The sequence below is a fragment of the Rhopalosiphum padi genome, chromosome 1 (genome assembly GCF_020882245.1).
Source record: "Rhopalosiphum padi isolate XX-2018 chromosome 1, ASM2088224v1, whole genome shotgun sequence".
In the NCBI taxonomy this organism is placed as follows: domain Eukaryota; kingdom Metazoa; phylum Arthropoda; class Insecta; order Hemiptera; family Aphididae; genus Rhopalosiphum; species Rhopalosiphum padi.
Genome location: NC_083597.1, coordinates 59,871,056 through 59,927,293, shown reverse-complemented (window position 1 = coordinate 59,927,293; position 56,238 = coordinate 59,871,056). Strand labels below are relative to the sequence as shown.

The 56,238-nt window shown below is 28.9% G+C and overlaps 2 protein-coding genes across 2 annotated transcripts; one reads left to right on the top strand and one right to left on the bottom strand.

The window, feature by feature from the left end:
• Positions 1-10,139: 10,139 nt before the first annotated feature.
• On the top strand, positions 10,140-49,049 carry LOC132920403 (solute carrier organic anion transporter family member 74D-like). Its single transcript, XM_060982780.1, has 9 exons — positions 10,140-10,827; positions 38,588-40,007; positions 41,170-41,295; positions 41,361-41,427; positions 41,965-42,124; positions 42,789-43,014; positions 44,091-44,219; positions 45,073-45,238; positions 47,512-49,049. The coding sequence occupies exons 2-8, from the start codon at positions 38,705-38,707 to the stop codon at positions 45,231-45,233; spliced, it is 2,172 nt and encodes a 723-aa protein (XP_060838763.1). The 5' UTR covers positions 10,140-10,827; positions 38,588-38,704; the 3' UTR covers positions 45,234-45,238; positions 47,512-49,049.
• A 4,423-nt stretch (positions 49,050-53,472) lies between these two features.
• On the bottom strand, positions 53,473-55,000 carry LOC132917565 (uncharacterized). The gene is made up of 2 exons (XM_060978355.1): positions 54,565-55,000; positions 53,473-54,366 (listed from the first exon to the last, which is right to left on the bottom strand). The coding sequence occupies exons 1-2, from the start codon at positions 54,758-54,760 to the stop codon at positions 54,212-54,214; spliced, it is 351 nt and encodes a 116-aa protein (XP_060834338.1). The 5' UTR covers positions 54,761-55,000; the 3' UTR covers positions 53,473-54,211.
• Positions 55,001-56,238: the final 1,238 nt, after the last annotated feature.

Here is a 56,238-nt window from a genome sequence, read left to right as displayed (position 1 = left end):
TCTGAACAAGTGGACTTAACGTCGTACCTATTGAATGTTAAGGTTATTTAGGTATAGCTTTAATTTTTTCTTATCAAAATTAGGTTTAACTTAACTCTAAAATCATTATGCATAAGTAATGAGTTTGAATAATATCATAATAACTAATAGGTGAATTGAATATTTTAAAATTTATTTTTAAACGTGTTCCTTTACAGGGGTGTACCTTTATTGCCTATATGTTACGCCGTATAACACAATGCTATAATTTAAATATCAGACAAGATAGAGTTACTGTGTTGCAAATATTGTTGATACATTTTTAAAGGAATAAATTATTGTTTGAGTATTTTATCGATTCCAAATCATGGCTTTAATAATTCCATGAAGAATTTTAAACTTATAGTTCATAATTTAGTACTCGTAATTATTTTTATGTATTTTACTTTATATCGTATGAATTCAGTACATACAAAATTAATGAATGATTAAAAAGTGAGAAATATAAATTTATTCATTCATGTCATTTTATGTATTTTTTAACAAAATTTAAGTTATATAGCTATGTAATATTATATAATCAAGTTATGTTTTTCAAAAATGATTTATCTATTGCAAATTGTGAATTCATATTATAATGTCTATTGCTAGAAGAAATATTACTTTATGAAACAGGAATATATATATTAAATAAAATTAGAATAATGAATAGAATAGTATATTAAATCTAATAGTATAATGCTATAATCTTATATATTATAATTTACAGTTTTATGTAGTAGGAAACTCTAAGGTGGTGAAATCGAAATTCAATGAATTATTTATTTTTTTATTATTATGATGCAACTGTGTTGGCTACTTTCCCAATACAAGATTTGGTCAAAGAAGATTACATATTTTTTATTCGATGTAATTATTCTGTGTTCATTATTATAATATATAATACGCGATTTTAACAGTGTTAACTTTATCATAAAGTTATAAGAATAATATACATACAACTGTTATTTTCGTATTAAATTTATTATTTTTTATATTTTAAAAAAAATTCCATATATCTTCTAATCTTGAATTCATTTAAATTAATAGTATTAATTATATAGCTTTATCCAATCTAGCAATAAAAAAATCGGATTTCCTGATTTTTTTGTTAAAGGTACAGAAAAAACAATAAATCTTATTAGTTAAATATATTATAATATTTTTTAAACCGTTATTGGAATTCCATTTATGTATGAACATAAAACTCGTATGAACCATACAAATAAGAACAGGAAAATATATTGTGAAATGATGATTGATGCGGTCTTAATGCTGAATGACACTGCAATAAAATTTAACCACAGAAATCGATCTTAATAATTCGCACGCTATTAATTGCATTATACATATTATAATATTATTATATTTACCTATTATACACCTTTTTGAAATGCCAATTCGCGGTCACGCGAACGTGCATTTTTATCATCCACTGATTTTTTTAATGTATTACAGTAACGATTTTGTTTTATATAATAAAAAATAATAATTTTTTTTCTCTAATAGTTTATTTCTTATTTCTTATTATTTATTTCTATTACTATAATTTATACTCTGTTATCGGTGCAACAAGGTATATGACAAGCAATGTCTATTATATTAAAATTAATGAGCATTTAACTAATATTCACAATTATAACATTGAGTAATTAAAATAAAATGATTTTTAATCAATTGATGGTTATCGAGTGAATTTGCTGGAACTTCAAGTATTTATAGTTTGTATGTCTAAAACTAAATTGAATAAATAATAGTTTGGTAATACAATGTAATAATGTTCTAATTATTGAATTTTACACAAACGATTATATTAAAAATACATTTTATTACAATAAGTGGAAGACCAAAACCAAATCTTAAAACTGAAAATGACATGGTATTAAATTGTAAATAATATGTTTGTATAATTTACTTTGTTTTTATTATAATATTTCACGAATGTAAATAAGTTGTTTTATCATCAAATTTAATAATATTGATAATATTGCATTTTTTCCACTATAACTTTTAAATAATTATTAATAAAAAGTATTAACTGCTCATTAAAATAAATAATTACTGATAACTACTATACACGTGTTAATATTTTGATGAGGGTTAAATTCAACTTTTTTGTATGATTAATAGTTAAATAGAATAAATACCATGTTATGTTAATTTATTATTTCATTGAATAAAATGATGAATGTGTTTATCACTTAAGTTTTGGTTAATATTAAACTATTCATTTGCATAATGAGAAAAATCTTTATGACATGAATATTAATTTATTACCAATCATTTTAAGTTTAGAGAACGACAAATTATATTTCCTATTGTTTATATATTGGCATTTAGTTGCCTACACAAAACGCCTACAATAAAGCATTATATATACGTGGGCAGTCGAAAACAAATTTCTATCTGACATTTTTGTCATCCTGCGTTATTATTAAATTTATTTGACCTTAATGACATAAAACCTATTGCTGATCTTAATATTTGTATTTGTATTTATATTTATTATAATTTATCTTGCATGAGATTACTTATAACTTAAATAATTTGTTAAAACGTATGATTTTTTTTTTATTTTAAATTAATTAATATGAAACTTGAAAAATATTATATTTTATTAAAATATTGCATACCTATTTACAATCTTGATTAGGTAAATCGTAAAATAGATTAAATTGTTATTTATTCGACGAATGATTATGTCTGTAATACACGATTTTACCTACTATACAGTAGCGCCGCGCTAATCTGAATGGCTTTCAGTGTACATAGTTCACAGTGTACTTGTGTAAACCAATAAAATAATAATCATAACTATTATTACGACTACATATTACAAATGTGTGTCGTTAGATTCCACAAGACAATAACAATTGTTAGTCGTGTGTCATGCTTTATAGTGATTTCATTTATTTTCAAAAAAGGTAAATAAAAATGGCCCCACGTAAGTATAGTCATAGCCCATAGTAAATCCGAACGGCTCCTTTCCCCCATTTCCTATTGGATTATCGCGACGCTACTGTATTTTATTTATTCCATTTGATGTAGAAATTATGAAAAAAGTTTTTATAATTAAGAAAATATATACGTACATTTTCTTGTCCTCTATCCTAAAAATACTGCAATTTTTTATGCAAATTATTGCTTGTTAATAATGCACGACTTTTTCGAAATTTGCACGTTTTTAGATTTTGCAGAAAAACAAAAAATTACAGCGGGGGACTGGAGTAACGTTTTCCAGACTTTTCGTATATAAATATGTTTATATGAATTTATTTTTGTGCCAATATTTAGCAAGTTCTTAGTACGAATTTTCATGACAATACCAAAAATTTGCACGACACTCCCGTCGTGCATTTCCCCAGTTTCCCAAAGTAAAATTATGCGATTTTAAAACTTTTTCCTGTGCCGATATTTAGCACAAATTTGCACTTTCCTTCCCCGAAGAGTCCGAAGAAATGTACAAAAAAGAAAAACGGATTTATTGGACGTAGGAATGTTGTGCGAATTTCAGATTTAGTCGTGTAAATTCATGCTAAGCACATGCTGAATATTAGCACAAAAATAAATTCTGGTATAAACATATTTATGTTTGACAATGCTAAAGAATCGTAGGTTCAGCTCCTCGCTGTATTTTTTTTTTTTGAAAAATGGAAAAATGTCTTGTGCAAATTACGAAAATAGTCATGCAAATTTATGTTAATTGCTTGATATGTTATTCACATAAAGAAATTGTAATATTTTAAAAGTTAAGGAGGTAATTCAGGGAAACATATTTCAAATAAACATCATATTTTAATTTTTAATAGCATAATAAAAGAATATAATACGTAGGTACATGACGTTCTAGATTTTTGATGTTTTGTTATATTTACATTTATACACAATACAATATGATGATGATAATAAAAAAGAAATCAGATATTGTTTATTAAAATAAATATTTTTAGGAGTAGAAAATAACAATGACATGCAAATAAAAAAGCTTATTAATTTTAAGCTTTTTACATTATGACCATTAAATTAATGACAACTACATAGTAATTTTATACTTAATAGTTAATGGTATTATAATAATTACTATATTGTAATATGAGTAACTAGTTTTTGGCGAAAAATAGTTCAATCTATTATATTAAATTAATAATTATAATAATTGATAAAAATATAAATTACAAAATAAAATATTTTTAGAAATTTACGTGATGGAACTTTTTTACTCAGAATAATTTTTCATTGTATATAGTGTTTTATCAATGAATTTAAATTTAATATATTCTACACAAAAAATTATGAAGTGCACTTAACATTAACTGTACAGTTGTACAGCATATAGAGACTACCGGTTTTTTAAAAATGTTGATTACATATTAATATACATATTTTTCTACCTCCCGGTTTCTTTAAGAAATTAGTTATTAAAAAAAAAAAAATCTTGTTTTGTTAAAATTTAGATGAATAAGAAATGTATTAATATGATTACCAATTAATCAATTGAACATATTTTAAGAATCATAATTTTAAATTAATATGGGAACTTTAAAATTAAATATCCGTATTATTATAAAGTATATCTTTTAACAATTAATTAAAAATTATAGTAAATAAGACTACGTATAGTGTGTTTAAAAAATGATACAAGATAATTATACAAATCTTAGTTTTTGATAAATACAATATTTTTGATTTTTATGTTGATTAAAAATTGTGTTGTCTCATTTTGTATTATAATACCATTTATATCCACAGATGTCGATTTTGAAGTCAATAACCGCGGAAAGTCGGTCTCATAATATATCGATTACTGTTTTTGAATTTCATAAATGTACATAAACAACTACTTAACAAAAGTGTCACATATATGTATGTTTAGTGTAGGCTTACACAGTATACCACTGTCCTAAACACCATTGCGTAGATACACCACTAACAAGTGGCAAGTGGCGAGTAGAGGTGGTGGCGCCAGCGCGCAGTGTGCGATTACTAATACATACATCTGTGTTTGACTTGCGCTCTACGCAGCTGCTCTTGTATACATGTATGGTTATAATGTAAGTATAATGTTTTTATACTGTATTTTTCGAAATTAATATTTTAGTACATAACGACTAACGTTACGATATTGGTGTCTTTTAAAAATGAAAAAAAAAGAGACATGTGATGCATGTAATAAGGGCACCTGTTTCCTGTGCGCTTCTTACAGATCCGGTTGGATGCGAGCAGGGCACGATTGCAAAAATATGTTATTATATTTTATAGGTACATATTATTATTAGGTATTATAGTTTATCATCGCCAAATATTCGTGATTTCTTGTGTTGTATAGTTCGGATCTGATATATTTTTTTATAATACATGTGCTGACGTGGAGAGTTTAACGAACCAATGAGTCTTCCAAAATCACGCATTATCGGCACTACACGTGCGTATATATACATTATATATACATTTATCCATTAAAGTGCATTGAATTTAATATAATATAATAATGTGAAAGTAGAATAAAGTGGTGGTGTGGCCCCGAGTCAACAGTGAAATCGTATATATATATATTTATTTTCTTCATAGAACATGTTTATTGATAGTAATATATTAATATAATATTATAATAAGCACGTGTATTCTGTTGTAGATATTATTAGGAATTACTGAACATTACATTATTACATTTACATTTTTACGAAATGTATCTATTTATTCTTAATTTAAATACGAAGTATTTATATTTATAATGCACAATTTGTTCAAAATAGTGTACCTATACCATTATTATGCAAGCACGGTTATAATAATGATTAATGAGCATTATGATATTATCATTTTTTATTGTGTTTTAGTAGTTGGAACTATGAAAATAATGTACATAAAACAGTTTTAATATTGTGTAATTAAAATATCAACAAATTACACTTAAAATTCTCAAAATTCAAAATAACTTGAAAAAAATAATATCTTCTAAATAAAAAAAAATGTTTGCTGGTACTTCAGAATTTTTAAAATATTGATAATCAATAATTTTATCAGGAAAAATGATGTAAGTAAAATATTGCCAATGAGAAAAATTGTTTAAAGTTAATTTTCATATAATTATAGTAATGATTATTAATATAAAAATAATTACAGTTTTCAATAATGTGTACAAAATGTAAATATTATACATTCTACATATTTATTTAATTATTTTTCTTTATTTTCAAATTGACAAATTTATTTAGTTTTTACTATTTATAAAAATGTATAAAGATATGAAATGGGAAAAACTGATAAAAATTAATTAATAATCTTAAAATATTAAAATTTGTAAATAAAAACTGAATATAACTATTCAATTTAAGTCTTAGTAAATGATTCAAATTGCGTACTAAAAAATCTATGTTTTTTTTAATAAAAAAAAATAAATACATCGTTTTTGGATAGCTATCAAAGTATCAATAAATATGTTTTATGAACGCGTCTTACATCTGGTTAAGTATAAGTGTCTAAAAATATTTGTTATTAACAATTATTCATAAGATATAAAATTGTAAATTATTTACAATTGTACAGTGTAGTAGTGTACACTGTATACTATTATATAAAATATATCAGTATGTACAGTGTATACTAAGTGGTGAGTACTAACAATTTAATTCATCGCGGTAGCAAGATGAAATTATAATTTACATTGATAATATTATTATATTATTAATTTTTCACGTATAGGTTACTTGAGTTAAATTAAATGTCAATAAATATCTGCAATTATAAAATTGATTATTCTATTTACGGTAAGCTGAATCTCGACCTATGTGCTCTAATTATTAAATATTATTTGGCCCCCACACGTTATGTAGTAATACTCATTATCTCCTCAAAGAAATAAATAATAAAATGCAATTTAAAATGGATCATATATTATAATATACTCGTCACGGATTATAAGTTTTAGACCATTTAAAAATAATATGTTACACCGAAGGTAACACACATAACCACATTTTCATATGTTTTAAATTAGTATAAAATAAGCCAGCCACAAAATTTAATTTAAGATACAGCATAAGTGCATCGATTCTACTGTAACAAATTAGTATAAACTCTATAAACTATAAAGTATAGTAAAATACAATAGTGAATAATATTAAGTAGGTATACATAAAAAAAAATGAATACATTAAATTTGTATTTCAAAAAAGTTAATATATAATTGACATACGGACCACGGCGTACGTGGCATACACGATAACGAGGATTGGATGTGTATTTTTATTTTAAGTTTGAACACGATATAATAATAAATAAATAATTTTTAAACGATTAAGAGCAGAGTTTGGTTTACTGGAAAAACAGTCGGGATTTTTTTTATAAACTGGTATGTTGCTTAATTGAAATACATTAACTGTTTTATTTACATAGATTTTTATTAAAGCAAGATATGAGCATAGTTTTTTTTTTCAATGAACATTTTTGTTTCATCAAAAATCTATAAAAGTATCATGTGATAGTTTGCTTACCTTTATAGTTTAGACATTTTTTAGTCTACTTTGGTTCATTTAAGAGGTGATAATTAGACTTTTTCATTAGATTTATTAAATACAAGTAAAATGTGCATGTTATATTTAACAGAATATGGTGAAGAAATCTAATCAAGTGGTGATGAAGCTATCATGGTTATATTATTTTGTTGAAATAAATAAATTATAAACATCATAAATTAAGAAATAAAACACACTGTTATGCAGTTAATTATATGATATAGTTAATTGAGCTTTCTGATTAGAATCGTTTTAATTGCTACATGATGTAAAATAATAATAATAATAAGTATGCATTTTATTACAAAATAAATGTAAATACTATTAAAGATAGCTGATTATAAAAATAGCTATGACCAAGTTATTATTATTAAATTGGATAAAATACTCCTCAAAGTCTATACTTTGAAAAAAAAGTAGTTTTTTAGAAATATTACACTACCTTGGCATAATGCTGCATATATCTGTATTTTGGCGACTTATCAAAAACCGTTCCGTTATGCGTCTTGGTATGTGAATATATTTGTAAATATATTTAACCTGTATCACTGATTGCAGAGTTTAGGTAAGTTCTACAAATTAATACCGTGGTCGGTATATCGGTATAACTCATCGTATTCTATTTATTATAGTATTATAATACATTGGGAAAAATGCATCTCTTAGTAGGTACACACATTATAATTTCTATTTGTGTGTATTGACATTTTTTGTGCAATATGACTATTCTAAAGATTTTAAAGACAATTTTGCTTAATTAATTTTTGTGCTTAACTTAATATCATTTAGGATTGAGCACTATTATTATCATAACAATTATCATGTTTGCATTTACATACATAATTTCACACATTACATTTTAAGGTAATTTAAACAAAAAATATTAGTGACGTAACTCTATAAGTGAAATAAAGTCTATTTGATATTAAATTACAGAATTATAGACAAATATAGCAAAGTTAATTCATAATAATATTTATACACTCCGATGCTTTAATCTGATAAATTATAATAATTTCTTTTTTATTTACGCATTGTATAAGCCATATCATATAAGAAGCTTGCCAATAATCCAATAAGAATGGATTAATTGTAAATTATTATTTTATGGTGAATACCTAATCATTCCTAAGGTGTTAAAAAACATTTATAAAAAGCTATATTGTAGAAATCTCAGAAAAAAATTAGTTATAGCTAAAGAATTGGTATAATTTAAATTGTTGTATATTACAAAATTCGGTGGAAAAGTTTTATGCATCACTGATCGCTCATCATTTTTATACCGAAAATAGACACGGATGTATTTACATTGCTACAACTGCGATGACTCGGAGTACATATTTAATGCCGGGTCGTATGGATGGATAGACGAGAACGAAGCTACAAGCTGCTGGGTTCGATCTCGGCCCACGCCAGAGCTTAATCCTGTTTAAGGACAGAACGTCGTCTGGTAATAATATAAATACACACAAGTATAACGTATAGGTATATAAATGTCGAGGGAAACAGTTTGATGAGCTTGTGCCTTATAATCATAGCCGACATAATATAAATATCATATATATCTGTAAAATACGTATAAGTTATGTGTGACGGAGGGACTTATTAATACGTACATACTATTACATAGATACTTAATACTCGGAGAACAGACGAACACAACTACTCACATCGGACAACCGTTTTAGAGGTTTGGTATAGTCGTTGTACAATGATATGTAAAATAATATTACAATAGGTATTATGGGTACATCGTGCGGTACACGAGTGGACGAACGTATACACATATATATATATAACGACACATATAATTATGTCGACTGTCATGGTGGACGAAATATAATAATTGCGATTCGGTGGATATAGAAAGTCACCATCGACCACGACACGTATACACATTATACACACACCGGTCAATTATTATATTATGTAGGTATGCAGTTCCTACGCGCCGTGCAGCGAGACTGCAGCGTATATGATATTATTATTATAACGATCGGTTGTTCTTCGGAGTGGAAAGTGTGTGTACGAAGAAAAGTGCAGTGGGCAGCAGAAGGTAAGGCATGAAAACAAAAACAATTGTAATCTTGAAAACTTTGAAACGTGACGTCACGCTGCGGTAACGACGGTATAGAGAAAGAGACTGACGGAGAGAGAGAGAGAGAGAGAGGGAAAGAGAGAGAGAGAGAGACGCACACACAGCGAGAGAGAGTGAGTGAGAAAGAGAGAGAGAACGAGTGAAAGAGAAGAGAGAAAACACCAAAGTCGCGAGACGACGTATGCCTAGGACATAAGCCCACACGAGCTACCAGTGAGAGTGGAAAATTACAATAATATTATATACCATTACGGCGGCGGCGGCGGGGCGGGTGGCGGTGTAGAGAGGGGTATGAGGAGGCGACGGAGCGCCGGTCACAGTAAACTATAGCGGACAGGATGTGAAAAAAGCGGCGGCGGTGGAGGCAACTTGGGCGGCGACGGCGGCCGAGGATATTTTGTATCTCGTCACGTGGCAACGCCGCGGTCGTCGCCGAGCGGCGCACCAACACCATCTGGATCGAAGCCGGCCAAGCACGAAGGTCGTCTGTGGGTCGCGCGGCGGCGGCGGTGGCGGCGGCTCGGCTTCGCCGGCAAACCGACACTGTACCGAGCGAGCGCGGCGCCGCCGATCGCAGTAGCAGTGCTCCGGTCGTCCAGACCTCCCGATACACGCGCGCGCATGCTCTTCCAATCCACCGCCGCCGTCGTCCGGTGCGAATGATAATAATAATAATAATAATACAAAAAAATCACAACAACAACAACATTTACACACATAATACACGTCGCGCCGAGAGCACATTTCACGCTTTCATTCATTCTTCCGGCCAGCTCACCGGTAGTAATAATATAATATAACAGGATATATACCCGAAAGTTGGGCATAGTCATTATTGCATTGTATCCGCTTAAAATATCTAACACGGCCATAAGAAAAAGCTCTCGAGCCGCGATTTCGCCGGTCCGACGGTTTGTCGCCAGTGCAGGAGTTTGTGCTAAACGCGGTGCGACATCAAACCATAAAAACACTTATCGTATCGGATAAGCAAATAATCATATCTCGATAAGCGCAGGCCGCAGACGCGCGCGCGGTCGGCTCGGGGGAGAACGTCGCGAGCGGGATCGGTCGTGAGCCGCAACCAGGAGCGGAACAGTAGCAGCAGCACCAGCACCACAGCAGCACCAGCATCAGCCAAAGTTCTAACCGTGTGCTGCCGACGACGTGAACGGTCAGCGGGCCCCATTATGACCACAGGTTAGTCAAAATCAGCCGTCCTTATGTTATTCGCGGGCGTCCTTTATTTGGCACGTTTTGTTGTAACGGACGTCCTTATATAGCTTATACGTAGATCGCTCCATCAGTCCGAAATCCGGTATTTTACATTATTGCGGGTCGCGAGCGATGTACGCGCAGACCGCGTCTGGGCAATGTTGTTGCATACACAAACATAATATTATAATACGAAACAGAGCCGTATTGACGACCACCCCCAGAGATGCTGCAAGTCGAAGTCGGCAATAATGTTATAAATTATTAACAAATATTGTACTTTTAAGCGTAAAAAAACTGGAATAAAATAAAAAAAAAATATGTAGCCGGCGTATTATTCCACGTGGGAGACGCTATATATATATTTACATATAAATGTATATACGTATACGCATCGGCTCTGTGTACGTTTTTTCAAGGTTTTCGAAGTGCGCGCGCGCCGGCCACCGTATCGCCGGCGTTAACAGTCGCACGCCGGCGTCACATTATTTTGTATACCCGGTGTGCGGTAACCCTTGGCAACGCGGTCGTAAACGTTGCGTCGCGTTCTGCCATCCTACGACGGCACATCAACACTAAAAACAAAAAAAAAAAAAAATAATATTATAAAGTACACAGACATCACGAACGCCATGTCGACGTATTATGATGATAGTAATACGGTTTTATAGCGCCAAAAAACGGTATTAAACCTCGATACCATATTTGCATAATGATCGTGCTTTGAGCGAGGGGAAGGAGGGGAAATAAAACGAAAATACGGCGTGTTATCGCCACCACGACGCACGCGCGTTTTTCCCGCGTGCCCTCGTCAAAAGCCTGCGGGAGTAATAACCCCGCGCGGTGGCGAGACCACCGTTGGTGCGCGCGTGTAGGACTACCCTGGTCGGTAACGGTTTTATTGTTACTATTTGTATAGGTACATGGTCAACGCGAAGGGTTAAACCTGTACATGCGTCACTCTGGACAGACCTCGCATAATGTACGTGCGGTAAAACGTTGTTTTTTGTTTTTGTATGCAAATTTAGATAGGAAATACTTATTATGGACACGGTAAACACCTTTTGCGTGGCACCTTTTACTATATTTTTAACGGAAACCTAGTGATATTATTTATGCATTACTGCATTGGGGGCGGGGAAAAAGTTAAAACGATTTTTTATGATTTGCCTGTTTTGACCTCAATGAAATTGTGAGAACTGCTCGAAATATTTGACTCTAGTGACACTTGGATTATATTTTAGTTGTAATAAAATACACAATTTGAAGTAAATACCTAGGTGTGTTAAACCTGATGGAAAATATTTAATGTTACCGCACTATCTATACGTTACAAAAAGTATAGGCCTTATAGTAATAATATACGTAAGCAAATGCGATATGCGTAACATTTATGATCAAGTTTTTTCATTATTTATATAACATTGTTTTTCATATCTATTAATTAGTGGAATTATTTGTTGACTCTCGTTTAAAAATATTTTTTGAAACATAATTAAACATTATTATATGTTACATAAACCAATATCTGGTAGAACGTTTTTGTAATGTTATTTAATTTGTAAAAAATAAAATCATATCAAACTTTAACAATAATTATTGTTAGTTACATCATCCACCAAATGTTTTATATTAATTATCTAAAAATATTACGTTACGTTTTGTGCACATGTGTTATTTGACACTCACACCATTATTATAATTTATATTTTATAGTGTAAATAAGTAATCGTAAAAATAATTGTATATTAATAATTATATTATATGAATTATAATATATTATAAAGTATAAGTACCTTATAATATTTTATTTAAATCAATGATTAATATTTAAAAATATTTGATCCTCATCACTTAAGTCAACTGTACTTATTGACTAAATGAATAAACTGTATAAATTAAATTATGCAATTTTCTACATTTTTTTCTAAATTTCGTTAAAAATGTTAAAAAAATGTGTGTTATGTTTTTAAATTTTTATTTATTTTTCTATAAAATCGTCAAAATTTATTTATCACATAACCAATATAATATAAAATTATTTTGTTTACATTTATATGATATATTATAGTTTTAAACCGAAATTAACTATTCATTTATGAACCGTTAACTCGGAATCATCTGTTTTATTATACACATTAATATACGTATTGAGTGTAGAATTAAGCTATACTAAAAATAATAAAAAAAATCAAACTATTGTGATTATAAGACTGCATGTCGATGAAAAAATAATCGTTAGTACATATTTTTAATCTAGTAAATATAGACCATAATTAATTCATTATTATTATTTTTTTAATATTAATAATACATAATAATTGCGTAATAACAATTTAAAACAATTGTATTTTGAATTATTTTCACTATGAAACTATATTTATATACTTAATTGTTTTTTTAAGTTCAAACTGATTTATAGAGACAGTAACACGAACAAATTTAAATAATTGTTTATATTATTAAAAAAAAAAAGTTGAATGAAAGACAATAAAAAAAAAATGTGAATTTGGTTTATTTTAAAATGTTTAACATTTAATACAATGACTTTAAGGTCAGACAAAAGTGATAAAAGTTGTCTTAAGAAGAAATAAAATATTCTTTTATTGTTTTCAAGACACATATATGCTTTAAATCACATATTAAAAAACTATGCTAACAACATTCTAAGTTATATATATTTTTTTTATATTATTGTCCAGATTGTCCTTGAAAAGAGAAAAACCATCAATTCAATCTACAATATTTTTTTATCCATAATCTATAAAGTATAATATATGAATAGTTTATAAGTTTACCGTGTATAGTTTAGATAAGGAAATAAAAATTATCAAGTTTAAAAGCAAAGGTGAAGAGAACATTTCATTTATGTGGAAGATAGAAACAATATAAAATACAATTTATACAATTTTGTTAAATAATTGACTATAATTAATTATACTATAGTTAAAAATATGTAATATGTTTAAATATCTACAATTATTAAACATAGAAAATTATTTTATGCTATAATAATTATAGTTTTTGATCATCATTCTTCCAAAAACTTGATCTATATAGCTTTAACTGTATGTGTTAAATAAGAAACTAAATTATTTTTCTTAAATATATATGCTAATATCAAAATTACACAGTGTACTGGTTTAAAGTTCAAAGTATTTTATTGTTTACGTTTAATAATTCTTCAGGTCAGTGAAGAATAAATCTGATAGAATTTATGGATTATACAGGTACTTTTTTTTAGATAAGATAACTTTCTTGAATAAATAATTATTGGTTGTCATTAAGAAGATTGGTTGAAAAGCCAAGGGTATAAAATATAAGACAATAAACTATGCAAACAAAAGTGTTAAAATACACAATATTTTGTAGAGAGAAAAATAATAATTACAAATTCAATTTATCATTGAACTATAAAAAAACACTTATTAAATTTAAATACTCGTATATTATACATACTTATAAAATATATAGACCATTTATTATTTAACAAGTGAAAATAAATTAAAGTTGAAGTGTGCACCTATATTAAACATTATAGATTCTAAAACAAGTAGTTCTAGAGTCCATAAACGACAAAAATATTGTTTTTTATAACGATGGTATGTGTAACTTAACTTATCATTAATAATAATTAGGTTGTGTTTTTGATGTAAAAGGTAATTGAGTAGTTGTTTTGTGATGATGCGTTAAACATTTAGTTACAAATAATAAAATTAAGATAATAGGCACATATTACATAACGTGTTAATGTATTTTGAATTGAGTACGTTATTGTTTAATCTATTTAATCAATTACGTTTATTATATCGTTCAAATTTTGTGATTTAAAATATGAGATATTGTATGTAGTGTTTAAAGTAATTAAAATTTATTAATTTATTAAAACTTAAAAATAATTATGATTAAAATGATAAAAATAAAATTTTCTTCGAAAATATATTGTGCTGATACAATTGACAAATAATAAGTCACCTTCAAGACATTTTTTATGATACTAAATAGTTCAAATATTGAAATTGCATGATTTTTGATGATTTTTTAATTTAGTAACCTCAATAATTTTATGAAATTAAATGTTAAATATTATTCAATATTGTATATAATATATATTATCATAATATTATATTTTAAAATATTCGTTATGGATATTATATTGTTACATTTTCATTAAGATTTACGAGATCGTACTTAATTTAAACTGTACTTACTTAAAAATAAATGTGAACTGTTTTTTACTTTTTCAAGATTTTAAATACCGACACTAAAATAAGATATAGAATTGATTGTAAAGAGTATTTTAGAAGCCGGTTAGTCCAAATTTAAAACAAATCATTAAACTGCGTGTAATACAAATAATACGAATAAAAATATCAATATAAATTATAATATGATAATATGACAACTGTTATATGTATTAATTGTATTAATAACTAATAAAATAAAATACAATAATTTAATTGATTATGATTTATAAACTTAACTTTTATAATATATTATTAACCATTTATTTTTAAAATAGAACAAATAAAGTGTATAATTATATAATATAAATAATTAAAATAAATGCATATATTTTTAAATATATATCATTAATACTGCTCCCTCTAATTAGATGTTTTTAAATGATATAAGACCACACTACACAGTGGTATTCTAGAAACTTTTTAATGTTGATGTAAATATTTATATATCGTACATATACTATGTTTTAGGTTTTTACTTGTTTATCTAGATATATAAAAATGATAGTATATTCTTTAAATTAACTAAATTTCTTGATTTAAATAAATGGGTTACTCTAGAGTTGAAATTAACTTCGAATTTTTAATATGAAAATAAGCGGTCTATTAAAGTAAAAGTAATTTTAAATTTAATGATTCTTGTTTAAGCAGTAAGTCTCTTTCCCAGAATAAGCCACATTCTTATACTATATGTAAGTATAATAATACTGTTTCCGATTTTTTATCCTGGAAGTCGTTTTTAATAAAATTAGTTAGCGTTTACACTTGTTCATATCATTTTATAAACAATTCTGAAAACAATTTGTTTCACTATAAAGGATTTTACTATTAGAGGCTGAATTCGTTTCAAGAGAATCATTTCGAAGATCTGTTTACAATTGACAGAAGCGATATGAGCCCAAAATCATAGATTATTTATGTACTCCTAAAATTATTTGGTTTTAGTATAGCAACAATCTTTGTTTCTCGTAATGATTTCTGAATAATTTTGAAATATTAAACTAGATGGAGTTTGTCGATTTAAAATTTTAATAAGTGTAAATGTTTGGCATATATAACGTCAAATATGTATTTTCATATATCAGAATTACTTCTAACTTATACTAAATCAGTTTTATGTGTTAGTTACATAGTACATAAATATTTAAACTTTAAACACAATAAAAAAAACCATTCTAAAGAAAAATTTTTAAAATATTTTAAAGCAATACAAAATGTAACAAATTTAAAAAAAGTTTGTAATACAGGTATCTTCCTTTTAATGTCTATATAACCTAATTTAAGATAAAGATAAAAATAAGGTAAATTATCTAAATATATATTTATTTTATATATATGAATCAAAACTGTGTTTTAATTATGTATATTATATCGTACACGTACCTTTTAAATTATAAGTTAATCGTTAATTTTGTTCTATAATATTGTAAATCTATTTTCTCTATTACTTGGTGTGATAAATAAATAATATTGATATACATTTTATTTTCATAGTATGTATACTATGGTAGAAATTTAAAAAAGTTGAAAATACACAATTGACAGTTCAAAAGAGAATTTGAAAATAAATCTTTATTTTTCCAAGAATATAAAACATTTTTTGATGAAATAAAGCAACGCAATATGCCTGATTTTTTTTTTAAACCATTTTAAATGTTTATTCTGTGGAGCAGTTATATAATTGTTTTCTGTATATACACAAAAAATGTTTTTAATGTTATATGAATTATGAAAAAAATATTTAATTATCTTTCTAAAACTAAAAATAAACTTAATAATTTACCACTTACAATTATAGCTCTAAAAATTAAATACATATAAATATTAGATAATATTAAAATATAATATATACATAAATTACATTTGTGTGTGGTTGTAAACATTGTTCTTATTTCTATGTATATATCTTTGTAATAATTAACTAGTTTGATTTAATAATGTAACAAAATCGTATTAAATATACTGCTGTAAAATTAATAACCATTAAAAATTAGACTTTTATTTCAGAATATTTTCTATTCATAAATAGGAATTGTAAATTTTTTCATTGATTATTTAATATTTATAAATTGAGGAATGGACGCAGTTGATATACATATTCAAGTTCATGACCTTGTCATAAAATATGATTTTTCTTAAGTATATTATAATTTATAATTAACAAAAAAGTAATACGCAAATCAATTCAATCGGTTTATTATTTTAATTAAAGAATTCTCAATTTTCAATTGTATTTAAAAAGCGTTCTTAAAAAATGAAATTGTTGTAATGTAATACAATCTATCATACATTCATCAATTATTTTTTTTAGTTTTAGTGTTGAATAACATGAAAACAACTTATTTATTTGCCATAACACTAAAAAAAAGTTTGGTTTTAATATTTAATTGCGTCAAATTAAATGTAAGTATGCAACATAAAAATTGCATACAAGACATGGGTTTCGATATAATATCTCTTACATTATTCAATTTCATGAGCATAAGTCAGATTAATAAAATAGGTGCATAAATATTGTGCTGAGCATGATTGAGAATATAATTATTAAATCTCTTCAAAGAATTCTCACGTTATAGTTTACACTCTAAGACACCGTATATTTAAATTTTATTTTAATGAGTTCTCGTAAGATAAAACATGTAAGTGGACACTACAACGATTGTTATTTGTAAGTACGTATGTATACTGAAATACATTAGGTACACAATAAAAATTATTTGAATTTGAGTTCGCAAACGTTAATTCGAAGCAAAAAACTTATGGGCGCACTTTTATATTGTTCACATATTTTAGATAAGCGTTTTCCACCTCATCATCAATGGCTGTAACGTTTTTTTCTTCATATCATACACTAATTTATTCAAAAATACTTATGCAATATATAAAATATATGTGTAGTTATTAATAGTCACCCTCCGCACTCCACTTACCACATGGCCATAGGTACGCTCTTGATTTTGATTTTAGATATATTAATTGCTATTAATTATTATTGTTTGAAGTGCTTAAAGCTTAGTAGGCTCGTGTTGTACTAGATAAATTATAAATATAAATATAATATTCACGGGCACATACATGGCAAACATACATAATTATAATACTATAATAATATTATGCGAATGTAACTATTGGTAAATGAATAAAAAATTCAAATTTATACATTAGTTTTAACAATGATTACACGCGTTGGTTACACAGGATCTGCATTTTTAGACAACAGACGCGACGTACGAAAACGCCGAAATAGAAATCGGATAAAAGTGGCCGAGAACAAACCAATACAACGATCGTGACAAACAAGAACGTAATAATAGTAATATCTACATGAATAAAATATTATTGAAACGCATATTATAGTTGTATATTATAAGTTATAACATCTCGCGTATAATATGCATTAATCAAGTTATCAACAGCAGCAGCTGCTGGTTGGACTATAACCCGAGTGCGTTTGCATTTGAATACACAAATGTGCGTATAATATTGTAAGTAGGCACCTCTCTATATTACCTGCCGTCTTGCTTGCTCTCTAAAACAGCTATAATATGATATTTATTGTATTATTTCGTATGCATGAGTCAAATCAAAATTTTGAACTGAAATGTGTGTCGAGATGAAATGTCTTATGAAATGTTGTACGTGAGAACGACAGTTCACAAATACTTATAATAATAAAGTTAATGACCACCGGTGACTGACTCTAATTGAGCGCGTACGCCTATTTAAAGTCGCATCGTATAAATAATATTATTTAATCACCATTCATAAATCAGTACAATTAACACACTCGTTTATTATTATTATTATCAGATAATTAATTAGATGAAACGTTTTTGTAAACTAATATTTCGGAAAATATTCAAACACTTAACCACCATTTCTACTCAGAAATACGAAAAATAATATAGGAAATACTTTAATATTTTAACTAAACACACACACAAGAAAAAAAAAATATGTATCCAAAAATGTATATTAAAATCAGAAAGTTTTTTCCTGAATAAGTAATCGATTGTAAAGTTTTGATCTGAAGTTATGAAAATGCTCTTTGTTCATGATTTATGATCGTATCAACACACTTGTTTTATAATGTAACCAATCGTATACTGTAGTTTTTCTGATAAAAGAGGCCTTTATACTGCACCTACTCAATCAGTGTAAAACGAAATGTACGATGTGGGGAATAACTTGAACAGTAATAATATTAATATAAAACAGGAAGACCGTTAAACACAGACCGTCAAAGTCCAAATATAGATACGCATCAAAAACGAAAAAAAAACACACATTACACATGCTCATATTGTACATAGTTTTATACGACGTTTAATGACCTGCGAAATTCTCTTCCTGAGACTATGACATAGTCCTTGTGCTCGTGTCCACTATATACATAAACATTATATATATATATATTTATATGTATTTATGCAGTTAATACCGAGTGATTCGTCGCCGCCACTGTCAAACCAATTTATTATTGTTATACGAATGCGAGTTATAAGGCACGATGGGTCTATTAAAAACACATCAATTTTGGTAAAACGAAATCGCCACACTCGTCATAAACGGGGAACAGCTCACTCACAGTATATATACATGAATATTATATAGCACGACGTACTAAAATAATATATTGTTCATGTGTTATGAATTATGGCAATAGTGATGAACGACACGCGTTAAACACTTTGCCCACGCAAAAATATCTTCTAATTCGTATTTGTCTTAATTCACAGAGACTCGAGATAATTTCGTCGTTGTATTATTAAACAATAAAAGGTCCTCAGTGGTGAATGAAGTAAAGTGCGTGTGAAGTGGTAAAGGGGTAGTAATGCTACGTTCTTAGATGCATCACAGCCTCTTCGGTCAACAATTTGATAGGATATCTTGCACAGTAGAATATAGACAGTTTAGATTTTTTATGAATTTGATTTATTACGTATATTTTCATTTTCACTTAAGTGTGTAGATAATTTCTTATGTTTAATGTCCATCAGCTATTAATCATATTTTATTACCGTCACAGGAATACTCTGAAATAGGGTACCGATCGAACGGTAAATGGTCATCATTCATCGATTATTGAGAACAATATCATTGACTAGAATACTTTGACATCTTTATAGATTTATCTATGTTAGATATTTCTCTGGTATAAACATGCAATATTTTCTAAAATTATTTGTGTAGTTCTGACTTGGAAAATACTTATGCTTACTTATTACTAACCTGACTTATGAGAAATCAAACAAATTTACATTCATATTCTTCCGCATTCGTGTAGACTTTTCATGATATAAACCGCCGTAACTATTAATTAACCAGCACAATAAAGGGAAAATGAATATAAAAATAAAACGGATTTTTTTCATACGGACATCATTATACGTATACCTAGTCATATGTCATGTAATATAAGTGCCATTCTGTACCCGGGGGCTTGCAGCACCGAGTTTCACGTTATGGTAGTTGCTACCATTATTATTGTCACCTGCTGAATTATGTAGATTAGTATAAATGCGCGAATAATATTACAGTCGAGGCTTTTCTTTACCATCGTCCGAATAATCACGTGCGCAATGTTACGTAATAGTCGCTAATCGTGCCGACGACTGAGGCCGCAGTGCGCATTGTTTCCAATTTTTTCATCGACGCCGAACACTTTAACTTATTACAACTGTACGATATTATCCATTTATGTTCAGTCGTTTTGCGTATATTATCGGTGCTATAAGTACTATGTATTTAGGGTAAATTCGAATAGATTGTCACAAAGAATATAATGTCAGTTCACAAAAAAAAAAAAAAAACGAACAATATGATGGTTGGATGCGGTGTTTGCGCGTATACCACCTTATAATTTAATACAATATTATGCCTTACCTAAAAATAATATAATATTATACGCGCAGACGAAAAACCGTTATCGATTTCGTATAAATTATTATTACAATATTGTAATGATAAATATACGCGCAGCAGTATTTGTACCACGTATATATTGAGCGCGGCGTTCTGATTCCTGGCATCCTGTTGTCGCATATCAGCGCAGACGACGAGAACGTGTAATTGAAAATTTCAAAAAAGAAAAGAAAAATACATAAGTTACGTGAGAGAAATACAATTCTCTGAGACGATAACGCAGAGTGTAGACCCTTTTTTCATTACATAATTATATATCGTATGCGACTATAATATGGTGCTGTCCAGGGTGATGGAATGGGGGAGGGGGGAAAGGGGCAGGCGGTGATAGAGAGAAAAAAAGGTCAACCACACATTCTATTCCAGTGCGTTTTTACTACGCAGTGCTATGTAATTTTTTAATACCATCGTCGTAGTCGTCGCCGTCGTCGTCGTCGTCGTCGTTGACTTGTTGCCAATTATCGTCAGTCGTGCGTGCGTGCGTGGGTATCCATACTATTATACCGGAAGTGTGTATTGGAGTTAGAAATGTCTCGAAAAGAAATTGCACATGTTATTGTGAATACGTAACTTTGAGCTGGCGGCGACATTATGCATTATTAACGGATGATGTGTATTGTGATTAGTTTATCTGATCTGGATATATATATATATATGTGTGTGTGTGTGTGTGTATACCTATACTGCAGCCCAAGTTCCCCCGGTTGGGTTATGTATATATATATAGTAAATGCCAGGCCAGACAATGACGTTCGTCCGATTCGTAAAAAAAAAAAAAATTAAAAACGTATCGTGGTGAAGTCTTTTTTACACGTTGCCGTATAGTAGATATATATATATATATATTAGACACACACACACACACACATATATGCGATAATGACATATTATAAATCGCATCAGTATTCACTACTACTTTTGAACGCGATGTGTTGTGCGCGTTTTATATACATGTATTGTATACATTTGTACACTGCACACTGCAGTGTACATAATGTGCGCGTATGTATAATAGACACGCATAATATATGACTAAGTGACGGGCACGTCGGCAAACAACGGGCGTCGGAGTATATAAAAATGATTGCTCGATAAAGTTCATTGCCACAAGACGCGTGTATATTCGTCGCAACACAATATACTGCTAAGGCCTACGTCGAGTATAATATTATTATTATGGAAAAAAAAAAAACTGTACAATATGCAATATATGCACACATAGGTGCATTGGAAACGTTTATCCAGAGTCGAGGATAATAATTTTACATTTTTTCGACGTCGGTATAAACTGCTACGGTGTTTTGGAAGATTTCCACCTACACATCGGTAGGTAGGTAGGCACTTCCTTGAATTCGTAATAAGTAGGTACGTTCCCATATACGTTATTGTTTGTGAACAGAAATGGAAAAGTAAAAATCCAATCAAATAAGTTCTGAAACCGTAATTGTCTAAGTTTTTAATGGTGGACACATTATAATTGCCATTTACGTATTATAATATTCATGAGTTTGAATAGCTGCGTAAACGTTGACGTGAGCTCTTTGACGCATCATGTATGGCTATAATTATTTGTTTACCAATGCCTTGCAAGTGTAAGTATCAAATATGTAATAATATGACGAAAATTACGACTGAAAGTTAAAACGTCCATAGACAGGTCAAAAAACAAAATGAAAATAAACTCGTGCGTAACGTGTTATGTTCACAGATACTTAATATATATATATATATAAATATAATGCACGTTAGCGAATAACGTAAAATTATTGCCGAGTAAAGTTCATTAATGTCACGAAACGTCTATTGATCACATAGTTCCAAAAAAATTGATAACACTTATATTCGCTGTTGTTAACTGTGTTCTGGATAAATTCATACAGATTCAAAATCAAAGAAATTTTTAATTTTGTAAGATACTAATAGGTTTTTCTTAACAAACGGTGATTTATTTAATTAAGACTTTAATAGCAAAATTAAATGGTGCAAATATTTAGATTTCGGTTTATATTTTACATCGACTGTAGATTGACCGATTTCAAAATGAAACATTTTTAGAGAGATTTCGAACTTAACATAACAAAACACTCGGTTGTGACGTAAATCTTTAGTTAAGAATTCCAATAATTAGGATGGGAAAAGTTACACGAAAGTGGCCCTTGTAATGTGCGTTTGCACTCTGCAATATTATGTACATTGGGTCACGATTCATTAGTAGCTTTATTTTTTATCTTAAAAACCAAACGTTTAATAATAATTTGTTATGCACTCAAACGCATTATACCTTCAGACCCAATAACATTAATGTCTAAATCGTATTACATAATATTTTACAAGAGTTATTACAGTGTATTGTTCCCACACTCCCACTCAAACACACACATTGTATTTATACTATTGTCGGTCAGACTTAAAAAATCTTCATTGATGGGTACGCCGTACGCAAGCACGAATACTCGTAAATTGCTCTTGACCTTCACCGCACGAGTGTATTAGACTGTTAAGTGTTTAAAAATCATTAAGTTATTGTAAAATTTTCTGAGTATGGACTGAACAGAGCGTTTAAAAAGTGTACCAAAGAACATTTTATTAATATTAATGTGTATACATTAATTCTAGTTAAAAATTAGTAATTATGTGCTACTTTAATGCATTAATGTATACTATTATAATAAGAACGTAGTATAATTCGCCTTGAGAATAAACACAATTTTTTAATAACTGGATGTACAAAATAATTAATATTTTCGCGCTTTCATTCAGATATACGCCAATTCGATTTGAATATAATATTATAACTCAAACCAATTAAATAAATGGAGTAATTGATAATTATTACTAATTCAATACAAACGTTTTTAAACATATTCATTCAATTATTACATTTGTGAAATAGCGAATTATTTAAATAATGAAATTCGTAGATTTTTTTGAGATTAATGCAATAGTACCTATCAATGATTATTTAAAAGATAATTTTAATAAAAGTGTAAGAAATAAGAAAATGAAAAAATCTAAACTATTAACTACAGGGTTAAGTAAGAAAAATATAAATTGCCATACTTGATATCACACTATCAGGGTGATTTTCAAAATCTTATGACATAATAAAGCTTGTACCTAAAATATAAACCTATTTATTTAGAAATATATTGTCGTATACTCATTATGTGGTGGTTTGTTTATGTACGTTTATAAACACTGGTATTATTCCATTGAAATTTATTATCTAATGTTTATAGATAATTAGACTTATCATGCTAAACTTTTATGGGTATTCCATAGGCTTCATATTCGTCTTGTTAATGTATTGATGATGATATGCCTGTGAAAATATGTAATTTTTGACGAAAAATTAATCAAAAAACAGATGCACAGTTTTATAATATATATAAAATTTGTAAATAATTTTAATTTTAATAAAATAACTAAGTTAAATTTAAGTCATTGACGCAAATAAATAACTAAGTTATTTTTTAACATTTTATTTGTTTCACTGATTAAGTTAAAAGTTATCAAAATAATTAATTTATAACTAAACTTATATCCTTTTTACTTGTTCTTTACCAGATTTTTGCATATTATAGAGTTTATAAAAGCTTTGTTGAATATCTGAGAATTTTGTTTCAAAGCATTGTTATATGAGAAAAAAATACGAAACAAATAATTTAGAATATTAAATGTATATTATAGTGTACCTATTTATAGATAATTGTAATATGTGGTTTTTAATATTTTGTATATGATTTATAATGACTTTATTTTAAAACTTTTTTTTTCTTAAATATTTTTAAAATAAATAAAGTTACATAAACAAAAAAAATAATAAAAAATATTTTTTACTATCAATGTATAATACTGACATAAACAATTATAATGTGCATTAAAGTGTATTAAATAAAAACATGTACCTATGTCCTATATATCTATTATTTTCTGATAAAAAGTTATCGTGAAGTTATCGCTGTTTTAAATGTTTGATAAATTACGAATTACGTATGTTGTGCAATTTTTCAGAAAATGTTCAGAAAAATTCCTTTCTATTACATATTATTACACTGCCTATATGAAATTATTGTTATACCCGCAATTGTATAAAAAATGCATTAATGACATGTGACACAAATCGGAACTTTTCAAACCTCGTTATTACCATTAAGGACATATAGAATAATGGAACGCAGCCAACCGGATAATTAAAACATAATACTTTGTATCACGTGAAATTCCTAAACTCGCATAAAATTATAAAAAATAAAAAATATATAAGCAGAGACCATAGACAGGATGTTGATCACTTGTCTCGTTTCGCTCACACCTATTACCTTTTTCGTATATTATTAGTAAAGGTTAAGCTGTTAAAGTTATATATATATAAAAAAAAATAGGAGTTTAATTTCGTTTAGGTTATTAGAATGGTATAGTGTACTTCATAGACAATTTTTAATACGATAATATCTAGTAAATATTTTTTTTGTACTGTTAGCGTTTTACTATTTTTCCTTTAAAAATGTCAAGGAAAGAGGTCCAAACAGGCCCTAATTTAGAGTCTTGCCTAGTTAAGGTTTTTGATCTCTGATGAATACAGATATATAGCGATAAGACATGATACTTTGTGTAATTAATTACGTCGTACCTATACCTTTAAATTGTCAAATAAAAATTTTTTTTTTATTACTTCAAATATATAATATTCAATTACTAACAAATACAATAGGTGATGATGTACAGACAATGTATGTATAACACCGAATAAAGTGCACCATGTATAATTGCATGTATTGATATTACTATAAAATATTAACTTCATAGGCTAATTTTATTAAAATGTATTTGCAAACATAATAATAGATATTATGTAGCCAATTAATTATAACTCAACGAGGATGGTTGTCAAGAATAGCATCTGAAGTAGTTACTTTAAAAATCAATAAAGTCTAAAGACTCCGAGTTTTAATATTTGAGTTAATTCATATTTTTTTTTTTTTAGTTTTCTACAAAGCCATACTGGAAAATTAAAAAAAATATATGTCGCACACACGTCACAGTTAAATCAATAATTTCCTTAGTAGAAATTGTTTATATCATCTTAAAACGTTAATAAATGTTTTATTTTCTGGTCAGTACCACACATTATACACGAACAAATCGATTACAATATGGTTCGGTCAACTACTATAATATTATATCGTTACTATTTATTCTTTAATAACCAATGTCAAGGGGGCCGGGAACGTTAGTTAACATATTATGTGATAATAAATTAAACGGACGACAGTAAAAAATCTTTACGAGCATAGTTTTACAGAGCTTGCATAAGCTATAAATGTTATTATAATTTAACAAAATCACAATATTATAATGAATATTAAATAATGCTATTATAATTATTTAAATAATTGAACTCTAATGGTAACATTGGAATCATTTTTATCACCAGTTGCGGTGTTGCATATTTTATAACTTATTGTATAATACTACTGCGGTGGTAGGTACCGACGCACGGCGGAGACAATATACTAATAAATAACATTAAATTATTCGATTGTTTTATACACTAAGAAGTTGGCATTTATTTTGTTTTTTAAAAAATCGTTTCAAACAGAATTTTTTGCGATCATTATTATTATTTTTTTCTTCCCTTTCGTTTCGAGTTGTCCAGACATGACCGAAATAATCGCCGTTCCATCTTGTCGGGCGCCTGCTGGTGCAATAAAAATGCAGTTGAGCATTATTGCTGCAAAGAAACAATAATATTATTATACACAAGAAGAAAGAAAACAAAAAATCCACTTGTGCATTAAAACTTTTTTTTCTTTTTTTCTCTTAAAAAACCAATCCGAGACAACACGTCATTAGTCAATCTATTATTAATGCACATCGAAACTTGTTCCCAGAGAGAGCCTTTTGCTTATAACCGAGCCGAGACACCGTCGTAAACACACGCACACACAATATGCACGTTCGGCTTACGACTTCCATGGAGTGTGTGCACGTGATCCCGATATAGGAATTCTTTCTCCCTCTCGGGTCGAAGGTGCATACTTGACGTATATGTGTGTACTGCACGAGAGTCTATTGCCTGTGGTGTGAGGGGGACAAAATATAATCTATTTCGAGCGACGGTCATTAGAAAATAAAAAACAAAACAATTACAAATTACAAACAGACAAACAAAAAACAGTCGTACAACACCGTATTCCGTCTACTGTGGCGCCGGATACTACCTTTATAAATATAATAATATTATATTATACATATATTATCGAAACCTAAAAGCGTGTTCAAAATGACTCACTCCTAAACAATTACCGCGGTACATGTATAATATATTATACATAATATTATGTAGAGTAGAGAGTAGGTACAGAAAACAACGACCATCGTTCGATATGATAAGACGATGTGCAGTGCATATTATTATCATACTAACTTGATATTACTATTATATTATTTATATTACATTTAATAAGGATAAAAAATAAAAGTTTTAGAAGATATATGTGTATTTAATAGAATATAATATATTGTCGAATTATTATTATATGTACCTATATAAATGAGATTGACGCAATAAGGTTGGTAAATAAATAATATTATTACAACCGTCATTAGTTTCAGTCACAAAGAGCGACAAAAAGAAATTTGGGTTGAATAGCTGGATAGCTGACTAAGCTGCAGTGATGGTTTATATAATAATATACATTGTTATTAAACAGAGCCATTCACCAAGAATGGTCACCCCTATATTTTCATTTAATAATGAATTTATTCAAATTCTGATTTTAAGAATTTTTAATTGTTCAAGGATCATACATTTTTTAAATACGTAGTTATATCTATGGAGTTTCCTGTAGTGACAGCATTTATTTTTTTCAAATGAGAACCACCATTTTTAATGTATGCAAATTATTAAATATAAAACTGTTTTAAAAATGTTGACTTTTAATCAAAAATCAAACGAGTAGTTTTTTAGTTATTTAAATTTATGTTTAAACAAGTTCATAAGTTAGGAATATATTGGGGATGATAATTTTAAAATTTATAATTAATATTACCTTATTTATTAAAATTTAATAACTATAAAACATTGATTTGATTTAATATTAAAATTCCAAAAAACAGGATTTGAAAAGAATTTTTTACTAAAGAAAACAATGGTGAGAATAATTGGTAAATCACACTATATAATTATAGAATTGAATTCAGTTAATGTATGTATAAGTATACTGTATAGTAGAGTATGTCAAAAACGTGACGTGAACACACGATTTACCATTGTGGCTCCGAAGTTTTTTTTACGTTATTTCCTTAGTTTACGACCAGATTTGAATAAAGTTTATTGCGATCTATTCCAGATTTGATACAAGTGAACGCTGTTTAAACCAGAAAATGTTGCACCTGGTCACAATAGCTATCAGGCAAACTATACTAGAATGCTCGAAAAATGACTTTCTCAAAATATCCTGTACATGTCAAGTTTGAAGAGGGGATGTTGCAACATTTTGAAATTACCCTTATTTACCATAAAAGTGTTCAAAGGAATAATCATAATTTGAAACACATGTCCGTGCAATTGTTGTAAGACCAGTACATCTATCATCCGGATCAAAATTTATTTGTATATCGAACAACGACGTTATTTAGAAGAAAACAAAAAGAATATCACTACTTAGCATATAGTAGTTATCATTAAACCACGGTATTTTATCGTTATGGCTATATGCTTTGAATAATTATAAAAACGTATTTTGACAACAACTATTGACATTAATTAAAATCCGTCGACCCATCTACAGTACTAGAAAAAAACAATATATGTACTTAATATTATGTTTGTTGTATTACAATATATTTTTTTATCATTAATTATTGTTTCAATGAAGTAAGCGTACATACAATTTATAATGAAAAATACACTACTATTATATATATATATATTTATGTATATAGCACATATAGGTATAAATTATATAAATGTTATGGTATTTATTTTATGTTGTGGTATATTGTACGTGTACATAAATTGTTATTTTTTTTTACCATACATATATCGCTCAAATGCAAGTGTAGTCGCTTATATTACGTATTGTCGATATAATTATAATATGTATTAAATGACTCTTCAATAATAAAACAATTAATAACTTAACTAATAGAAATAAAATTAAAAAGCACATGTTTATCGAACGATTACAACAACTGCATAATGTTATAAGAAAACGTATGTAAATCTTCAATTAATAGTTTACTTGCACGTCTCGATAACTTGAGTGTTCAGTTTAAATGTTACGTTCTTAGTGTCAGTTATTTTGTTATTGATTTGTTTGTTAACAAATGATCATTCGTATGCAACTATGCATATAATTACATGATAATAACAGCTGGCTTGATTAGTAGTTAAATAGACGGTGGCATTCTATAAACTGCATTATGCATTTCTGTAATAATTAAACACACTTGTCAGTATAATAATAGTAATTGCATCGCCAATTAATATAACTGTTATTATTTATGAATCATTTTAATTTGATTAAAATGCATTAAAGTGTATTTTTATTGTTTACATTTAAATTAGACCGTCTAGACTGCATCGTTATATAATTTGTCTCTCCAGCATTCATCAATAATGATTAGTATAAGTCTAATATATAATATTAACAATTGAAACTATATAATAACTCTACACTGTTCAATTTAGAGCAGATAAAACAGACATATTAGTGATTCTTCGATAAAATGTATTGGAGTAATATTTTGTTTTCTTTTCATCGCTAGCATTAATTTTACGACCGTTAGACCGTTGGACACGAATCCAAGACAATGTACAATGACTAATTTCTTTTAAATTATCATTCATATTTTTTTTTAATAATCGTTAAGCATTATTTGTGCGGTGGTAGTCCATACGTATTTTTAAAATAATTAATGGAAGAAAAACAACTACAAATCCCGAACCAACCTGTCACTAACAGTATAGAGTAATTATTTACGTAATGCGATGTTGACGATGGCGTACTATAATATAACGTGATAGGTACCTATAAATTAGTAATTAAACATTATACATACACCACGTAAATATGTGGGTTTTATGTCAATAACAAGTAAATCAACGACGCAAAAATGATATAGCATAATATTATAACAGGAAACCGAATTTCACAGTACCTACACAACATATTATTACAATTATATTATTGTTTATAAGTCACGATGAGGTTAAAAATTAATATTATGGCTCTGCTGCAGTTATCAACAGCTAAGAAAATAAAAAAAAAACATTTGGGTATTTGAAACAAATATATAGTATAAATTATATAGTGTTGCGAGTTCGTGACCAGTGAATATTAATAAACGCAAAAACTGGACACGTAAAATACGCAATAATATCGGTTGCCATTAAATACCTAATTTGATCAATTTGGAGAAAAATATTTATTACATATTATTATTGAGTATCGTGTGATGATGATTGTTTTTGTAAGGATTTTACATTATATTTTAAGATTTTTGAAACATTTATCGACAATATAAAATATTTACGTACAAAATATGTCCACATTGAATTGATGATAATCAAAATATCCGTACTCTAACAGCGTTATCAATAAAATATTAAAATATAATAAATTAATAAATAACAGTATTATAAACTAAATTAATTTTTTGGGTATATTATACCTGAAACCTTAAACATATATTTGAAATAAATATTCAATGTCCTTCGTATTTATTGTACAACCGACGATAGATGCGTTTAAATGTTGACTTCTCACCCCTTTATTTCAACGACTGTAGTAATTTAATTGTTGGTTTGTTAATTATTTATTTTTAGAAACAGAGTGTAATTAATTTCAATTTGGTTTATAAAGATTAAAAGTAAGGTGTCGAGTTACAGTTTTGGTATATACAGTTTTATTAACCTGTTATTCAAACTTAATTTTTCTATAACTTGGAAACAAAATGTGTACATAAAATTAGTATAATATTTAAATATTACTCTACGCCAACATTCAGTCCTGTTCTAAAATTAATACTTAATCTCAACATCTTTCTATACATTGTACATTTATTTTGGTCGTAAAAATAAAATGTATTTTATTATCAGTTAATTAGATTAAAACGGTGTAAATTGTCATTTAATGTTGATTTAATAACAAGAAGTGACCGCAGTAAAATTAATTTATTTTGAAATATGAGATAGATAATTTAAAAATTAAAATAATTTAATAAAATTAAAAAACTTCCAACAAAAATCATGTCTGATTTAAAAAAAAAATTATGGATCACGGTTAAGTTTAGTAACATATTATTGTAAAAAGCTTTCAAATAATAAAATTATAAAAGAAGTTATATTAACACAACATTTGGTTCTACTTCAATAGTTCTTAAAAATCGAAAAAGTATTAAGGAAAGATGATCAATTTATGTACCTTAAGATTTTTTAAGTACAAAATAAAACAAATAAAAATACGAAAATGTACCTAGGTTTAAAGTTTAGAATATTATTGAAGAAGTCTTAAAATGTGAAATATTGAAATTTTCTTTTTAATATTACAATTGTAATTTAAAAAGGAAAATTAAGGTGATATTTAAGTGTTATTGTGATATATATTATATTGTCTTATTTCTATTAATTAAATATTTAGGAATTTAACTTTTATTTGTGAATTTATATATTTTGTTTATTTCAATATAAAATTATAAACCAAAGCACTAACTTTAACCACTAGTAGGTATATATTATTTTATGCTTACACGTTGTGTTGGCATAGAACGCAATTTAAATTGATAAATAATTGGAGGTTTATCTATTTTAAACGGACAAACACTTGTGAATTTGTACGTACATACAAATATCTAGGACACGAGGCCCGATACCTATACAATAAGATATATTATTAGGGGGCCCGAATGCAGAATATATAATAATATCGAACGACGGTAGTTATTGCTCCGCGTTTATTGTAACAACGTTTCGTCGTCGTGGAAATAAAACTTAATAATGGCGTATAATTCACACATATTATTATTATTATATAACACCATTATACAATATGTGATGCCGTGCAAACTCAACAAAAAAACACGACGTCCTGCTGCGATAATACCTATAATTATACTGCGCGATTGTTATATTCAAATCGCAAAAGCTACAAATAGTTTAATTATTCGATTGTTATTATTATTATTATAGCGGCGAGGGATGATAAATATTTTTTAAAAACATTATATGACGATGCTGTTGGCGTGCATTGCGTGCGGTGTTGGGATTCGTAGACACACCAATAATCCACTATATAATAGTGTTTTCCTTATATTATATACTTAAAACGTGCGTATGTATACACGTTGCTTGCCGTATCGCGTATATGACTTGTTCTTTGACAAAAATCAATAAAACGCATAGTACATAACATAATATATTAGGTATAGCGTGTAGGTACGTTTTATGTAAATCTTCCGCGTGACAGCCAAAATGTTGTTTGAAATCGCGAGTAAGTGAAATTGACCGTAAAACTCGTTTTGTACGATGTACTATAATATTATTTGATGCGTTACGCACAAAATATCACAAACACAAAAACGAATGGCCAGGATATACGCGAGTGTGCGCGTGTTGTACAAATTTAATTTTTGTTAATGGATGACGCGCAGGATGTAGGTACACAATATGTGAAACTGTATATATACCAATACAATTTAGCATATCTCCGTGTATAATATACGTAAAAAAAAAAAAAAGCAAAACAATATTTTAAAAATATCTTGAAAGTACTTCGTGTTTACAAATGTATATATTTGAAATGTATTTTGGAATTCTCGTGTCGCTTATGAATATATTAAAGACGATTATCAATAAAGATATTATTATACACAGCAACCGGGCGCGTATATTATTCGTAACCCGCAGTGCTCTCTTCTTGATTCGCTTAACTCGACGTGCGCCGGGATAGCGTCGCGTTTTCGGTCACGTATAATTTGGTGGCGGCGAAGTGGAAGGGTAGATGGGTTCGACGGAGCGATTTTAAAATAAAACGAAAATAACAATAATAATAATAGTAATAAAAAAAAAAAAAAACCGTAGAATTTTAATATGTATGAATATATCGCTTCTATATTTACCGTACACTCGGCGTAATCGATATACGAGATTAAAAAAATTATAATAATATTGTACATAATACAATGTTTAGTTTATCATATTATTATTGAAATACACGTGTAATCGTGTCTAAATAATACGAGAGTATATGGGACATCGATCGGGACGGTAATCAATTATACATAACGAACTCGGGTTTCGGGCGAAAACAATAAATCAATCGTTAGAAACGCAGGACAGACATTTTACATATATTATAATGTTATTATATTATGCTATTAGCGTGATGCATAACATAGAATGTTAATAATAAGATACGACTGTCCTGATTTTGAAGCACAACACAAAATATTTTTAACTCACGAGTCCACACGGTTGCAGTAGTCAAACATGATAATATGTGTTGTACATCATACATTATTATACTACAGATAAGATTAGATTTTTCCAGAGAAAAAAAAATAGGAGTGCCTTTCCGATTGACTAGTCAAACAATAAAATTTGATGCGAGGAAACTATAGCGTTGTACGTAATGTACATGTTTATCTATGTTATATTATGATTTATGTGCGTTAACATGGAATAAGGTACATGTTTTTATCTCGCTCGTCTTTCAAAAATAAAATTCCGATTAATTGAAAATTCACATACCGACATATTGTATTTGTTTTTTTATTCTTTCGTGTTTCCATGAAAACCGCGCCAACTCGGCTATAATATAATATTAGATAACCTATAATCTGATATAGTGATTTTAAGATTCCTCATGAGTTGTGACCATCAGATTTTGAAGTGAAATACGGTTTATAATTTAAGCATTAAAGATTCAATGTGTACTTTGATAAAAGTTTTGAAAATAATTTTGATTCAACACAACGGGATGAGAACGAGCATATTATTTTAATTTAATTTTGATTGTATTAGAACGCAGTATTTGAAAAAATTGAAAATTCTAGTCATTTATATATATAGGTATTTATAAAATAAATAGCGTGTAATAATAGTTTTTAAAATTACTTCAATATTCTAAAAGTTCAAAATTTTTCTAAATGTTTATTGGCCATTATTCAGAATTCTATGTTATTAAAATTAGCAATGGTCGAATTGGAGGGGGTTCATAGAGCTCCTCTACTATTTTTATTTTTTTTTTTGCGTACTCCAACTATATTTTTTTACTGGAACGGGGATGTCCAAAAAATTTTTAATAAAATGTGAATTTAAATCCATATCAATTATATATTAAATTTCATCGATTTTTAATATAAAAACAATAATTATTAATTTTGTTATCTATTTAGTATATTGAATAAATTATGTATGTTGATTATTATTATTTTTTTATTTTGTACTTAACATGTTAGTATTACTATCAAAATATATTATATTTCAATTTCTGTGTAACTGAAAAGTGGTATTCAAAATGTATGGTTGGTGAGCGGGATGTGTGAGGTAAAGCCCCCCACAGGTATGTGTTGAGTAATTGTGCAATTGGAACACTGTTTTAAAATCGTTAGATTGAGCTCCTTTAAACTAACTCTACTTAATTTTTCCCAATTCGAGCACTGAGAATTAGAAACACTCTTTGTAGTTTAAAAATTTGATCAAAATTATACGTTTCAGTCGTTTCATAGCATAATTCTTGAATTATATTATACTATATTTTCACTTATCTTTCAATCATGTACATATTCTAATTCAGTCATGGTTACTGAAAAAACATAAATTATTGAAAAATATAACCTATAAAAGGATAAAAAAAAATGTTTGTTTTAGAAATGGGCATAAAACTTTTTCTAAACTTGAAGTATATAAGTACTGCATACACAGGCTCGACGAGATTAATTATTTAAAAATCAATCTATAAAATGTCCATTTTTTTTAAGATTTAGAAAGATTTCCTCGTTATTTAGCAGCAAAACTATTTTATTTGATATCGCAACAACAGTTTTCCTGAATTTTCGTACGTGTACATCAATTCATCATTGTATAAAAATGTAAATAAAATAAACTATAACGTACGCAGTTGTACGTACGAGTGCACGCGTTTAAAATCACGACGGTGGCTTTGTGCTCTGCCAACTGTATACCAGAAAGTCGTGCGTATATTTTAATATCGCGTCTAAAGAACTATGTTCAACGTTCGTTAATACAATAATAATATGATAACCCACACGTATGATTTATCTATGCATTTGTATAATAATGTATACATATGTTGCGGCAACGGCCGGACGGCTTTTGAAATTGTGTTCCACGTGTAAACGAGACGGATCTCGGTCATCCGATTGTTACAGAAAACCCGTTATAACAGTGTCGTTACTCCAAGTGACTCGACTTAATATTCTGTATCTTATTGTTGTCATCACACATGGTTAAGTTTGTCAATTATATTGAATAGAGCGATTTGATATTGTTATACGTAAGGTGACGTGACCGACGCGATGTACAATAAATGATTGATAAATGTGCACGCGCATTGCATAATATTATCGTTATAATTCATAAGTCTTAAAAACTGCCTCGGTAAAGCGGAATTGATAAATTAATAAACTAAAGTAAGTCCTACTAGCCATTCATATATTGTATTGAGAATAATAAAATTTAGTAGATTTAAAAATGATTGATGTTTCTTAAAATTAATATATAGGTGAACCAAGTCATAAACTCAAGAACACTCTAAAAATGATTAAAATAATATGGCACATTATAACTTATAATATTATACTATTTTTTATTGCACATTTAATGAGGAGGATATATAGACGATAAAATAATTCATTTTCATTTATATGGTGCTTAATGGCTAATAATGTTGATGCTGTTTGTTGTAACAGCTAAACAAAGATTAAAGGACTATTAATAAAAAAAAAAAAAAAAAACGTTGAAAATTTGTAATCTGTTTAAACACTTTAAACCAATAATTATTAATAAAGCAATTTTTGCTTTTTTATAAAATATAATTGTTAGCTATTATTCTTATTTCATAGGTGAATCTTGTTAGCAAATAGTATTCATAAAAACTAAAATGGAAAATTTTCAAAATCAAGTTATATTATTAATAAATAGGTAATATTATATTAGAATAAAATACCTAAAGAATCTCGTTTATATTTTAAAAATAATTTCCTCGATTTCTTCTACACTCTTCTATTTAATCTTATTCGTGTATTTCCCACTACAGTACTACATATTGTATCACATTCAAAGATGTATTCTTAAAAGTTTATTTTACTCCTTCACTTTTATGTTTCATATTTATTATGAAAATATAAATAAGTATTAAGTAAGACACATCCCTTCCTTCTCAGCTGTACGAGCGGTTCACCGTATGTCGTTGGCTATTAAATTATTACATTTTTCACGCAATTTTCGCTATCCGACAGTATAGTAACTATAGTACACATGCAATTATATGTAGCCAATATATAATATAATCGTAGAAAATCGTATATTTTTTTATTATTTTATACGTATGGAAACGAACGAAAAAAATGACTCGTCGATATTCGGTCGATCGATCGTGTAGCAAATGCGGTTTTTTTTATTTTTTTTTTTACAAACGCGTACCGCGCAGACCTCACCGAGATGCACGGGTGATAGGTACACGTAACGTATTGTACACATATAAACACAGCTGCCATGTTATAAATATTTTAATAATAATGAACGGCCGTGATGTTGTTGCAACGTTGTATTATAATATAATATAATATAGGTAATATATTATATTATTATGTGGACGAGTGTAGTTTGTCAGAGCATTTGACGAGCACAAAAGAATAACGCTCGTACATCGTAATATCATACACCGCGATGGCACGTTGGGGGGGTGCGGGGAAAATCGATAATCAAAATCTTTTTTCCTCTGTTTCTTTTTCTAAAAGAATAATACGATTAAAACACATTCGTCTCGACGGCGCGCTTCTATAATATATATTATAATACAACGTAACGCGCGCATTCAATATAGATCTCACCTATTATGCACATATAGTGACGGGTAAAATTCGATACTTTCTCAGTGTTAATTATAATAGAATATTACCTATGTAGGCAACACGGTATATATATTATTGTACAGTCGATAAAAATATATCGTATTATACAACAACGCGAAGTATTTTGAATTGCCATTATGTAAGTATACAGCGTGAGCATTAAATCACTCGATGTCATAATTTCGCGAAATGTAAATAGGATGACAATAAATCATAATATTATTATAAACACTTTTGGACTTTAATACGAAATAACGTGTAAATGAACGTGTTATGTAGTCGTCGTGCTGACGAAGAACGGCTTTTGAATATATCAAACTGCTATAATATTGTCATATGTCGTGAATGCAGCAGATTTATAAGTTTGCATTTTTCCGGCCAAATGTTTGTGTAGTATGACATCACATTTAACGACGACGGAGACGCGGAAAAAAAACAAACAACTATAATATATTAATATAGTATTTACGTAAAACATCTCTGTCGGGTAAACACCCAAAACGTTTTACCGACCGACCGATCGGGTTTTCACCGTCCACACATCGCGATATCACTGCAGTTGACTGTCGCTGATTATCATCGTACCCAACGCCTCAACGTAAATCGCGTCCGGAATCGCGTCGTCATATACGATATTATCGCGATTGTAAATACGGCGGCGGCGCTCGTTTGCGAATTATTCGGCGTCGATCTCGACCTGTTGCTATCTCGCGCGCGCCCAGTCCGTCACCCTTTTTTGTCCGCGCGCACGCCAAGGTCGAGCTCGCGTCACACGCGCGTATTTGTCGTCTCTCTCTCTCTCGAGCGAGCGAGCGCGCGCGCGTGTGTGTGTTACGCGAGCTCGCGCACGCTTAACCGACACAATAATAATAATAATAATAATAATAGAAATAATATAATTTCTCGGGAGATAATGTTATATTGTAGCGCGCATCATCATTGTGTGTCGCTTTCGGCAGCGCGCGCGCGTTCACTTTTGGCCGCGTCCGCCGTGACGTTTAATTGCCATCGACCTTGCCCCGCACAGGCCATCACAATATGGCGGCGCGTGCGTGCGCGTCAGTGTGCGTCGAACCTTGGGGCGTAATAATAATAATAATAATAATAATACGTTGCGCGCACAATAAACCTACCTACCTACGACGTCCGAAAGGGAGAGTCGTCGTCGTCGTCGTCGTCGCCGTTCGCTCGTTCGTCCGTCATCCGTCCGCGCACCGGTGCGAACGAGCGTGGACCGTACGCGCAGCACGAGCGCGCACATACTACACGCGCGCGTTACCCGGCGGATATAACCGCTGTCGTATACGCACTGCGACTACGCGTGAATCGGCGAATAATACGAGATTATACGCTCATGACGACGACGACGATGACCGTTTGTCCCGCTACACTATATAACTACCGCCTGTTACCGCGGTATTATGCTCGTTAACCCGACCGGGAGATTTATATTTTTTCTTCGTTTTCCGCAGACACGACCAGCAGTGCGCAGTGAGCGGTACAAGTCGACCACGACGACCACGACGACCACAGCGGTGGTGCAGTAGTCGCGGTTCAGAACAGTGACGCCCGCGCAGACGGTACCCGAAATGGCCGCGTTCAAGGGCCGGACCGGGACGGCGGCCGACGAGAAGGAGGCGGCGGACGCCATGCTGGCCACCGCCGTGATCGGGGACGGCTATCGTAACGCCGGCGGTGCCGCCGTCGCAGCCGGAGACGACGACGACGACGACGAAGACGTGCAGTGCGGCATCGGGCCGTGCCGGTCCAAGTGGATGCAGGTGTTCGCGTCCAAGCAAGTGTTCTTGGCCACGTTCTGCTTCAGCTGGGTGTTGCAGGGCATGTTCTCCACGTATTTCGTGAGCGTCATCACCACGCTGGAGAAGCTGTTCCAGTTGCAGAGCAAGACCATGGGGTTGGTGCTCAGCGCCACCGAAATCGGGCAGATCGGCTCGTCGCTGTTGCTCACGTATTACGGCGGCCAGGGACACCGGCCCAGGTGGATAGCGTCCAGCATGGTGCTGTTCGGGGTGGCCACGTTCGCGTGCTCGTCGCCGCACTTCCTGTTCGGCCACCACCAGTATTCGCCCGCGTCGGCGGCGATGGCCGGCGGCGGGTTCGCCGGGCCGGCGGGGGGTAACGCGACCGCCGCGGCCGACTATTACCCGTCCAACGTGTGCGTGCCGCCGGACGTCACCGCCGGGCAGACCGGTGCTCAGCCGCAGGTGCAGCACGAGATGTGCGAACAGAACGAACTGTCCGAACAGCTGGAACAGTCCAGGAACACGCAGATCGTGCTGGCCATATTCTTCACCAGTCTGCTGGGCGTGGGCATCGGTCAGACGGCCGTCTACACGCTGGGCATACCGTTCATCGACGACAACGTGGCCAGCCGCGAGTCGCCGCTCTACTTCTCCATCACCATCGGCGTCCGCATACTCGGCCCGTCGTTCGGGTTCCTGTTGGGCGCGCTGTGCACCAGCCTCTACGCGGACCTCAGCAACGAGCCCAACATGGACACCAACAACCCGCGGTGGGTGGGCGCGTGGTGGCTGGGCTTGGTGGGCATTTCGGCCACGCTGCTGTTGACGTCCGTCCCGATGTTCGCGTTCCCCAAGCGGTTGCCGAGCCCGTCGTCGGCCTGCAACGGCGGCGCCTTGAAAAAGCAGCATCCGCCCCCGTCCTACGACGGGCTGTCGGCCGTGCCCAAGGCGCCCAAGCTCAAAGACTTCCCGACCGCCGTCAAGAGGCTGCTGAAGAACGACATGCTCATGTACAGGACCGCGAGCAGCGTGTTCCACCTGTTGCCACTGGCCGGCATCTACACGTTCCTACCGAAATACTTCGAATCACAGTTCCACTTCCCCACGCACACCGCCAACATGGTCACAGGTATGAAACTATATTATAATATAAACCGCGTTTAATACGCCATCACTTTCCGCCATGTAGTTCGACGAACGTGTTTAACTCAGTAGACGGGTAAACGCCGATAATGATATTACGTCTTATTTGGATAAAAATACAGATGCATAAAGCCATAATATTATTACTATTACTTAACTGCCCAATACTGAGTCCCTAAGTCCGAAATCGGTATCACACGCGTGTACCTCGGTGTTTCAAAGACCGTTAGATAAAAATATTTATGCACACGTATGACTGCTGAGTTTGAATTGAGTTTTTTTTATTCGCGGTGAACGAGGCGGGATACAAATTAAGCCGCACATCACCTGATCCCGCAGCACTTCAATACTCGTATAAAACAATCTTATTTCGCCGAATAAAAAATATACATTATAATATAAGTTTTGATTTTTTCGTTTTCGAATTGACATTTTTTTCTTCTATAAAAAACCACACGTTGCGCTAATATTTAATTAAATATCTATCTGGTAATGTTTTTGAAACGACGAAGTGGCATGTACCAAATTTTTGGTAGGTATAAAACGTTATTTTATTTTTTAAAGAAAACATCTTACACGAGTACATGTTTATTACAGTTTTAATAATAACTCCATTAGTCATTAACGTCATTATATACCATCGTCCACAACTATAAATTAAGTACAGGTAAATAATTATGACGATGGATCAACGACTAATGGCCGAACAAATAACAATTAATATATTATAATTTTAATAATTGCTGATATTTGATCGTTTTACTTAAAACTTTTATAGGTTATACAAAATAAAAAATTATAAATCAATACATATGTTTACGACCATATTCAATTGAGCCAATTTTTATTACATAAATAAATAAAAAATATAAATAATATTGGAGTAAAAAAGAAAAAAAGAAAAATGTTTCTATTAACAAATGGTGGTACCCATTTTCGTTTAGGTTTCAAAGAAAATTGAAAAAAGGCTTTGGTAATGTTTTGGATCCAATATCTTCTAAAGTTTCAGTTAACAGTATTTTTAATTTTGGTTTTAAACCCTACAGGTATACATAGGTATTTTATTGTAGACATTATGGTAATCAGACACAGAATCATCGTGATAAAAGACTTAATACTTCTTTTTGCTAATTTTTTTTTTATTTTAGGCATCTACGGAATTATGGTTATGGGCATTGGAATCATAATATCGGGTATATTCATACTGAAGAAAAATCCTAATGCTAGAGCAGTTGCCGCGTGGATCGCGTTTACGGCCCTGGCTTATGCCATCGGTAAAACGAGTATAATTTATTACGTCTTAGAACATAGAGGTATTGACGGGAATTTTAATTTACAGGTATGTGCATTTTAATGTTTTTCGGATGTCCTACCACGAATATCACAGGACTGCGATACGACGAACTGTGAGTATTATGCAACGTGATTGCTTTAATATATATAATTATTTGAAAAGTCTAAACGTATACGGTTTTATTTTTGGTAATGTTTAAATACACACAATAATTGGGTTGGTATTGTTTTTTATACGATTTTAACTTTAAGATTCTTAGCAAGAATTTAAAATCGAATATAGTCGATGGGTAATTATAATTTCATTTTTTTTTTTGTACAAATAACTAAGGGAAAATGTTAAGTTGTAGAAATTAAGAAATTGAAATAATAATTATCATTAAGAGTGTTAAGTCCGATGAGCTCCACATAAAATTTTTTTTCTCAAATCTATATTTAAAAAAAAATAATAAAACCACAACAACAACAATTATTCCGAATTGAACCGACTGTTTTATCAATGTAATGTAATGTATAAAGATATTTTTTCGAACAACATAATATTATGTTATATGCGTCTTGAAGTGTCGCATAAAAATCCCTTTGTACGCTACCACGGCGCTTTATCGGAACGATTTTCTCATTGTCTTTTTCACGGTTGTTTTTCACAGGAACCAGCCCAAGTTTGTGTCGCCATGCTCGGACCATTGCGTGTGTGACGAGGAGATGTTCAGCCCGATATGCGGCGTGGATGGGATAACGTACTTCTCAGCGTGCCACGCCGGATGCCGGAATCAGACGTTCGGAAATGAGTACAGTGCCGGCTACAAGGTATCTATACTAATATATATATATATACACACACACAACAATAGGTCACATCAATGACGTCGTCGACTTGTGTTTGTCACGATCGATACCATGATCAATTATATTGTCACCAGCTGCTCTCCGTATTTTTTTTTTTAACGGACCAATTGACTGTATTATACTATATGACTCCGAGGCTGGACATTAACGAGTTAAGAATTAAGATTCAATAAAAACGTTTACATAACGAGTCAATCGTTTTTTGTCGTTCAATTTTAACTTAACGATTTACATTTTCTGCACTGTTAAGTATTATTAATTTCTAGTTTAATTTGTATTTATGCAATTATATAGGCATCTTAATTAATAGTTACCTTGAGATATTTTATTTTATTTTCTTTGGTTTAACGCATACATATAAATACAATTCTACTAATATTGAATTCTGCTATTATATACTATATACGAGTAATACAGTAGTACATACTGCCATTTATTGCTAAAATGAAAAAAAAAACCGCCAATTTATAACGATATTCTTGTAACGATATTACGATCAGGTTGACTACTGCACAAATCGTCTAATATAGTATTATACAATGTCCACTACCCATCATATACCTACTGTACTCTGGCCTCTGATCACGAGTTTGGAAAAATTGTTAATTTTTACATTATTTTGTAGTTCACGGACTGCCAGTGCATGAACAATAACGCTACGGAAGCGTATCCGGGCTCGTGCAAAGACGATTGCGAGGATTCGGGCTTTTGGTACATAGCTTTATTTTCCTTGTTCGTGTTCATTCATTCCACTTCCGAAGTGGGCAGCATGCTACTCATACTTCGGTGCGTACATCCTCAAGACAAAGCCATGGCTCTCGGGCTCATACAGTTTGCCATAGGCCTATTTGGTAAGTTCAATGCTGTCGATGTACAATCTATTTGTAAACATTGTTTTTAACAAGAAAATAAAATTCATTCTGAATGAGCGACTTAAAATCAAGACTCACAAATAAACTTTAAACACATATAGATTATAAAAAAAAAAATACAAACTTAAAAATATTTTTTTTTTGGTTTATCTTTATTATCACATTAATTAGTTTACGATTATTATATTGATGTTTAATGACATTAAAACTAATAAATAAAACAATTTACGAGTTTTTTGATCATATATTAAGAAATTATGTAAAATAATAAAATACAATTTTAACATACATTTGAGAAAAGCTTACGTGTAAATTAAAATAAACGACCTATCATCAAAAATCATTTCACAACAAGTTATATAGTAAATTTTATTCCGTCTACCCCAATACTTTTATTTTATTTTTAAAAGGGTTCAAATCTAAATATTTTTATATCTACGAAATTCACAATTTTTAATTAATAAATTAATACATTTTATTAAAATTAAATTTATAGATTATTATTCATAAAAAAATTTGTTTTAAATGTTTACATTGTTTATTATAATTTAAACAATACATTATAAATATATATATTTAATTAATTATATTAATCAGGACTAGTTATTTATAATTTACTATAATTTATTCCAATAATATAGTTACATAATACAATATTACTTTTATTTTAAATATTAAAATTACATTTGTATGATGTAATAAAATATAATCATAATAATATTAAAATTTACTTAGAAATCATAAAATAAAAAAATTCTATGTACCCTACTAAATAAACCAGTACTACCTACTAAGACATCTAGAAACCAATTTAAATTTACATACATACAAATCCACAAAAATATAAAATATTATAAATATATTGTATGTACCTACTACCTATAATACTATATTGTAATACGCATTTTACGCTCAAGAGTCAAGACTGATAATTATATTATTAAAATGTGTGTTATTGGTACTTACTACTTTATTGTATCTATTAATGTTATTTTTAAAACAATTTTACACACTGGAACGATTATTATAATAATTATTGTTTTCTTGTCACGCAGGTAACGTTCCTTGCCCCATATTGTACGGAGCGGTCGTCGACTCGGCATGTCTCATATGGGAAATGACGTGCGGGAAACAAGGAGCGTGCTCTCTGTACAACTCGGACTCGTTCCGTATCTTCTACCATGGTAATACCCAATAGCCATATAATATCTCGGAAGATTAGATTGCCGAACACAATGCACTTTAGGAGTCGTTAATTGCATTAAATGCATTTATGTATCTACCTATGCAATCATCGAATATCGGCGCATTGACCGAGAACGATGATTGAGAAGTAGATATTTATATTAGATTTATGCATAGCGTACTTTTAAACAATTGTAATGAATAGAAGTTATTTTTTAACGGCTTAATAGATTTTATAAATCGATAAAAAAAAAAAAAAAATTATAAAAATAAAAATGCTTTATAAATGTCAAAACAATTTACTATATATATACAAAATAACTAAAACTTATTTATTTTATTTTTAAATCATAACAAAAATTCAGTTATTACTTTTAAATATCATGATTCTGTATGTTTTTAAAATACATTTTAAATATTAATATATATATAGATATATGGATTTATGTTTGATATAACTTATTGAGTATTCTTTCACGTTGTGTTCTGTGATGTATTATGGTTCACTGTAGTTTAATATTTTAAAATAAAATCTGTATTCGGTGTTAGGATTTCTATTACGTTTAAAAATACTTCAAAAACTAAAAATTATTCAAACTTATAAAACGAGATAAAGTGTAAAATAAAAATTATATTTTAATGTCTGTAGGTTTGTAAAATATTTTTCACTTTTGGAGTTATATTTTTAAGCACTAACACACAATAGATAACAATTAATGTAAATTTCTAATAATTTGTTATTATTATCGTAAGCACCGATTGATTATAATATAAATTAAGTCTAGTTATATAAAAATATAATCTAGGTTATAACTTATTTCCAATTAACTATTCATATTTTGTTTAAATTAGGTGTTACTGGGCTGCTGATGATGTGCGCCTTTTTCGTTGATATAATTGTCTGGTACAAAGCGGGGAGTATAAACTTCGAGGACGATCATCAACTGCCGGTTAACGAGGAAGAACTGAGTCAATTGACACCTATCACTGACAAAACCGAAACGACTGTTTGACTATAGTGAGCATTGTTATGGGTTTAAATTAATTTTACAGGAGGTTATAATTTTTAACATATATAACATTTGATTTAAATATATAAAGTTTAAAACTGGGAATCAAAAAAAAAAAATCTTTAAAACAAAAGTAAAAATAAAATTATTATATTTGTGAAATATAATATATGTATTAAATATTAGATATTATATTCTGGCACATAAATCCGTTAAAATGGGTTTCGTGTTATTGGAATGGGAAGCTAAAAGTAAAAATAATTCAATTCATCGAGAAATATTAATTTTATACATAATTATAGGTAGGTAACATAACAAATAATAAATTACAATAATACAAATACGTTAAATCTAAAATAATAATGTTCCGTAAAGTATAAAATGTAAAATATAATCAAGAACAACCTATATAATATTATGAATCTGTTATTTATGATAATATACTTGAGAACCGAAATTATCATATAATTTAATACGAATTTCACTGTATGGTAATAATTTCATAAACATAATATGTAACAGGTTATCTAACATCATTGTACTCAAATAACGGTAAATAGGTCGTATAGGTTGTCTGTTGATTTAAAGTTCAATAACTTCGGCAAATCTGCGTTTCGTTGAATTAGATCAACATTATTTTAGTTGAACTCATACCACACATTTTAACGACTATAGTATTATAGCATTATTAAATCGATAGACAATAATATAATATTATAAATATATTAATATTAAATACGAAAATCCAATGGCTATTTATTTTCTTGTCTGTATTAAATTAATAATATAATTATAAAACGACCAAAATGAATTTATTAGGGTCATAGCTTTTTTTCTACCATTTAAACGGTTACTGCAGGATTTTTTTACAGTCTAGGTCTTAAAAAAAAAAAACAATTCGATTTTCGTTTTTGGCAAAATATATTTTTTTTTTTACTTTCAAAAACTTTTAAACTAATAATTGTTTAGAAACAATGTTTGGAAATATAAAATTGTTAAGACATAATAATACAAAAATAAAAAAAGATTACACATCATAATTATCAACAAAGAATAATTTAATTAATTTTAAATAATAATAATAGAATTTTATATCGTAGTAGAGTATAATATTATAAACAACATGTACAATTAAGTTATAATTTTAACAAAAGTGAAACATTTTCAAACCAATTTTTTTATTGGACACATATTTTTTATTTAATTTTCTTTATTTTATTTGGTACATTATGTGTCATTATATTTAAAGTTTTAAATAATTGTTTCATGACGTTTCTACAACCGCCGGGTTGATACACCGATTCCAATAAATTACATACAAATTAAAACGATTGATTTTAATTTTTAATTTTTTTTTTGCGGGGGGAATAGGGAATTTTTATTTCATGGTTCCCAGTTTTTAAATACATTTTGTCAAGTTAAATGCTTAACTTAAAAATTATTTTCACAAATATTTAAGTATTACTTTTATTTTGAGTTTGATTTACAACTGCATACACAGGAAGCATCCAATCGAGGCGATAAGCAAATTATCAATAATTCATATATATTTATAAATTGGTTCAATCTTCTAAACACCTGTATACGATAATTTTATTAAACTAAACATAATTATTAGCTTATCAATCCTAACTTTGGATAAAACTCACAGTTACACATACAAAAACATATAGGTGTCTTATTGTACATTTAACTGTCAAAATATGTTGTGTAGATTGCAAACCTGCTAAACGAGTAGCATTACATTAAAATTATAAGTCGGTTTGCTTTATTATTCTATTATATACCTATGTACCTATAGATAATTATGAAACTGATCAAAACAAATCGACTATGCTTTAACGCGATAAAGTCCTTACACGTTATATTATTATATCAATAGCGGCCATTACAAGTTAGATACCTATAGTTAAACAGTGCTGATAAAACAATTGAGTGAGCTACTTGAATTTGCGTGTTTACATTATATAGTGTAATAGTTGTATAGCTTAAAAAACATAGATTATAAATAGGTCCCACTATTTTCATGTCCATATTTTATGATGCACTTTTGGAAATATCTACTTTTAAATGTCTAGGGTCACGTCATGAATTTCTATTTTCTGTAGGTTTTTTTTTTTTGTAATAAGTTTCTGCTAGTTTTCTCGTAAATTAAGTACACATTTTTATTTAAAATATTTAACTATAATATTATATCGTATATTATTAATTGGTAAAATTTTTTCAACCAACAAATCAGCTTTAAAAAATGATATTTTATTAATTATTTTTTGTTTTACAGATAGATGGTACTAAAAACATCAACATAAACACGATTTGTCATGTTCCTTATTCATAACCTCGGAGAGATCTGTTTAATTTTTATTGAATTTTATACGGATTTAATTTAATACTTTTTCATTTATAACTTATGTAAATATATTATACAATACATTTTTTCAATACTTTTACGAACGTCAAAACATGACAAATTTATATTATTATAATCACCACACGGTGCTTTCAATTTATATAAAAAAAAGTAGCATCACTCTTACAGTTTATATAGGTAAAATAATTCGTTTCGTTCTTTATTAATACAACAATAAATTGTAAGCAACGACAAATTATCAACAGTTTTTTTTTATATGTTTTTTATTAGATATATTTTTATAAACGATTATTCATTGTGTATAATATGCATATTTTATTGTTGATTGGAAATTTGTTATTTTAAGTGAAACTTTTTTTCATATTTTAAAGTCAATTACTTTTGCTACAAACAATCTTTTTTTTTTGTAATTTTTATTGAATTAAGCTTACAGTATACATCACATTATAATATAAAATTTGATAATTATATACAATGTAAAATCGACTTATCTCACGTTTTTGAATTATAATAATATTATAGTATGTTGTTTTTGTAATCTCAAACCACGGAAACCCAACAAATTTAAACGATTAAAAGGCTGCATTCTTTTTATTGTAAAACAATAATAATTTATTTTCATTTTACAAATTAAAATTGATTTTTATTCGTTAATTTATTATTTTTCTAATTGAATATTTTCTAGGTTTTTTTTTTAGTTGTACACGTCACGTAATATATTAAGTTATCTTTTTTATCCAGATAAAAATGAATTAATTAAAATTTTATTAGTATATGAAAAATATACTATTTTAGTTATAATTAAAATAGCTTAATTATCTAAATAACTAGTGAATTATTTTTGTTGTTTGACTAAATTTTAGGAGGTAAAATATTATAGGTAATTATTACTCAAACATCAAATATTTTGTTTTAAATCAATTTTATGCGTGTGCTATGTTGTTTTTTTATTGTTAATTTATGTTTATTATTATAATTTATAATGTTTATTTATTTGTATTTTTATTGAAAAATTATAGTAGTAATAATTGGTTTTAGATAAGATTATTTATCCGACTTTGTGAACGACTCTATTTAAAGTTGTATATCACTTTTTAACATTTCAAAACATTTTTTCATACATTATATTCTTTTTAAACTATCTATCTGTTTGTTTGGTTGGTTAGATTAATTGATGAAACAATACATCAAAATCGACTGACTTATTAAGAAATAATGTTATTTTTAAATTTATTGTACAATGAATAATAGCGTATTTTTATATTGCATTTAAAACATGGTTTCGTTTAAAATAAAACATGTTTTTAATAACTGAAAATGCATTGTTATTGTTAATTTGTTTAAAAATAATGAGTGGTATGAAAAATAAAAATAAAGCATAACAATATTTGTAGTCGTGATCTACCATTCCATTACTTTATTATAAAATAAAAAATTATGAAATACAATTTTTTTTTTTTATACTTCATATTATTAAAATAGAACTGATAGCGTGATATTAGTCTGAGAAATGTATAATATCATGTATGTTTAACGTCTATGTTGTATTAAATGTACGAAAATTTCAAAGAACTAGAGAAAATATATTCAAATATGCATTAAATGTGTTGGTACAGATAAAGAATCTGGACGAAAAAAAAAGAGAAAGTCGAAGACGAGAAAAAAAATAAGAAGAAGAACAGGTTCAACACTACGAATAAGTAGTGTGACAGATGTTTTAAAGTTGATTAAAATAGTATTTAATCAAGAAATTTTATAAATATATATATATATTTGATGATAATATATTATAATAATATAATATACAATATACACATATTCGGATCTAATACAGAAAGAGTCTATCATATTATGATTTATTAGGTTTAAAATAAATTTAAAAAAATATATATTAATACATATTAATTAATATATATATTATATTTATTTTATCGTAGTTAATTAATTAATTAGTTTTGTATTTTGAAACTGTACTTTTAGAAAATCCATTTATTTATGAACATTAATCTACACTATTGACTAATTTATACAAGAAATTGACCAAATTTCGTTAAAAATGTATGCGACATTTATGTTTACTATTTTTTTGTTACTTACCTATCTTATGTAATTTTCTATATAGGTATCCTCTGAGGAATTTAATTAATTAATAATTATACATTATGCGCTTTAACGTTATTTTACTGTCTAAAACATAATATATAATGGAATCTAGTAAACAAAGCAATGCTAAAACAAATCAAAACTAAAAAATGTAGGAATTAACAGGTTGTTTACGTTTATATGGTAGTTATCACTTAAACACAAATTAATATTCACAGTCATCTAGATAATGCATATTATATTGCCTATAACACTAGTTTTACATTTTATAATTTACATACAATAAAAACCTTTTTTAAACAATACTTTCATTATAATCATTTGTTCTACATATTATATTTTAGTAAGACATAAATAATTTATTTTCATGATATACTGTTATTTTATTGAGTTTTTGAAAACAATGAGAATATAATAATATTATTGCAGATTTTTGTTTTTTTTTTTTTTTTTAATATTTCATCAGTTAAAATTATTATATTTTGATTGGGAATATATTTATAAAACTTATTATTGTTAATAAACAACTATTACGATTTTGTTATATTATATATATATATATATATATATATATATATATATATTGTCGCTTACAAAACATATGTGAAAAATGTCAGACATCAAGGTCGTGATAATTTCCATGTTCCTTATTAAACGTTATATGTGTATAACCATCGGATAGTATACAATATTATTATTATACGAATGTCTAAAGAGTTTTCCTGCGTTTTCTTTTACAGCATGTACCGTATCATCAATGTAAAATTATCTTCTTTTGGTATTTTAGTAATTTGTATTTCTTCTCACTGTTATACATTTCATATACAACGGACATCTATAATATTTTTAGAAACATAACTATAATATAATTGACATTCATCACTCAAAATGTAAATTATCACCTTGTAAGGATCACTACGATTAATCTAAAAATTTAAATAATCTCGCGTATGTATACTTATGTAACGTAATGAGTTAGCTATATTTTTATATTTACCTGTATACCGTTTTCACTTCAGTAGAAGAAGTCATTGAAACTGTAGGCTTTGTACCTTAAATGCATTATTACCAACACATACATGTAAATCGTATATAATTACTATTTGTAAACTCAAAAATGTCATTATAATGTGTTTGTTATTACTCGTTTTGAACTAAATCTTACGTAAAATTATTTACATAGTAATAGTTATATATTATATACATACATTATACAACTTACTATATAATTTTGTCGGAAGTTTGTTGTATAATTTTGTCATTAGTTATTCTTACCATATTATTTTATGACTAACTTAATGATGAAAAGGTTAAAAAATATTATACTATATTAGTCACCTGTGAAATTGTTACATATTAGTATGCGTACATTGTAAAAGATTCCACATAGGAATCTGAAAATATCACTAATACAATTGAGTATACATAATTTATGTTTTACTGTAATACCAGCTAAAGTATGCTAAAATTTAAAACAGTACATTATTTAAAATGTTTACTTTTACTTTTAAAACGATGGATTACATAGTTATTAAAAAATACTTGGTGTTAAACTTATTGAAGTAACACTTATAAAGAATTAGCGGTATTAGTTATACAAGTACCTACGTTTTCTTGTATAAATCAACAAAAACTATTTAGTTTCATAACTTTACTTTTCACCAAGATTTTTAAAACGTTGAATACTTACGCCTGCATGAAAATTATTAAACAAAATATTTTAAAACTTGATATTTTTGAAACAGTCGTATATATATAATATATATGAAAAATGTATTAACGTATGAAAAATAACGCATATTATTTAATAATTAGTATCATAGAATGCTAAAAAGTCACATTTACGACAAAAATAATACACAATTAACAATTAAATTACACTCAAACTCAACGTTATTATTAAATATTTCTGCAATATTTTTACATTCAATAACAACGCAAATATAATAATACAAGCCTAAAATTTGTATCCTAATAAAATTATATAAATTTAATATTTTTATACAAATGACAACGTTTAAGTTATTTTTTATCGGTATTTAAGAAAAAAAAAAACATTATTTAAATTATAAGTTATGTAAACATTTTAATGCACTACAAAGATAGTATATTAGACGACTTTTTAAAAAAATGGTGGTATATTGCATTATAATCTATATTTATATGAATTGATTATTCGAATTACTTCACGGTCCACATACATTAAATATACCAGAAGAGGAAAACATTTCAAGGTTTTCCTGTGAAACTATGGAAAATTGAGTTTATAAAATATGTTTTAAAAAAATGAGTTATTTTTTTATAGCGGAAGCGTTATATAGAATAAACCCACAAAGCATTAGAGGAATATTTTTTTCATTGAGATTGTAGATTTTTTTAGAAATTTCATGTCATAATCTTAACTTACACAAGCAAAATTTGTTTTCCTCATATTTGTTTCAAAATATCGATACATACTAAGTATAAATATTGCTTTTACCACCGATTAATACCTATTTTATTTATTTATTTATATTCTGCTAATTGTTTACGTCAGTTTACATCATTATTAAGTGTATTATGATCGTTTTCAATTTAATATACCTAACTGATATTAATCATCAATTATACAATGTTTTTAGCTAGTCAAATTATGAATATACTAATAAATTAATTATTATTTCACAACGCGACTTGAAATCATAGACGATTCACACCGTCAGTAACTAAGTACGTTAGTGTACTCAAAAATGCGTAATTTTTTTTCTAGTTACACAGACACACAGTCTCTTATGGTACAAAAGTTATACTCTGACTATACACTTGACAAGTGATTACTATTTTCGTATTTCTCTATTTTAACATAATCGTTTTTCGTTTGTCCGCGAGTTACTACAATAATACTTATTATGTACTGGCTACATGGTTTGTACAATGAGTATACGATATAGGTATTACACTCGTGTGGTTATAAATTATAATATATTATCCGGTGTGATTTATTATTATTTGTTTTATCGCGATCACTATATTATTAGAACAGAACAACGATTAGACACGGCTATTCAGTACAGTGTAAAGTAGACGATGATAATGAAAACCAATTACAAATAAGTGAAAAATTATGGTTAATCTTTTCGTTTTACTACGCGTTTTCTTGTTTTGGGATAATTCACCGTTTTAGAATACACTTGCGTATGGTGGTACAATTAATCTGAGGACAAGTTACAGTATTAGTTGGACCGTTTTACTCTGTCCGTCAAAATACTTCTCAAATACCTATAAGTGTAGTTACATAACAACGTTTAATCGTCCTAATATTGTTTAATCACGGAAGTAATAATCCTTTAAGTACGTTTTATTATGTTTTAATGAACATTTCAAGTATGGAGTTAATGTATTTGAACTATTTATACAATACGTTGTTAATAGCTAAAGTATACTGTGCTACCCAACGGGTGAACAATATTCATATTAAAACATATAACATACACGTTTTAAACGTATCGTATATGTATAACAATTATTTAGGTATATCAAATGAATTCCAAACAGTTATAATATGACACTCGAGAAAATATGAAACTAGGACAGTTTATTAGTTATTATTATAGTGATGGTTAGAAGAAAAACTCTTAAATTGAAAGTTTTAGACTTATGACTACATTTGAAATGTATAAACTAAACTAATAATTTATTAATGGTTAAATTGTATTTATATTTATGAGAAATTGAAGGCTTTATATAAGTACAAATAAATAAATAAATAAAATAAAAAAACAATGTAAATATAATTTTAATTAACATTATATTAAGTAACTGAAACAAGTATACAGTGTAAAAAAAGTGTTGAATAACTTAAAAGTTTCTTAAGACTCGGCTTATTATGTATTATATTTTTTTTCTTATTATATACAAACACAAAATAATAGTTATAATCTGGATTAACTGTAGTTCTTAGAAACATATTATAATATAATTTAGATTATTCATTGAAAATGTTTTAATATTGTTTCAATAATATGCAAATCAAAAACTTTTTTAATCTTATCGTAAATTGTTATTTATATAATATATTATATAGGTGATGAAAAAAAAACAACAACAAAGATCTCAGAGAAATCTACGAAGGAAGAAAACTAGTTGTGAAAGCATATTATTTTATGTAAAGGTCAAATTTTTTATATTTTAATTTCGATAAACAATCATATAAATTATACTCTTTACACGCATAATTGTACAACTCGACATTAAACTCATGTTTGTATTTTATATGAAACTCATAAATGAATATAATAATATATTAAATTATATTATTTTATTATTGCAAACATGTTCGGTGCATTAATTGTTGAACGTAACGTAGATCGAAATGCGATGCGTTTTGAATAGAAATACATTATCCGGGTTAAAACATTGTGCGTGGCTTATGTTAAATAATATTAAGACCGGTATAGGTACATTGTGTTCTTATATATCTGTGTTTAATGTTTATATGGTTTTAGTTGTAAATACGTCGGCGCACGCGTCACACCAACAACGATCTGGCCGATTTGTTGGTTTGCATCGGAGTAGCCGTCGAGTTAGAAGGCAACATGATTTTTGATTTGTTTTTAGATCCAACTCGGTTGTGCACTTGTAAATTTGACTCGACGACGATCTCGTCGAAACCCATGTTCAACACTGTCGGAAAATCAATTAAATTATTAAAAAATGACTGTGACGTAAAATTCAATATCCAAGTAGGTCATATTACTATAGGTACTTGCCAACTAGGTACTACATATGTTACGAACAGTTTATTTATAGTGATAATGTCGAGGGGTGAGAGATAATTCAAAAATCATTTTTGTTTTCGAAATCCTTTCGTTTCATATTTACCTTGTGAGGGCTTCTGAAGTCTGTCCATCCGGCTGGATGGAATTGTCGGCCCGGTCACACTTTCCAGCGGTTTGGCTCCACCCGGGACGGACTCCTTTAACGATTTACTATTGGAATCCTGTGGTCTGCAAAGGCATCCGGTTATTATGAGTGACATTACCATTAGCGCGCCGACTGAAAATCGAGTGGTCTGCATTTTTAATTGGTGAAATACTATACGATATTGTGTGATAATATTTAAGAACGACCGGACGAGGTGAATACGGAATGATATCAATAATAATAATAATAATATTGGAAGTAGAAATAGTTATATTCGGTCAACGGAGGCGATGGTTCGTGCGCGGATGTTGATTCAATACTGCAGCCACCGCCACCGTCATCCTCATGCCCGCTTGTCCGTAGCTATAGTCACCGATATCGTCAGTACAGCAGCGGTCACACTCCAATCTCGTTGGTAGAAGCTACAATATTATATGTTATACTATACTTATACGAGAGAGTATTTATCAATATATAATGTGTGTGTATGTGTAATAACTGTATTATACACGCACATATGTATATAAAATGTACGTAATATTGTTCGCACTTCGTACACGACGTAGTATATTATATATGACCGTACAACTATATATAGTAACGCAGTTGAGACTCAGTGAAAGTATATTATACTGCAATTCGTATTATATTGTTATTGCCATTTAAAGTGTTCCGTACAGATAAGGTTTGCTGAGTATTTGCGAGGAGTTCGATACCCGCAAGTTAAATTGTACGGAAATCGATTTTATAGCACTGCATAATATAATATCTGAGTAATATACGAGTATTAAATACTTAATTATACAACCTATTTTATGTTTACGAAAGTGCAAGACCATTGCGTCAAAACGAGAGCTTGTACAGGGCAACTTATCTGATAGTTCATGTATTTATAATAATTCTGGTACTAAGATTTATAGATGTAATAGGAAAACTCCTGCAATATTCTTAATTTATTGCACTTTTGATTCTTGGCAGGTTTATATGTGAGATACTGCTCTATGTTGTTAATTGCTACCGATAGTTGAAATTATTGAATTGCTAAAAATCAATTATTAATATTCGGCTAAAGGTTATTATGAGTATTTTAAATCTATCATTGTAACTCCGGTAAATATCGCTGTTTTCGCTCGTATACGGTGTTTCAGTTAATGAGTAAAATAAAAAAATGTATGCGACGTAGTTGAACTGCCATTCCACTATGAACCAAACGAGTTTTGCCGCTCCTCCAATGCAAAATTAATAATATTTCAATAAAAATCAATATTATAACTTATATTAAGGACAAAAATTATTGTTTTAAATTTAAAAATGCCCTAACATTATGATGATCATTTAAAAATAGTTTTTAAATATTATAGTTATGTAGTATGTATAGTATTAAGAATGTTAAAAAAATAAATAGATTGTTCATAAATAAAAATTATTGTAACATCTAATTTTTTGGGGATAGTTTAAATTTTTCCACCCTTTATAAGCGTTTCTTTTGCAGCTAAATTAACGCAGAACTGTATACATCATATCCGTCGATAAGACATTTTGTACATTTGTACAGGTACACATATAGCATATATACCACCAGACATGTTTCGTAATAAAACTTACTCGGGTGCATATATTCAACCCGGGGTG

Coding starts and splice junctions, on each gene's coding strand:
- LOC132917565 (XM_060978355.1), bottom strand. CDS start 54,760: ATGCAGACCACTCGATTTTCAGTCGGCGCGCTAATGGTAATGTCACTC. Junction 54,367..54,564: donor ACTTCAGAAGCCCTCACAAG/GTAAATATGAAA, acceptor ATTTTCCGACAG/TGTTGAACATGGGTTTCGAC.
- LOC132920403 (XM_060982780.1), top strand. CDS start 38,705: ATGGCCGCGTTCAAGGGCCGGACCGGGACGGCGGCCGACGAGAAGGAG. Junction 43,015..44,090: donor GTTTGCCATAGGCCTATTTG/GTAAGTTCAATG, acceptor CTTGTCACGCAG/GTAACGTTCCTTGCCCCATA. Junction 44,220..45,072: donor GTTCCGTATCTTCTACCATG/GTAATACCCAAT, acceptor TGTTTAAATTAG/GTGTTACTGGGCTGCTGATG.